This window comes from Zingiber officinale, chromosome 2A (assembly GCF_018446385.1).
Source record: "Zingiber officinale cultivar Zhangliang chromosome 2A, Zo_v1.1, whole genome shotgun sequence".
Taxonomy (NCBI): Eukaryota; Viridiplantae; Streptophyta; class Magnoliopsida; order Zingiberales; family Zingiberaceae; genus Zingiber; species Zingiber officinale.
This window is the reverse complement of record NC_055988.1, coordinates 131,953,359-132,025,447: the sequence shown is the minus strand read 5'-3', so window position 1 is coordinate 132,025,447 and position 72,089 is coordinate 131,953,359. Positions and strand designations below refer to the sequence as shown.

At 40.4% G+C, this 72,089-nt stretch overlaps 4 protein-coding genes across 4 annotated transcripts; 1 reads left to right on the top strand and 3 right to left on the bottom strand.

Moving 5' to 3' along the window:
* Window positions 1-28,468: 28,468 nt before the first annotated feature.
* On the bottom strand, window positions 28,469-30,286 carry LOC122040032 (cytochrome P450 94B3-like). Its single transcript, XM_042599415.1, has 2 exons — window positions 29,670-30,286; window positions 28,469-29,539 (listed from the first exon to the last, which is right to left on the bottom strand). The coding sequence occupies exons 1-2, from the start codon at window positions 30,275-30,277 to the stop codon at window positions 28,606-28,608; spliced, it is 1,542 nt and encodes a 513-aa protein (XP_042455349.1). The 5' UTR covers window positions 30,278-30,286; the 3' UTR covers window positions 28,469-28,605.
* A 12,727-nt stretch (window positions 30,287-43,013) lies between these two features.
* LOC122044002 lies at window positions 43,014-43,373 on the bottom strand. The gene has a single exon (XM_042604552.1). It carries the CDS (start codon window positions 43,371-43,373, stop codon window positions 43,014-43,016), a length of 360 nt encoding a protein of 119 aa, XP_042460486.1.
* A 9,886-nt stretch (window positions 43,374-53,259) lies between these two features.
* Window positions 53,260-55,788, top strand: LOC122042354 (uncharacterized protein At3g27210-like). Its single transcript, XM_042602414.1, has 3 exons — window positions 53,260-53,412; window positions 53,949-54,029; window positions 55,268-55,788. Exons 1-3 carry the CDS (start codon window positions 53,346-53,348, stop codon window positions 55,642-55,644), a joined length of 525 nt encoding a protein of 174 aa, XP_042458348.1. The 5' UTR covers window positions 53,260-53,345; the 3' UTR covers window positions 55,645-55,788.
* A 39-nt stretch (window positions 55,789-55,827) lies between these two features.
* On the bottom strand, window positions 55,828-57,393 carry LOC122042353 (F-box/kelch-repeat protein At1g67480-like). The gene is made up of 3 exons (XM_042602413.1): window positions 57,272-57,393; window positions 56,571-57,141; window positions 55,828-56,485 (listed from the first exon to the last, which is right to left on the bottom strand). Exons 2-3 carry the CDS (start codon window positions 57,092-57,094, stop codon window positions 55,855-55,857), a joined length of 1,155 nt encoding a protein of 384 aa, XP_042458347.1. The 5' UTR covers window positions 57,095-57,141; window positions 57,272-57,393; the 3' UTR covers window positions 55,828-55,854.
* Window positions 57,394-72,089: the final 14,696 nt, after the last annotated feature.

The following is a 72,089-nucleotide window of genomic DNA, read 5'->3' as shown; positions in this document are numbered from 1 at the left end:
ATTTGTAAAACTAAAGGGTTGAATCCTTTGCAAAATAAAGAATGATCTTTTTGTATGTGATGACTAATTTTAGTTTTCTAATTTACTCTTTTGTAATGGTATGAGATAGTCATATAGGAGGATGTTAGATGGATTTCATCTATTTTTTACATAACTATTGAAAAGGGCATGTAATAGATTTTGAGATAAATTTTAAGTGGGTATAAAATATTTCATTGGAAGTCCAATTTTTCCCATATAAAGGATCGTTGCATTAGAATAAAATATCTTTCATGATTTACTTGTCTGTATCTAGTCATGGGGCTAAGGATATTGGATCGCTTCAGATGAATAATGTCATTTTATTTACACCACTATTGAAAAGGGCACTTGGGTAATTGTTAGATACAATAAAGTAACATTAATGGATGGTGTTGATTATAAGTTAGATCTGTAATTTATCTTCATATAATTTGGGAACAGATTTTGAAAGACATCTGGGTGAGCATAATCATCTTAATTTGGGAACGAATTGTGAAAAATATCTGGGTAAGCGTAATCATCTTTTCTTTCTTAATCAAGAAATTTTTTACTTTACCATTACAAAAAATATTGATGTTCTTTCGAAATGTAATGACTAGAAGAGTCATTGAGAATAATGATCCATATAAAAGAGCGACATAGCTTAATAACATCATACTTACGTGCATCATTAACCACTGAGATTGTAGAGCATGTACTAATATTACGGATTGGTGCATTTCAGTTAAAAGACCCGATAGATGGTATTGATTGAGATCGAGGTGCATGTTAATTGAGGAAAGATGAACTATTTTTTATTTTTGTATATTAGAAAAAAAGGTAGTCTGGTACATGAAGCTCTCACTATGCGGGGTCCCAGGGAAAGATTCATTGTACGTAGCCTTATCTTATTTTTGTATATTGTGTATCAAAATTTTATAATTCAATTAATTTTTATATTATGTAATCTGATTTTATAATCTAATAAATTTTAAAATAAACAATCAAATTCCATATTCAATCCATTAAATAAATTTAAGATCAAAAACATTAAAGGGCAGTCCCAAATTAACAAAAATATCACATTGACACTCCTTTTTCCAACAAAGCCAAATGAGTAGTCTTTTAAAAAACTGAGCGATCCTTATCTCAAAAATACCCCTAGATTTAACGTTGATATAGAAGCTACTGACTAGCTTCTACATATTTGATCATGATTAAATAATAATAATTTGAAATACAATGAGTATCATGGAGTCTCCATCGTTTGGTTTACTTGTTAAAATATTATTTTAATCAGGTTATTACTTAGAAAATCAAAATCAAAATGATACAAAATCACCGTTGTAGAAACTAACATCTAACTTCTACAATTACAATTGTAGAGGATATATGTTAACTTCTACATATTGTAGAAGCTAGTTGTTAGCTTCTATACGTTGTAGAAGCTAGCAACCCACTTTTATATGGTCTAATGATCAGATAATATATTGTAGAAATTAGTTGCTACAACATATGTTAGCTTCAACAATTGTAGAAGCTAGCTGCTATCTTTTTCACAATCGAATGATCAGATAATGTAAATGTATTCTGGGCATGTCACTTTAAAAGGGGCGTAGAGAGGTGCTCATTTAACTTTAATAAAAAATGGGGTGTTTATCTAATGAAAATGCAAATGATGGATGCCCATTTTATTTTTGCCCTAAATTTAATAAGCACGATGATTTCTGACATGACATCTCAATTTCATCCGTAATTCAAAATTGAATTTATTTAAGAAATACAACATATCTTTTTTTATCATAAAATCCAATCATTGAATATAGAAGATTGTAGGGTCACCTGTCGATGATTTACTATAGCACTTTCGTGATGTATCTTTTAAAACCGGTGAAAAACTTCTATGTGGTCGAATAGTCATCTTCAAGATTAGTTGATGTGAATAAAACAAAATTTACAAATACAATGCAAAAAAATAACACAAAGAGAAGGAGAGAAAAAGTTAACCATAAAAGGAGATTAGTAAATTGTATTATTAAATCTTAGGGTTTATAAAGAAAAGAGGGATGTAAATAGACAACAAAAACAATAACAAAAAGAATAGTCTACCCTTAGATAATAATAATAAGTTATACTAACATTCCCCCTTTAACTCACTGCACTAGCAAAAAGCATAGAGAGTTTGTTAACCAAAAACTAAAAACATGTAGTGGAATGCATCTTGGTGAGCAAGTCTATAATTTACATGGAAGATAAGACAAACGGTAAGGTGATAGTGTCATTCTGATCGTGATGGTGAGTGACACAACAATCAATAATCTTGATATGCTTGATGCGCTCATGAAAGATAAAATTGTAAGTAATTTGAATTGCACTAGAGTTGCCACAATATATAGGGGCAGAGTTCAAGAGAAAAATACTCATATTAGTAAATAACCAATGCAACCAAACAATTTCAATAGTAGTAAAGGCTATAGTAATATATTATGCTTCGGTAGAAGAACGAGAAACAACATTTTACATTTTACGCTTGCAAGAGATAAGAGAGTCTCATAAGAAAATATATAATCCGATGGTAGATTTATGATCTATAGAATCACCGTCCCAATTTGCATCTGAGTAGGCACACAGCTTTAAGGTAGAGGTGGAAGAATAAAGAAGACTATGAAACAATATACCTTGAAAATATCGAAGGATGCGAAGCACAACTCCCCAATGTACTGAAGTAGGAGAAGCAACAAACTGATTGACAATGTAGATAGCATAAGCAATGTTAGGTCTAATGATGGTGAGATACACTAGACTGCCAACTAAAGTGCGATATAAAGAAGAATTTGGTAAGAGAACACCATTAGTAGAAGAGTACCATGCATAAACCTCAAGCAGAGTATCAACAATACGAGTGCATGTCAAATAGATGATCTTGTTCCAAAATGTCACCAATATGGATTGAGAGAGAAGATAGCTACAAGGAGAATAAGCTACTTTGATTATCAAAATATAACACAGAAGACCCAAATCTTTCATCTCAAACTCATGAGTTAAATATAGTTTCAACTTTTCTATTCCATTTATATCATCCCCTATGATAATCATGTCATCAACATAAAAAGAGAGTAACATGTGACCTAACAAAGTGCAATGAACAAAAAGAGCAAAGTTATGTTGCCTAGGAAGAAAGCCAAGAGATGCAATCACAATAGAGAACTTGTCAAACCAAGCTCGAAGAGCTTGTTTAAGGTTGTAAAGAGCCTTCTTCAGTCTGCTTTAAGGTCGTAAAGAGCCTTCTTCAGTCTGCAAACTTCACCAGCGTTGTGAGTGACACCTGGTGGAGGCACCAAGTAAACTTCTTCTTGAAGATCTCCATTTTAAAAAGTATTTTTAACATCCATTTAGAAAATGGACCATTGATGAACTGATGCAACTGCAATGAGAGTACGAATAGCAACAAGCTTGGAAACAAGAGTAAAATTTTCCTTGTAATCCATAACATAATGTTGGGAAAATTCTTTAGCAACCAAACAAGCTTTATACCATTTAATTGATCCATCAAATTTAGTTTTGATTTTATACATTTAACAAGAATTGATCGCACGCTTCCCCAAAGGAAGAGGAACAAGATCCCAAGTACCTATTTAATACAAGCAAAAAGTTCTTTCACCATAGTCTGCTACCAAAGAGAATCAAGAGCAACCTCTCAATACGAGGAGGGCTCAAACAATTGGTTAATAGACACCAAAAAAGAAGAGAAAAAGCCCGAATAAGTAGAATACACAAAATTATATAATTGTGTGGACTTATAAGATCATTGAGGGTAACAAGGGGGAGGATCCACTATCTCAAGAGCATCATGGGGAGCAATAAGAGCAGGGGGATCATCGGTAATCTGATGACCAAAATCTGTATAAGTGTGAATCCTACAAGTAGCATCATTAAAAGAAGAGGTGTTAGGGGGTGTCTAATTATGGGGAAACATCCGATAGCATATCATCGGAGTCAGTGCAAAAGGGATCAATACGAGTGAGATCATATTTTTAAAGATTAGACATGTCAGAGGGAATGGAATAGAATGGAGTGTGTTTAAAAAAATAACATGACACGAGACATAAAATTTTTAACTAACTAGATCATAACATCTGTATCCTATTTGACCCTCTTCATAGTCAAGAAAACACAAAAAGTGAATTGAGAACTAAGCTTACTATACTAAAAATGAGGACATAGGACAAAACATATGGATCGAAAAACACTTAAGATAAAATAATCAGGAACATAACCATATAGTTTTTCAAAAGGGGACAAACTTGATGTGTTAAAAGATGGAATTATATTGTTAGAATGGAATGTAGTAAGAATAGCTTCCCCTAAAATTTGCTAGGAGCATATACAAATAATAGGAAAGAATGTACAGATTCAACAATATGTCTATATTTTATTTTAGCAACACTATTTTGATCCAGAGTTTAAGTACAAGATGTTGGTGCAGGAAGCACCATATGATTGAACCTAAGTTTTGATTATGGTAAAGGATTCAAAGCTAATGTTTCTTGTTATCTAACAAGTTGAACTAAGTGTGCAGAAAAGTCCTAAGTGATCTTAGGCAAAGGAAAGTCCTAGTTGAGGCTAAAAAGGTGGAAAGTCATAGCTACAATTAGGCAACTAAATCTTGGTTCGAGAGGCTAGGCAAAGTCTTGGCGGATCGAGGATATTGGACGAAATATGAGGATACTATGTGAAAGTCCTGGGGGTCACGGACACCGGACGAAAGACTGGACGGGTCAGGGATCGGACGTCCAGCATGAAGTCCTGATGTCTCGGACGCTTAACAAAAGTCCAAACGATCTAGAGGACTGGTCTGGTAAAAGGCAATCGCTCCTAAGAGAAGTATGTGAGGAGGTGTTCCCTGAAGAGAGAACAATAGGTGTCGGTTTGACCTAAAGTTTTAGAGAAACTCAAATTTAAGATCGGATAGTCCAAAAGCTGTCAAAACTTATTATGCTTCATATATTATTGTCTGAACTAACTTTATTTTATAGGAAGAAGAGGTTAAAAAAAGTTGGTTCGAGTGCCCGGAAGGGATCTGGGTGCCTGGGAAAGTTTCATCGAGGGAGAGCCCTGGGAGGGTGCCTAGCCAAGTACCCGAGCGGTCCGAGTGCTCGGAGTTGCTCTAGGCGGACAACCAAAAACTCATCAACACGCAAAGCTGGAGCGTGAAGACTGGCTGACCCTCATCAGTGGTCCAGGCGTCTGGACACGGATAAACTTCGAGGATGAACTTTCGACAAAAGCTTGCCACGTTAGCACAGTCCAGATGCCCAAGAGGAGATCCAAGCATCCAGACGGGGCTATAAAAGGAGGCTTTGACCAACAACTTAAACACAACATTCCAAACATCTTATATTTTTGCACGCTGCTCCGAAAAAGTCTCTACGATGCCCGAAAGCTGCTCTAATGACAACTACGCTAAAGATTTCTTTCTCTAAAGTCATTGGTATTTTTTATTGTTCAAATTACTTGTAATCATTTGAAATTGTACTTGTTTTCTTCGATTGATTAGTGATTGGCCAACAAAAGCACTCTCACGTGCGGGCCTTGGAGTAGGAGTCGCCATATGTTTCAAACCAAGTAAATTTTCACTTTTTAGCATTGCTTTATTTTCCATCTTCTTATATTCTGTTGTGTTTTACTCAATCATGTTTTAAATGAACGTAAAAGTCACGAATGCTATTCACACCCCCCCCCCCCCACTAACGAAAGCACTCAAGATCCAAGTGAGAATATGGATCATAATCCAAATCAGATTCACATTTCCCATCGAAGACGGAGTTCTCATTCCTTGCGATAAGTGGGATGCACCAACAAAGAAAAAGATCGAGGCTGATGCAAAAGTGACTAATATTCTCTAATGCAACCTGACCAAAGAAGAGTTGAATTGAGTCAGCCCATTCTCGAGCGCAAAAGACTTATAGGAGAAACTAATCGAACTACATGAAGGTGTTGGTGCAGTTTGCACTAACAATCTAACTCAGGTTTTAATAAATGATAAGTAAGTTAAGTTAGGTGTTTTGTGATCTAATTGTGTTACCAACTGTGCAGGAATTGATAAGTCTAAAACACTGGACACCAGACTAAAATCCATCTAGGTCTACAGGACCAGATAGATGGTGCAAAGTCCAGATAGGTCAACGGGCTGACCGGATATCTGGCAGGAAGTTTGGTTGGGTCCGTGGGATCGGACAACCGGTAGAAGCCTAGTTAGGTCTATGGACTGGACAACTAGCATGAAGACCTGGTGGGTCATAAGACTAGTCAACTGATTGCAAGTTGGTAAGTAAAGGTAAGTCACTGGAGGAGAGTAATTTTGTGAGAACACATCCCGGTTGAGAGACAGTAGGCATCGGTCCAGGTTAGGTCCATTTTGGATCCCTAATCTAAGACATTGACTAATTCCTAGTCATAGGAGGATATGATCTAATTACTACTTATTTTTACCGTGCTAATCTTGTTTTGCAAGTTAGATGTTTTAGTTTTGGACTAACACAACTTGCAGGACAAAAGGAGCAAAAAGCCTTCAGATGAATACTATTTAAAGGCACCTTCAAGCAGTGGAAGGCACCTTCACACTGTTCATGGAAGGCACCTTCAATGGCTTGAAGGCACCTTCCAAGGGATAAAATTTGGACCTCGTCATAGATAAGGCGTAGTGACTTTGGGATCATATTTGACTCATTAAAGGCGCCTTCAACGCCAATGGAAGGCGTATTCCATGCCCTATATAAGGCAGTCTCAACCAACCTTCATACAACAACTATTATACGAGCTATTACGCGTCAATTCAAGATTCTGACTGCTCCGACTTCCTGCTACGACTCTGCTATAAAGCTGTTACACCCGACGACTGCTTCGAGGACTTCTGATCACGGTCGGCAAACCAACACTAATACAAGCGCGCTCTCACATCGATCCCTAGGTGTTGGTAACAAATTTTTTGTACTTAATTACTATAAAAGGGAAGTGTAGCGTGTTATACTTCGCCTAAATTCTTTGTACTTGATTCTCTCTTCCGGAGGTACTGGAAGAGGCATTTTAGTGGATTAACCATCGATGAGTCTGCGGAACCTAGGTCTTGGAGTAGGAGTCATCAAAGACTCCGAACCAAGTAAAACCAATAGTGTTTTCTGGTTTCTTTTTTTACTTAATTTCCACTGCATATTTATTTTTCAATTTCAAAAAGAAATGAGATTTTCAAAACCACGTGATTCACCCCCCCCTTTTCACATGCGATTTGATCCAACAAGTGGTATCAGAGCAGGTCCTGCTCTAAATTGATGCAACCACCATTCAAGCCAAGGGGAATTATTTTTATTTTCTTTTCAAATTTTAGTTTTTCATATTCAATTTGAATTGGTAGAACTTACCCTTTCAAATAACGATTTTTTGTTCAATTTTTAACTCGAAGTTGGTGCAACACCACTTGAGTTCCTCAAAATTTTATTCTTCTTCTCAAACTCTGCTAATCCAATATCAAGTCTTGGTACCTTTCTTCATTTTTCTATCTACAGTTCTAAATGACCCAAAACGAAGGGTACAACACCAATCATCCCCCACTCTTCAACGGGGATGATTTCTCATACTCGAAGAAATCGATGGAGGTGTACCTAAAAACTAACTTCGACCAATGGTTCATCGTCACCAAAGGGTACAAGGCACCAGATGATAATGTCGGAATTCCAATAGACCCAGAAAATTGGAATCCGGAAATGAAGAAAAAAGCCTAGATTGATTTCAAGGCCCTCAACACATCCAGTGCGGGTTAACAAAGGAGGAGTTGAAACGCGTCCATCCACATGAAAATGCTAAGGAGCTATGGGACAAGCTCATAGAACTATACGAGGGAACCAACGACGCAAAGGTAACGAAAAGAGATCTATAAAAATGCAGGAATGTGAGATTGCTAGTCAGCTACACGTGAGGATAAAAGATATTCTCAACGAACTTCACACGATCGGCCACCAGATGGAGAACCAGGATCTTATAAGGTATGCGCTAAACGCATTTCCTTGAAATGCACTATGGGCATCCATCGTAGATGCCTATAAGATTTTGAGAAACTTATCCAAGTTAAAGTTAGATGAACTTTTTTATAAATTGGAGCTACACGAATAGACTAACGCCAAACCCGAGAAAAGTATTGCTTTAATTATGGAACATCAAAAGAAAAATACCATAACCAAACCGGAACCTGAAGTTGAGTTTGACTAAAACTCAGATGATGAAGAATACCTAGTGAACCTGGAAGGAAGATGTTCACCAAGAGAAAGAAGAATTTCACAAAAAGGGACCTGTAGAAGATCAACTCAACCTCAAACTCCAGCAACAATAAGACGAACGTCACATACTTTAGATGCAACAGAAAGGGACACTACAAGAATGACAGACCGAATCTGAAGAAAAAGAAAGCTCTCAAGGCAGCTTGGGACTAATCATCCACGGAGGAATCAAATGGTGACGAACCGAAGCACACTAACTACCTCGCGCTGATAGCTTACGAACCAGAATCAGAAAGCGACTCAAACGACGGATCCGAACCTAAATCAAGCCACGAGTTCACACTCGTTTTCCCGATGAGGTACAATTTACTTTAAGCAAGAAGTTTTTTAAAATAATAGCATGTTTAAATAAAAAATTAACTATGTTTGAAAATAAAATAACTGAACTAAATCTACAATATAAATTACTTAATGAGCAACTGAACTCAAACTCAATAGTTAAGCCATTTCAACATGAACCCCAACTCAAGTTACAAAACTTGAGGAGGATAATTCCATATTGAAAGGAAAAAATACTTGAACTAAAAGAACTACTAGAAAAAATTTACAACTAAATCCAAGTACTTTGACATGATACTTGGATCACAAAGAGCTGTATATAACAAGTTCGGTCTCGGATACAAATCCAGTTCGACTAACAAAACCTTTATATCACTTATGGATCAAAATAAGAAACTAACTAAAGTTTGGGTTCCGAAAGCGTATCTAATCACACAAGTAGGACTCAATCAATTTTCTGTACCTAAAAATAAAATCACTATCTAAAACCAAATCCAACTAAAACTATAAATTTAAAATTGAACCTAAAAAATAATTCAAAACCAAACCAAAATAAAAAGCTAAATTCGAAAATAAAATTAAATAAATCAAACCTAAATCTAAAAGGTAAAATAAAGTCAAACTCAAACAAATAAAATAAATTCAAATCAAATAACTTAAATTACCATCGAGTCCACTATAATTATAAAAGTAATCGACATAAACTCAAAATCTAAAAAGATCAATAATTTAGGGGGGAGACTCTAAATTAGTTGGCACATCTAAAATAAAAGTTTACCTAGTTGGGTAATTAGGATTAGTCAAAAAGGGACAAAAGTTTAACTTGATCAATGGTACTAGTGAAGTTTTGAATGATAGTAGGTTAGGAAAATTCTATCTACGCATGTCTAAGAAGATATGACTTTGACCTGGTACATTTAGCTTAGTAGAACTAACTTAAGCTACCCTTACAAATCCTAACTGGTTGGACTAGAGTTTTGTTATTAAGTTCAGTAGATAGGACTATTTAGAAAACCTCGAAGGTATGATTACTCTAATGATGTCTAGGTGACTCACCATAGCCTAGAAGTTTATCCGAAGAATGTCTATTTGTTAAACCAAAAGCTAACTTGAATCTAACACAAAGATAAACCCAATCATAAAAATTCCATCTAAACTCATCTTATAAAATTATAGGAACCCGTGATTGAAAATATAGATCGGGTGAGATGACTAAGGATTTAATTCAAAATCAATAAAATTAAATTAACTTCAAATAAAATAAAATAAAATTTAAAATAAATTAAATTAAATTAAAATTTAACTTTAAATTAAATTAAATTAAATTAAACTCAAATTCAAACAAACTTAATCTTCGATTTAGTTAATAAGTGACTCCTACCTTTTGTAAGAAACCAAGTGGATATTGGATAGTAGTTGTTCCAGACATATGATTGGAGATCACACCAAGTTCACTCATCTAACATACAAAAGCTTAGGAACAGTTGCCTTTGGAAACAATGGTAAACTCAAGGTAATTGAGATAGGTAATATCGAACTTAAAACTGACTTTATTATTAAAAAGGCGTTATTGGTTGATAACTTCAAATATAATCTACTTAGCATTAGTCAACTGTATGATTATGGATATAAGGTTAGGTTCTTATTTTCTAAATGCTTAATCAAGCACTTAGATAACCCTAACATAAACCTAAAAGGGTTCAGGAAGAACAACATCTATGCAATCAACCTAACTGTCTCTTCACTTAAGTATCATCTGACACAAAAAGAAGAAACATGGTTATGACATAGAAGAATATCCCACACAAACTTTAGAAACTTAACAAAATTAAATGGTTTAGTTAGAGGCTTATCAAAATTACCCAACTTAGATTCAACAATCTGTAATGCTTGTCAACAAGGAAAGCAAACCAAATCAACCCATAAATCAACTAATCAAATTCAAACAAATTCAATACTATAATTATTGCACCTGGACTTGTTTGACTCTCATGGAATCAAATCCATAAATGGGAGTCTCTATTGCCTAGTAATAATAGATGGTTACTCGAGATTTACATGAGTAAAATTCTTAAAAAATAAAGATGAACCATTTGAAGTATTCAGTAATTTTTGCAAACAAACTGAAAATGAAAAAGATTAAAAAATCAAAAGAATTAGAAGTGATAACGGAGGTGAATTTAGGAATCATAACTTTAATCTATTTTGCCTTGAAAATAGTTATCATCACGAATTTTCATGTCTTAAAACACCCCAATAAAATGGAGTAGTAGAAAAAAGAATAGAACCCTACTTGAAGCCTCCAGGACAATGTTAAATGAGTATAAACTTCCAAAATATTTTTGGGCAGAAGCTGTTAGCACAACCTGCTATGTACAAAATAGAACCACAATAAATAAAACTTATAATAAGACCTCATTTGAACTCTGTTATAATAAACAACCTAATATTAAATATTTTAAAGTATTCGGATGCCCAGTTTATATATTAAATGCAAGAGAATAATTAGGAAAAGTTACCTCAAAAGTAGAAAATGAAATTTTTGTAGGTTACTCACTAAATAGTAGGGGGTACAGAGTATATAACAAGAATACACTAAGAATCGAAGAGACCACAAATGTAAAATTTGAAGAATTCAATCTAAACCTAGAACAAACTCATATACTACCAATTGACTTTATTAGAGGTAGCACTAATCTAGGGGGAGAAAGTGACAAAGAAGAGCATCAACCTCAAGAACAACAAACTATAACCATAAGGGTTAACCCAAACCATCCACTTGACCAAGTAATTGGTGACCCAGACCTGAGAGTCTAAATTAGATCAGCCTTAAGAAACTTAAGTCAAATAGGTTTAATCTCTAACATCAAACCCAAAATAATAAAAGAATCATTAAGTGATCCAGATTAGATCTTAGACATACAAGAGGAACTCGCCCAATTTAAAAGAAATGAAGTATGGGATTTAGTTCCGTTACTAGAAAATAAAAGGATAATAGAAACCAAATGGGTCTTTAGAAATAAACTAAATGAAAAGGAAAAGTTGTTAAAAACAAGGACAAATTAGTAGCAAAAAGCTTTAGTCAGGTTGAGGGACTTGATTACGATGAATCCTATGCTCCTGTCACTAGACTTGAATCAATTAGAATATTATTAAGCTATGCAGCCCATAAGGGATTCAAATTATATCAAATGGGCGTTAAGTCAGCCTTTCTAAATGGACTAATTAAGGAAGAAGTATATGTAGGTCAACCCTCAGGGTTTGAAAACCTAGAACACCCTAACTATGTCTTTAAACTAAAGAAAGTCATTTATGGCCTAAAACAAACCCCTAGAGTTTGGTATAAAAGATTGACCACACACTTAATCTCAAAAAGCTTCAAACAAGGTCAAGTAGACCCAACCCTATTTGTCAAAATAGTAAATCAAGATTTCTTTATATCCCAAATCTACGTAGATGATATAATATTTGGATTAACTAATTCAAAACTCCTACAATAATTCATAACATTGATGGAACAAAAATTAAAAATGAGTCTAGTAGAACAACTAATATTTTTCCTAGGTCTACAAATCAAACAAACAAATGAAGAATATTACGTTTATCAACAAAATATACACTTGAATTACTTAAGAAATTTGGTATGGAACACTCAAAGGAAATTAAAACTCCAATAACCACCAATATTGTAAAGCCCGAAAAATTCCCGAATTTATTTTAGAAATATCCTACGATTTCTCTAGATTTTTAGGATATTTTTACATAATTTTTGGAGTACCGGAAGTAGCAAAAACAAATAAGTCGCAAAATAGCTTAGGCGGGAATCGAACCCGAGACCTATGGGTTAAGGGATAATACTAGTAACCAGTTGAACCCAGCAGGGTCGTGCTGAAAGAGAAGGGAAACATTTATATTTATATTTGTTTTGGGCCTAGTTACCCACTTAATATAAATATAAACTTAAGTGGGTTTTGGTTTATTTTTGGGTTCGGCAATCTCTCAACCCTCACCACCGAAACCTCACCGCCGCTTCTTCCCCTCTTCCTCACGCACGGCAAGGGTCAAGGGAACATCTTCCGGCGACGACACCAACACGAAAAAGGTTCTTCTCCGCGAGAGGCACGCGAGGACATAAGCGGTTCGTCGAACGGAGCAGTTTTCCGGAAAACCTAGCGGTTAGAATCGTAAGAAAACCTTGCGATTGAGGTAAGAAACCCCTCACCTGCAGTATAATTGCTCTCGCTTGTTAGTTTTGGCATTAGTTCAGTAGTTCTACAGTTTTCAATTTTAGGGTGTGCTTTTAGTGCACACCAAGCATTCGGTAGAATGCCCAGTTCAGTCCTAACAGCACGTAAATGTATTAGAAACATTTTATTCAGCTTATTATCAGTTATTACAGCTAAATGGATCAGATATCCATTGGGTGGGCTCCCACAATAGCCTCTAGGTTCAGATAACCTAGCTCTAGGTTCGATAACCTAGAAATAGCAAAATAAAACAGTATTCAGTATTTTACTTTATTCAGTTGGCAATCAGTATTTGGATCGATATCCATGGGTGGACTCCCACCGTCCCTAGGTTCGATAACCTAGTAACCCTGGATTCGGAACTTGCAATCCCGGGTCTCGTAGGGATGCGCGCACAGTAAGTACAGATGCCAGGGCCCCAGCAGCATGTTTAGTATTTTCATCTATTATATGTATAGTTTTCAAATTTGAAACCAGTGATGAGAACACTAATTTAGCTTTCAGTTCAGTTCAGGTTCAGTTTACATGATTTGAGTTCATGTACAGATTTAGATATATGCATGACTAGTTCAGTTTCATGCTCAGCTTATAAGTATGCCATGTTCAGTTTAAAGCATGTTCAATCTATATGCTATGCCATGTTTCAGTTCCAGTTTATGCTTTTGTATGCCATGCCATGTTGCCATGCTCAGTTCAGTTTTCAAATAGCATGTTTTAAAAGTCATGAAATGCATCGTTGCATGTTTTTGTGAGGTAGATGGTTTCTTACTAAGCTTAAAGCTTACAGATACTATTTTCCTTATACTGCAGATACAGGAAAAAGGAAAATGGATTAGCAGTGGAGGCTGGAGGTCAATGCAGATGAGGATGTGTGTGGAAGGAACTGGAATAAAAGACCCTCTGGGGATTTAGCATTTACCTTAGCACTTTTCAGTTATTTGGTTTAGTTTCATGTTTTAAGCAATTAGAACTTTTAGAAATTCATACCTTCATGCACTTTAAGTTGTTAAAATGCCGTGAACCAGTAAACCTTGCTTTAGCTTAAGTTTAGAATTGTTACTACATGTTGCTAGAATGTTTATTATGCATTAGATAGTAGTAGTGTGAGGTTTTGGCACGAATCAGTGCTGGAAATCAGGGATTCTGATTTCGTTTCAGATTATCAGAACCTGGATCGGTCAGCAGACCGATCCAGTGCCATTCCTTCTCCTGGATCGGTCAGCCGACCAATCCAGATGGATACAGTAGCCTACTGTATCTCCCTGGATCGGTCAGCCGACTGACCCAGCATCGAACAGAAGGCAACCCAGCGTTTCCAGGTGTCTGGGTCGGTCTGCAGACCGATCCAGACACACCTGGATTGGTCTGCCGACCGATCCAGCCTCTGCTGGATCGATCCGCAGACCGATCCAGCGGGGTACAGAATCGTGGTAAGTTTGATCGATCCGTGGATCGAACAATAGCTAGTTGGGAAGTTAGATTCGAGTTCTAGCTCAGATGGGAGGTCAAGTATCCTCCTTAGCACATATACCCCAACCGGAAAGGTCTTGAACCCTTCCTTATAACAGCATGGGTGTACCAGTTGTCAGTTTAATAGGGTCAACTAGTGAAATTTTATTTTTCCCAGTTTCCGCACAGTAGCATCATTAGTTAATGTAGCGATCCGGGTCACAGATTAGTACCCAGGAGTCGGGTCGTTACAAATATAATCCTAGACAGTGACCCAAATGGAAAACCTATAAACCTCAAATATTACAGAAGCACTATAGGAAGCCTACTATACCTAACTGTCGGTCAACCTGCCATTCTATTTGCAATTAGTATGTGTGCACGGTACCAAACATGTGCTAAGTAATCACATTTGGCCCATGTTAAAAGAATTTTTAGATACTTAAAAGAAACATTCAATGTAGGTATGTGGTACCCTAAAATGACCAACTTTGAACTCATAGGGTTCTCTGACTCAGATTATGCCAACTGTAAATTAGACATAAAAAGTATAAGTGACGGTTGTCAACTACTTGGCTCATCACTTGTCAGCTGGTTTAGTAGAAAACAACACTGTGTCACTTTATCTACCACTGAGGTAGAATATATAGCAATAGGAGAATGTGTTGCACAACTATTATGGATGAAGCACATCTTAAAAGACATGAAAATTTTTGTTCTAGGAGAAAGTGTTTATGGATGTTGCCTCCATGAACACTTCCCAATTTATCCTAGCGACCGATGGAAAATTTTCGTGTAGCAGGGTCGATCACCTCTAGGATTAGTCGGTTTAAAGAGATTGATACTTGGATTACCTAATAATAATAATAATAATAATAATAATAATAATAATAATAAAGCAATATACGTGCCAGAATCAATAGTCATTATATCCACCATTCAAAATGTAGCCCTAAATGTGAGAAACATTCGCTCAAAGTTTCAAGGTGATTCAACTGTTGAAACTCAAGAAAATATAATTCTTTTGTAGTTGTCTCAAAGAATTTTGAAAATAAAATTCTTTTCTTTCTTATTATACAATGAGATGGATTTGCTCGGATATCATGTGAATAAAACAAAGAATGCTAATTGATCCGGTCGTAAGGACAGGGGGCCCTCGTTGGCGGGAGGCCAACGACACGTGGAGGTCAATGGTCAAGACGGTCAACCCCAAGGTCATGCCAGGCGGATAGAGTTCACGCCGGGTGGATAGAGTTCACGCCGAGCAGACTGGCGGGCCAACCGAGCATTTGGCCGACCGAACATCCGGCCAGGGGGCTCCCAGGTCGGACGAAAGACAGCCCGACCAAGGGTCAGGTTTCCAATGCTCAAGGTAAAAGAGTCTCTGGGCCGAGCGGACAGGTCGCTCAGCCGAGCCACAGGACAATAAGGCACAATCTCATCCGAGCACATGAGCAGGGCTTCCCCGCCTGGTCTGAGGTATGCGCATTCTCGGAGGCCATCAGCACTGAGCGAACGGTCCACTCGGACTGGGAACAGGCAAGAGGCACAAAGGGACAGCTAGTAACATCATCCTCGAGACACCTGCCGCCGACAAACAGCATGGTCGGCGGCCAGAAAGGATAGAGTATCGTACGGTGGAAGTTTCCACCGTCACGTCATGGATATGCTCGGACGATTGCGGAATGGCGTCAGACATGCTTTTCTGACACAACCCTATTGAGGTATGTTTGGGGAAGCGTGCACGCATCGAGAAGCGTGCCCGCGCTTCCCCAGGGTCCTATATAAGGACCCCCAGACTTCGACGGAGGTATGCGATTCTCATCACTGTAGCCACAGTAGCGTTACTTTGCTCCTCTTCTTCTTCACTGCCTGACTTGAGCGTCGGAGGGTCGTCGCCGGGAAACCCCTCCCGGCTCGGCTTCTTTGCAGGTTCATCGGAGGTCGACACCATCATCAGAGGACAACGGAGAGCGCCACGTCCCTAGCGTCCATCGACTCAGCACTCGGACATGATCAAATTGGCGTCGTCTGTGGGAACGCACCTGAATCCAAGCAAAGACGATGGAAGAAGCTGGACGCCAGCTTATAGTGACACTCTCTCCCGAAGAACTAGACGCGCTCATCCAAGCGCGGGCGGCCAAGGTAGTCGAGCAACAGCAAAAGGCTCAAGCTGATCGGATAACGCAACAGACAACGTCGGCATCAGGTGGTCGGGCAGCACCAGACGATCGACTGGAGCAACTCTCAATATGGGGGTCAGAACAAAGGTCCGACCGACACTCAGGTGGAAGCCCCGCCCGCCCCGATATCTTTCCATCGGGCTCTGTTCCAAACGCCCTCAGAAGTCGCGCAAGCCAACCTCGACCGGGGCTCTTTGTCCAATGAGGCGCCCCTCTGCGACGCAAGAAAGGGCAAGGCACCACGGACAGACTCGTCCCCCGAGCGGATTAATAAGCACTTCTCCGAGGCCATCCTACGCGATCCGCTGCCAAGGCATTACACGCCCCCGGCGATCGGGGAATACAATGGGACCACCGACCTGGACGACCATCTGGGTAAGTTTAACAACACAGCTACTTTGCATCAATATACAGATGATGTGAAGTGTCGGGTGTTCCTCACCACCCTCTCGGGATCAGCGCAACGATGGTTCCGGAGGCTACCGAACGGATCGATCACGAGCTTCAAAGAGTTCCGCACGGCCTTCCTCCATCACTTCTCGAGCAGCAGACGCTACCAGAAGACTAGCGTCAGTCTGTTCGCCATCAAACAAGGCTCGAAGGAGTCACTCCGAGTCTACATCCAGTGTTTTAACCAGGTGGCCATAGATATCCCGACGGTCACTTCAGAAACTATGATGAGCGCGTTCACACAGGGGCTCGTGGATGGTGATTTCTTCCATTCGCTCATCAGAAAGCCGCCTCGCAGCTATGACCACATGTTGAACAAGGCCAACGAGTACATCAACGTGGAGGAAGCTCAGATGGCAAGGAAAAAGGAAGCACCATCCGAGCCACCAGCTCATGCCGAGCGGCAGCCGCCTTCCAATTATCAACCACCGAGAGGACCCCGCGCAGAGGTAGCCCGTCCTCATCAGCAAGCAAGGTCGCATGCCGTTCAACAAGTAGCGGTCGATTGGCCTATGCCCGGGGGGAAGGTATGGACTCCCATGTTTTGGTCACTCCATCAGTCAGCAACCCACAACACGCGCGATTGTCGGAGCCTCCCCCCAATCGCTCATCCTACGCCAAGGAACTATCGTCGCCGATCACCTTCGCCGGACCGACAACATCAACACCAGAACCCTGATCGACGTGTAGAAAGAAGATCCCCCGAGCAGCAACATCAGCAGCAGCCCAGGACTCAACCTCGGGCATCGCACGAGCGTCCCAGGCCATCCGCTCGGGAGGAAGAGAATAGAAGCAACGTGTCCCGAGGAGAAATTAACATCATCGCTGATGGACCAACCGAAGGTGACTCCAACAGGGCACGGAAGGCGCATGCAAGGCAGCTCACGCTCCATGCGGTTGGCTACAGTCAGGAGCGGGCGAACGGGCCCGAGATCAGCTTCGGACCTAGGGACCTCGAGAGATTCGAAGTCCCGCATGATGACGCCCTCATCATCCGAGAGATAATAGCTAACTATACTATTCACCGCATCTTTATTGATACAGGCAGCTCGGTCAACATAATCTTCCAGAAGGCCTTCGACCAATTGTAAATCGACAGAGCCGAGTTGCTGCCAATGACAACCCGCCTCTACGGGTTCACCAGTAATAAAGTTGTGCCGGTCGGACAAGTCCGGCTGGCTATATCGCTAGGAGAGGAGCCGCTCAGAAGGACACAGACCGCTAACTTCATCGTAGTCAACGCTCCCTCCGCGTACAATGTGATCTTGGGGCGACCGGCTCTCAATGAGTTCCGAGCGGTCGTCTCCACCTTCTGCCAAAAAATCAAGTTTCCAGTAGAAGACCAAGTTGGAGAAGTCCGAGGGGATCAACTGGCAGCCCGGCGATGCTACGTAGAGATGGTCAGAGCAGAGGCTAAATCCGCTCGGAAAGTGCCACGAGTCGAGGTAAACGCTATAACCGAAAAGTCATCTTCTCTAGTTTATGAAGAAAAGGAGGAGGTACAGATCCACCCTACCCAACCGGAGGCCACGACTTTCATAGCATCCGACCTGGAGGCAGGCCAGAAGGAGGAGCTGATCAAATGTCTCCAGCGAAACTGCGACGTCTTCGCTTGGTCAACTCATGAACTGTCGGGGGTCTCGCCGAGCGTAGCACAGCATGAACTCCACGTCCGACCGGACGCTCGGCCGGTGAAGCAGAAGAAGAGGGACTTCAGTGCTGAACAAAATGTCATCATCCGAGCTGAAGTTGAGAAACAGCTGGAGGCCGGCCACATACGGGAGGTGCAATTCCTGAGCTGGCTCACAAATGTGGTGCTGGTCTCCAAGCCAGGCAATAAATGGAGAGTCTGCATCGACTTTTGGGATCTAAACAAGGCATGCCCAAAGGATTTTTACCCTCTACCCCGGATCGATCAGCTGGTAGACTCTACCTCGGGGTGCGAGCTAATATGCATGCTGGATGCATACCAAGGCTACCACAAAGTGTCGCTCGCTCGGGAGGATCAGGACAAAGTGAGCTTCGTTACTGCGGACGACACCTACTGCTACAACGTGATGTCGTTCGGACTCAAGAACGCTGGGGCTACCTATCAACGACTGATGAACAAAGTATTCCGGGAGCAGATCGGGCGCAACCTGGAAGTCTACGTGGATGATATACTAATCAAGTCACTCCGAGCGGCCAATCTTCGTACAGACATGGAGGAAAAACCTTCCGAACACTGAGGAGGTATGGAGTCAAGCTGAACCCCTAAAAATGTCTGTTCGGAGCAAAAGGCGGGCGCTTCTTGGGATATATTGTGACCGAGCGGGGCATAGAGGCGAACCCTAGCAAGGTGAAAGCACTGCAAGACATGCCGCCTCCCAGGAATCTGAGGGAAGTGCAACGCCTCACCGGCCGAATAACGACATTGTCGAGATTCATCTCTAAGACAGTCGATCGGAGCTTGCCATTTTTCAAGATCTTGCACCGAGCAACCAAGTTCCAATGGGATCAGGAGTGCGACCGGGCATTCAAAGAGCTAAAAGCCTATCTCAACTCACTACCTGTGCTGGCTAAACCAAACGTGGGTGAGCCGCTCCGTATATACCTGTCATCAACCGAGCATGCTGTCGGCTCAGCACTGGTAAAGGGAGGTGGAGAGGAGCAGCCAGTGTATTTCATGAGCCACATTTTAAAAGATGCTGAGTCCTGCTATACCGGTCTCAAGAAGCTTGCTTTCGCACTAGTCCTGGTCGCACGGAGGCTCTGCCCTTATTTCTTGGCGCACAAAATCATCGCTATGATGAACAGCCTGTTAGGGAGGGTGCTCCTAAATCCGGAAGCGTCCGGGCGGCTCATTAAGTGGACGACGGAGCTCAGTGAATTCGACATCCAGTATCAGCCCCGTTCGGCGATCAAGGCACAGTCCTTGGCAGATTTTGTAACTGAGGTATAGAATCCCGAGCCTGAAGCTTTGTGGAAAGTATTTGTGGACGGATCGTCCACTCAGCTTGGAAGCAGAATAGGTATTTTACTACTTTCCCCTCAAGAAGAGCAGATGCACCTATCCGTCCGTCTGGATTATCGAGCAACAAATAACGAGGCGGAATATGAGGCCCTCATAGTCGGCCTACAGGGCGCGCGGGATGTGGGAGCCCACCGGGTGATACTGTACTCTGACTCCCAGTTGGCTGCTCAGTAACTCTCAGGGTCCTTCCATATAAATAGCGCAAGGCTTCGGCTCTACGTGGAGGCCTTGAAAAGCTCAAAACTAACTTCACCGAGGTTGTCATACAGAAGATCCCCCGAGCTGAGAACCAGTCAGCGGATGAATTAGCCAAGCTCGCTAGCTCAATATCGTCGATCGTCGTCCAACAGCCAATTGAACAGGTGTCTTTGGTGGCGCACATCGACCGGATGGAAGGCCTCACATTCTCGAGCGATTGGAGAACAGCTATAATAGAATTTTTGCATTCGGAGGTCACGCCGTCTGATCGGGAGGAAGCCCAGCTACTGAGGAGGATAGTCGGTCGGTTCACACTCATTGGGGACCAACTTTACAAAAAGGCGTTCTCCCGCCCACTGCTGAAGTGTGTCAGCTCGGAAGATGCAGAATATATTCTCCAGGAAGTACATCAAGGATCCTACGAAGGCCAACCGGGCAGGCAATCGTTGGCTAGGAAGATCCTGCTGGCCGGATACTTCTGGCCAACTCTACAGGAAGACGCCGCTCGGACCGTCACTACCTGCCTTTCCTGTCAGAAGTTCCAAAGCTTCTCCCATAGGCCAACGGAGAAGATGAAGGCGTCTACTGTGTCCTGCCCGTTCGACCAATGGGGTATGGATATAGTGGGGCCTTTCCCTATGGCGACTGGGCAACGAAAGTTTTTATTAGTGGCGGTCGACTATTTCTCCAAGTGGGTCAAAGCCGAACCACTGGCCAAAATAACTGAGCAGATGGTCAAAACGTTCATCTGGCGGCATATAATCTGTCAGTTCGGCATTCCTCGTCGGCTCATTTCAGATAACGGGCGGCAATTCGTTGGTTAGGAGCTCGGAGAATGGTGCAAAGGATACGACATCGAACAACACTTCACTTCCGTGGCGTATCCTAAGAGCAATGGTCAAGCCGAAGTAGCCAATCGGGAGATCCTGCGAATACTTCGGATTCGGCTCGATCACATGGGAGGAAGCTGGGTGGACGAGCTGCCCGGCGTGCTATGGGACATTCACACAACCCCAAAAGAAGGAACGGGGATAACACCATTCCACTTGGTATATGGGGGCGAAGCGGTCGTCCCAGTCGAGATCGGAGTCGAGTCCGATCGGATCTAGAACTACGATGGGGACAACGCCGAGCGGAGACAGCTGGAGTTGGACCTAGTTGACGAAGCACGAGCTAAAGTAGTCGTCCGTCTGATGGCGTACCTGCAAAAAATGAAGTAGAATTACAACAGGCGTGTAATTCCCAGAACATTCCAGGTCGGCGACCTAGTATGGAAGAAGGTGAAGTCGGTCGGCGATGTGAGTAAGATGACAGCTCCTTGGGCGGGGCCCTTCAGAATCGTCGAGAAGCTCCGATCAGGCGCATACTATCTGGAAGATGAGGACGGGCGGCGGCTAGAACGACTATGCAGCGCAAACCATCTCTAGCCGTACCGAGCGGGGTAAAAGGTGCGCCGGTGTAATTTATCTCATGTATGCCTTATTCGTCTGTATCCTTTGGCTGCAGGAGTAAAAATTAAAAAAGAAGGATATGAGCATTTGTTGCCGAACGGCAAAACTCCATGAAGACCGTCGAGCGGCGACGTTAAACTCTAGAGTCAAACCAGCGACTATAAATCCCCCGGTCGGAAGATCGTCGAGCGGCGACGTTAAACTCTAGAGTCGAACCGGCGACTATAAACCCCCGGCTCGAAGACCGTCGAGCGGCGACGTTAAACTTTAGAGTCGAACCGACGACTATAAATCCCCCGGTCGGAAGACCGTTGAGTGGCGACGTTAAACTCTAGAGTCGAACCGGCGACTATAAACCCCCCGGTCGGAAGACCGTTGAGCGGCGACGTTAAACTCTAGAGTTGAACCGGCCACTATAAACCCCCCGGTCGGAAGACCGTCGAGCGGCGACGTTAAACTCTAGAGTCGAACCGGAGACTATAAACCCCCCCGGCTCGAAGACCGTCGAGCGGCGACGTTAAACTCTAGAGTTGGACCGGCAACTATAAACCCCCCGGATAGGACAGCGTCGCGTAGATAGACTGAGGCCCAACATCTAGGGTCGATGATCAGTCAGCCTTGATCCTAAGGACAGGGAGAAAACAATGGCGTGCGCTTACCAGCGCCGACTAGCGAAAAACTAACAGAAGTTCCATGCGGAATGAAGGTCGTTTAACCGAGCAGCGCAGTTGAGAAAAACACTTCTAACGAAAAACTAACAGAAGTTTCGTGCGGAATGAAGGTCGAGCAGTGCAGTTACATGAAACACTTCACGGAAGAGCAAACATTGGCATTCCAAAGTTACATTTATAAGTTCGCCGATCGGAAGGATTACAAAAAACACTTCATTCTAGATAATTGAAAACATGCTTCAGAATGATGGTGAGAAGCATCGCATGCTCCATAGCAAGGATGACCACGGATTTGGGGAGCTGACCCTTGGACTTCAGATAGTCCGTCGTGGTGGTGATGGCCAAATCGAAGGCAATAACCATCCGGTCTCAAACCTTCTCAACAAATTCCATCGAGCTGATGTGTGTCTGCCTCAAGGTGGCGACACGGCCTAGCTCCGCCTCCTGGTACTCCTTGAAGGCGGCGCGGGAAGCGTCGAGAGCTTCCTACAGGGCCTTCAAATCATCCCTGAGAGCCGCCGCCTCGACCGAACGACCCTTCTTCTCGCAGTCCAGTAGATCCGCAAGCTCCGTCACCCGCTGCTCCAGAGCCCTCGCTTCAACATTCTTTTTGTCCAGGTTGGCGATGGCCTGGTTCTTCCGATCGGTGGCCAAGCTCATCTTCCGGTCAAAGGTCTTGACCTGCTTCTCGAATTGGGCCAGCATGTAGGTCTGGTCGGTCGTCTTCTTCCGCTCAGCCTCTAGCAGGTCCTTGGTTTTTGCGAGCTCCTTCTGTAACTCGGCATAAGAAGGACCTTGAGAAGAAGACGGGCCGCCCGAACTCTTCAGTCTCTTCAGCTCCTCCTCCACCATGGCCAAGCGGTTGGCGACAGCAATATTTTCCACCCATCTCTGATATACATAGGAATGTTAAAATGCCGACCGGGAAGACTACATAAAAGAGCAGAAATGAGGTTTACCCCTGTGGACTGATGCATGTGACTGTCAGCCAGTTTGTCGAGCGATATCATGGCAACACGAGCCCGGGTGTCCGCCCACATCTCAACAAGGGGCCCCTTGATAGTGATCATGTGTTCAGGAGCCGTCGGCTGATCGGACTCGGCCATAAACGCCTCAGTGGGGAGATGTAGGGTGGTCTTAATAGTGCGGCGCCGGCCCGGAGTCGTGTGAGCGGACGCTGAGGGATCGGAAGTTGGGCTGGACATCGAGGATAGAATGCCCGAGCGGCAGGCTCGGCGGGGTACAGGAGGAAGAGAGCTGACCGGCACCGCTTCGATGGGGTCCGCAGGCGGATCCAGTTGGGAGGGGGTCCGGTCGGAGGAGAGCGCCTCTACCGATGGCACTTTGTCGCGGGGAGATGCGGTGCCCGTCCACTCGGACGCTTGCACTGCAGAGGTTGCCGAACGAAGTGGCATCTCAACTCGCCGCCTCTTCTGGTTGAGGGAGAGTTCGTCGTCCGACTCAGAGTCATCCTCTCAAACGGAAGGGACCTTGCTGGAAGTTGCTTCCTCAGGTGAAGCTCGAGCGGCCGACTCCCCTACATTTGCCTCGCTCTCACCCTCGTGAGAGCCGGCCGGAGCAATGTCCAACTGCTCCATTTCCTTGGCCGCTACCGTCTCGAGCGCGGCCGCTTTTCTCTTCAAGATCCCGAGTAGCACAGACTCCATCACGATGTTCGCTGCAAGGAAAGGAGAAGAAAATCAGTTAGAACTCAAGGCAAATGCACAAGTAAATTTCTTACCGAAGCTGCTCGGGAGGGGGGTCCGACTCGGACTCAAACCGAATATATACATCACTCCTTCAGGTAGGAGCTTGTTTATGTCGAGCTTCAGACCGGCTAGCATATTCGCTGCTTGAAGGTAGTCCGGTCGGGTTTTATACTTCTTCAGCTCGGGGGAGGTGGGCAGTCCGACCTGCCATTTAGTGCGGAAAGAGAGTCGTCCGGGAATACAAAGAAAGAAGAAGTTCTCTTTCCAATGTTTGTTGGAAGAGGGCAGTTTATCAAAAAAGACCAAACCAGGCCGAGCCTGAAACAAATAAGTGCCCGACTCAGACTACTTGGGATAGTAGAAATAATAGAAGACTTCCGGGCGGAGGGGAATGTTGTGTATCTTAAATAATACCACAACTCCGCACAGAAGGTGAAAAGTGTTGGGAACCAACTGGGCGAGCGGAATGCCAAAGAAGTTGCAAACTTCAACGATGAAGGGGTGGAGAGGAAACCGTAGACCGGCTGTGAATTGGTCGCGGAAAAGATAAAAAGCGTCGCGCGGAGGTTTGTGCGACCGAGCGGAAGGCGAAGGTAAAATCAATTCGAAATCAGAAGGGATGTCAAAAGCATTAATCAGGCTCTCGACATCACGCTGATCGAATCGCGACTCCATGATAGTATACCATGGGCCGAGAGCAAGGTCCGCGGGCTAGGAAGAGCTAGCCATCGCCGGAACAGTGGAGAAGGCAGAAATCGGGAGAAAACACGAGGGCTCGAGGGAGATGAATGGAGCAGTAACCAAAAGGCGAGAATGCGGCAAAGAACGCAAAGAAAACATAGAACCGAAGAGAGAAAGGCAGAGAACCTTACAGAAAAGATGAGGATCGAAAGAAGAGGGCAAGGGGTCGCCGGAGTGCCGAGGAATGAGGTCACCAGAGCAAGGAGCGCAGGAAAAGGCTGCTTAGCACGCGACGGCGAAAGTGCGGCGGAAGAAGGCGATGAGAGCTTTATAAGGATGGTCTCGATCCGCCCGAGCCGTCGGATGCAGGTCACATAACCCGAGGCCCGCATCCAACCGTCCATTTCAAACTGATGAACGTCGCATCGGGCGAAAGGCGGCGGTCGTACGATGACATCAACAGCGCCACGTGGCATTCGGTCAGAGGAGGGCATTTAATGAGCCCCATCACGAGGCAGAACCCGCGTGCTCAACCATAATGGCGGAGATTTACACGCATTCCGAGAAGATCCCGCGGAGATCATCACAGGCCTGTTGGACAGCCTTCGGCAATTAGCCGACCGACGCTATTCGACCCCATAGGGGCCGAGCGGAGGTACACTTTCGGGAGTGACAGGATGGCTATCGCTCGACCAAACTCATAGTCCAGTCAGTTGGACTTAGCGCCTCCTTCAACTAGACTTGAGGGGGAGGCATGTGATCCGGTGGTAAGGACGGGGGACCCTCGTTGGCGGGAGGCCAACGACACGTGGAGGTCAATGATCAAGAGGGTTAACCCCAAGGTCATGCCGGGTGGACAGAGTTCACGCCGAGCAGACTGGCAGGTCGATCGAGCATTCGGTCGACCGAACATCCGGCCAAGGGGCTCCTAGGCTGAACGAAAGACAGCCCGACCAAGGGTCGGGTTTCCGATGCTTAAGGTAAAAGAGTCTTTGGGCCACATGCCCTAGATAGTGAGAAGTCTTGGAGAAGTGAACTATAAGCAAGTGTGACCGAACGTTTTCGGTCGATCGTGCATAATCGATCGAACCAATGAATCTTGAATGTTGCTAACACTGCTTTAATTTACTATTTTATATCTATTATACTAACTTAGTGTTGCAAGAAAGTCTTAATTGATCAGGCTGATCAGACACTAAAAAAGATGAGATAAAGTCCAAATAGGTCTGGAGGGTCAGATGTTTAGCGATTAAGTTGAGGTGAGCTCCTAGAGTGGAGTGGTAAGGTCGTGTCCTAGTTGGGACAAACCTTAAGTATTGATTCAATTGAAAAAACAAACAGGGGTTTCTAAATTAAGATCAAGACAGTCCTAACTATCATATTCATGCATCTCTATTGTCTATTGTTTAAGTCTATTTTGTAAGATCATTATTTATATTATTTCTGTGCTAACTTTATTTTGCAGAAAAATGGTCAGTCAACTAAACAAGGAGAAAGGTTCAGTCAACAAATCCAAAGGAATAAGCACAGGCAAGATTCGAGATCTATCAAAGAATGAAACATGGTTCAGTAGATTGATAAATATGGGTGATCAGTTGATTGAAACCAAATTTGGTAAGAGATAAAGGATTTGATCGGATCGCATAAGAAAGGAAATTCTTTGGGAGATCAATGTAATTTATGAGATCAATCAGATTAGATCAAAGCAAACAGGGAAGGTTGCGTTGATTGATCGACGGTTAGAATGTTCAGTCGACAGAATAGATTTTCAGTTGTCCTAATGGTGGCTATAAAAGAAGGTCTCGGAGTCTGAGTCAATTATCAATTCACTCATTTGTTTCATCTTGTTCCTTCTACTTCTTCTTGTGCAGATTCAAGCGATTAACGATCGTAGATCCTGAAGTAATAGTTACTGGACTACGAACCAAGTAAAACTGACTAAGTCTGTTGGACACAAACAATCTGTTGCCGGAGATATATATAGGGTATTAGCCGAATTTAAATACTCGAATTAAATTCAACTTACAGCTGAGATGACCTGAGTTGATAATCTCAGGCTGCCAGTAGGGGTTGGTTTCTGCCAAGTGATGAAGGTCGTCTGCACAGTGTTAACAGATCGGGTTGATCGGCCGAGCAGCATGAGCGGGCGCAGCAAATCAGAAAGGTCGACCGAGCGGGCAGACAAGGCTGTTGAGAGGCAAGTTGGGCGATCTGGTGTCAAGCGGACAGACAGGTCTGGTGAAAGACAGACCGGCCGAGCAGACAGGCAGGTCGGGCTGTCCAATCTCTGACTAGCCAACCGGGTGAGCTGACAGACCGGGCGAAGATCTCGAGCGAGCAGAGAAGTCTGTCGGTCGGATAAAGAGACCGACTGGGCGAGCTGACCAAGGCCTGCAAGTCGCAGTTTCCTTGAAACAGATTCGCCCACCTCCGGCTGTACTTCGAGGCTTACAAGGGTCGTTTGTTTGTCAGGATACAACGGCCGACCAAGCACTGGTGGTCACGGCGAGCTGAGTGGTACCCGAATGCTACCACAGGAACTCCGCCGAGCAGGAGAAAGAAAAATGGAGAGTCTTTGCTTTGCTTGTTGTGATCGAAGGAGCTCAGATCAATGGCTAGCAGCAAAACGACCACCGCTTCACTCATTATTACTTGGCAAAATATTGGTTGTTCCACTTGGGCAAATTTTTGCCCCGACCGGTCCAACATTCGTGTGCACAGGTCGCGCTCGCACACAAGTCAACTTGGTTCAGTGCAATCTAGGTCCTGGATTTACAATTTTGCATCGCTCCTGCACACCCACACATGAGAGAGAGCCTCTCCCCATGCATTTGTTCACATCCTCAATATATGTGAATCAATATAAACCAACAAAAATACCTTGAAACTTTCAATATGGGACTAAAACCCCATTCACAATGGAGCCTCTCTCTTCTTCCATTTCTTCTCCATTCACTTATATTTAACAAAGTCTTTGTCTCTCTTTTTATTCAGCTACTATTTACTTTGATTCAGTTTTACGAAATGAGAGAACAAAAGAAAAGATTTTTAAAACGATCAAAATTTACCCCCCCCCCCCCCCCTCTCGACTTCTACAATCATACAACGCAGTGCATGAGATTTTCCCTCGAGTGAAAAGAAAACCTAAGAATGTTGGCCATTTGAATGAGTCTCCATGAACGTTTCCCGATTTATCTTGATGATCGATGGAAAACTTTCACGTGGCAGGGTCGATCACCCTAGAATTAGTCGATTTAAAGAGATGGATACCTAATAATAATAAATACATAAAGTAATATACGTACCAAAATCAACGGTCATATTTTTGGATTTAAAAGACTCAAAATTCGATCTCTACCATTCAAAATGTAGCCCTGTATGTGAGGAACATTTGTTTAAAGTTTCAAGACGATTCAACGGTTGAAACTCAAAAAAATATAAATCTTCTACCGCGGCCTCAACAAATTTTGAAAATAAAATTCCTATACGACGACATAGATTTACTTAGATACCATATGAATAAAACAAATAATACAAATAGAATACAAAATATAACAAAAGGAGAAGAGACTAGCAAATTGTATTATATAACAATAATAATAACAAAAAATTAATCTATCTTAAAATAAATAAATAAATAATAATAATAATAATAAACTATACTAATAGTTGGATCATAAAAGGTAGACATCTTAGTTATAAAAAAAACAGAGAGATGAACTGTCACAAGGTAGGGTTAGAGGTATCAATTAGACAAAGCATTGTAGACCCAACAGATAATGATAGCTCGTCTATAATCCCTCTTACTCCAGACGAATTCAAATGATAAAGAAAAAAGAGTGTTTTCCTTACCACACCTCCCTTTCTACTCTATCTGATCACCCAGGTCACTGGGCGTGACTTAATAATCAACAATGAAATTAAGATAAATAAATAAATAAATATTATTTTTTAATTTGGGAGGATGCATCGCCACTTCTATTCCTCCTCTTCACCACCATCGGCAGCCCGCCGGCCATGTGCGCCGTCAGCAGCGGCACCAGTACCGGCGTTTGCTCCTCCGCCATCCTCAGCTCGTAATCCCAGAGCATTGCCGCTGCCACATACTTCATCTGCACCATCGCCATCTCCTTCCCAAGGCACGCCCTCGGCCCCGCCTGGAACACTGGGAATTTGTACGGCGACGCTCTGGCCGCTACCGACCCTCCGCTCCCGTCCGCCTCCAGCCACCTCCTGTGGTCGAACCCCCCGCATCCTTCCCCCCAAATCTTCTCCATTCGCCCCATCCCGTAAGGAAAGTACGTCACTCGGTCCCCCGCCTCCACCCTCGTCCCGTCCGGGAGCACGTCGGCCGCCGCGGCGTGCTTGGAATCCCACGCCACCGGGGGAAAAAGCCGCATGCTCTCGCACAGGCACGCCTCCAAAACCCTCATTTCCTTGATCGAATGGTAGTCCAATCGCCCTCCGAGTCGCTCCAATTCGTCCACGATCTCGCGTTCCGCGTCCGGGTGGCGCGCGATGAGCCAGAAGAACCAGGTGAGCGCGGCGGAGGTGGTGTCCCGCCCGGCCATTAGGAAGCTGATCACCATGTCGCGGGCCAACTCGTCATTCTGGCCGCTGTAAATCAACCTCGTCAAGAAGTCGTCGTTGCTACGTTCCACCACGCCCTTCTCCATCTCCGCTTTCCTCGCCCGGATCAGCTCCATGATTTGGGAGTGGATCAGGCTCACCGCCTCGCGGAGCTTCCGCTCCGTTCCGATCCCTAATGCCCGCTTTAGCTTCCAAATCATGGCCACCGGTGCCGCACCGCGTCGCGCGCTGATTGCCGATGCCACCTCGAAAGCCCGCGCTAGTTCCGACTCCGGCGACAAGGCGTTGCTGCAATAATAAATATTTATTAAAATAGTATAAAATGTTTTTTTTACTTACTTAATTTATCAGATCAATTATTGATTTCCAAATTAGAAATGAAATAAATACACCTCCAAATTGGGTAATGCGTACAAACCTCGGGTCGCCTTCGAGGCACCTGGGGTCCATCCCGAGTGAGACTTGGCAGATGACGTCGAAGGCGAACCGCCGGAGCAGGTCCTGCACGTCTACGTGGCGTCCGGTGACGCTGGCGTCCCGAAGCCGAGGCAGCAGTCGGACGCTGGTCTCGGACTCGAGCTCGGTAATAAGGCCCTCGCGCATCGACCGCGTGGTGAATTCGCGACTGGCGAGCTTGCGCTGGGCGTGCCAGAGCTGGCCGTCGGCGTTGAAGATGCCGCGGCCGAGAAGGTCGCCGAGGATCTCGGTGAAGGGCTTTCCCTTGGGGTAGTTGGCGAAGTTGGAGCGGAGGATGTGCTCGACGCAGGCCGGGTCGGCGGTGAGCACGGTTCGCCGGGCGCCTAGCCGGTGGACCACGACAGTCTGCGTGGGAGATGACGCGAGGAGTTCGGTGTACCAGTCCAGAAGTCTGTTGCGGTTCTTGTAGAAGTCTACGAAGCATCCGATGAGGGGGTAAGTTCTGGGGCCGCCGCCGGGATTATTGTTCTTCTTATGACAGAAGATTAGTGTCGGAAGGATTTGTAGAAGGATGAGGAAGACGGGGAAGAAGAGAAGGCATGTGACCATGGTTTTGGAAAATCAAGAGATGGGAGTGAATTATGTTGGTGTCGGTGTCATGGTGTGGATATATATAATGATTTTGGATTAAGTCGGCAGGAGGAGGAATGTTTGTCCTACATCAGACAACGGTTGTGTGTGTGTGCGCGCGCGCGCGCGTGAGTGTGTGAGAGAGAATGTTTGTGCTAAATCAGATAACGGTTGTGTGTATATAGATCCTGTTTAAATTAAAATAAGGGGAGATGACGCATTAGATAGATACATACTGTTGCTATTGACCGTAAGTAGATTCTAGACCGGAGAAAAGATGATATTAGTACTTTAAATGGACGCAAGCTGTAGTCACTAATAAAGAATTAGAAAACCTTAAGCCCGCAAACTATATTACGTGGCAAAAACCAGAATTAGGAGAGGAAGTGTTGGTCCCGGGATAGAGAGGGGGCCTCTGACGTACACACTCTGACGTTAAAATTAGAATAATAGTTGAGCGAATAGTGAAGAAAAAGATGAATATTAAATAGCGTAGATGCATATGTGCATGTAATGTAAAAGTTAAAGTTTCAATTCCAATTTAAAAGTTATCTGGCCAATTGAAAGAATCCTCTTTGAGGACCCCCTTTTTATACTGTGTAATAATGAGGAGTGAAAAAATATCTGGTATCAGAATATGTCGAGTAATGGAAAATATAAAGTCACCCTTTAAGAAAGGTTTCATTACATGTATATGAATCATCTTTCATAACCTTTGTAATAATGAGACAGCTTAGAATATTGAATATCAGAATATGTCAGGTAATTGAAGTTGTATAACCACCCTAAGAGGCAGGTCTCATTGTATGTGTATGTTATGGTAGTGGAATATTCCCTGACGAATAATTATTATTCTCTGATAGGTTGTTGTGATTATTTGATAATGTTATCTTCTGGAGGCAGTCCGACCGACCTTATAGTAGACCGACCTTATACTGGGAGACTTGCATATAAGAAGTGGGGAACTATGCTCCATAGGTCCGACCGACAATTGGGCCGACCAAATATATGTTGTGTGCCTTGGCATTGAGAAGTGGAGAGCTAAGCCCTATAAGTCCAACTAGCTCTTAGGTCGACTAGCCATAAGTTGGGGAGCGTGCCCCTAAGGAGTGAGGAACTATACTCTGGATGTCTGATCGGTTCTTTATCCGACTGATCGTATACTGTGAGACTTGCCCTTGAAGCATGAGGAGCTAAGTTATAAAAGGTGGCCTTGAAGACCGAGGAACTAAGTTCCAAAAGGTATGACCAACACTTTTGGCTAATCGACTATATGCTGAGAGTTGCCTTGTAGAAGTATGGGGAGCTAAGCTCCAAAAGATCTGACCGAGACTTTAGGCTAACCGACTATATACTAAGATCTTTGGTGCTAAGAAGTAGAGAGCTGAGACCCTGTGAGAGTGACTTGTTCGGCTGCATATACTTTGATCCTGACTGTGACCTCACCTTGACTTTAACTGTCACATCATCTTGACCATCGATCTCACATTACCTTCAAGGTCACTCGCAACACACCGTATCACTAGCCTCCTCTTCATGTCTAGTCGAACGAGGTGTGAGTCTGAGTTCTGGCCAAGCTTTTTTCAATCGAATCGCACTCGACTGGCTGGACCAAGCTTGACCAAAACTCACCTGACATTTTCCGATCGAGTTTTGTAACTTGAAGTTGACTGATGTCGAAGTAATGTTCTATTTGAATTTTTGCAAATGTCAGATTTGAAGGAGGCGCGAGAGCATGCTTGCTTATAACTCGGTCGGGCAACATGAGAGTTTGGAATGTGGGCACAAGAGCAGACTCACTTATAACTCTGCCTTGTAGCATGAGAGTCTAGGACTCGAGTGCGAGGGAAAGCTCACTTATAACTCAGTTAGGCGGCACAAGAGTTTAGAACTTGAGAGTAAGGGAAGACTCGCTTATAACTTGGCCGAGCGACATGAGAGTCTTGATCATAGGCGCAAGGGCAGACTCGCTTATAACTTGGTCGGACGACACGAGAGTCTGGAACTCGCGCTCAAGGGCATGCTAGCTTATAACTCGACCGGGTAGCATGAGAGTCTGGGACTCGAGCATGAGGGTAGACTCACTTATAACTCGACCGAGAGGCACGAGAGTCTAGAACTCAAGCGTGAAGGCAGACTCGCTTATAACTTGGTCGAGTGGCACGAGAGTTAGAACTTCAGCGCGAGAGTAGGCTCGCTTATAACTCAGCCAGGTGGCACAAATGTCTTGATCAGATCAAGCCAACTCGAGATAAATATGAACTTGAATTTTATAATTCAAATTATAAAATATCTCATTATCAAGTAGGGAGTTTAGGCCGAACAGACATTTGGGAAATACAGTCAGGTGGCACGAGGGCTGGCTCACTTAGAACTTGGTCGGGTGGCACGAGAGTCTAGGACTTGAATACGAGAGCAGGATTGCTTATAACTAGGTTAGGCGGCACGAGAGTCTAGATTATGGACGTGAGGGAAAGCTCGCTTATAACTTGACCTAGTGACACTAGAGTTTGGGACTATAGCATGAGAGCAGACTCTCTTATAACTCGGTCGAGCGACATGAGAATTTGGATCATGGATGCAAGGGCAGGCTAGCTTATAACGCGGTCGAGAGGTACAAGAGTATGTGACTCGAACGTGATGCAAACTCGCTTATAACTCGGCCAGAAGGCACAACACTCTAGAACTTAAGCGCGAGAGCAGGCTCGCTTATAACTCGGTCGGGCGACACGAGAGTCTGGATCATTGGCGCGAGGGTAATCTCGCTTATAGTTGACTGGGCAGCATGAGAATCTAGAACTTAAGCACGAAAGCAAGCTCGCTTATAATTCAACCGGAGAGCATGAGAGTTTGGGACAGCCGACCGGATGGTCATTGGCAATTTGGAGGCACGGTGTTGGAGGCACAGTATATGACCCGAATGTCTTAAAGCTTGGAGGTTCGATGTATGGCCCAAATGCCTTAAAGCTTGGAGGTACGGTATATAACCTGAATGTCTTGGAGATTGGAGGCACGGTGTATGACCCCGAATGTCTTAGAGATATGCCTAATGCCTTGAAGATTGGAGGCGCAATATATGACCCAAATACGTTAGAACTTAGAAGCACAGTGTATGACCTGAATGCCTTGGAGATCAAAGGTATAGTGTATAACCTGACTGTCTTGGAAATGGGAGGTACGATTATTTCCCAAATGCCTGTTCGGCCTAAACTCCCTGCTTGATAATGAGATATTTTATAATTTGAATTATAAAATTCAAGTTCATATTTATCTCGAGTTGGCTTGATCTGATAATCTAAAACTGCCAAGCAGGGTGAATCGCCCTTGAAGAGTGGCAAATCAACCTTGAAGAGTGGTGGATCAACCTTGCAATTTTGATCCTTGAAACCACCAATTGAATGTTTGGTCTGAGCGTTAATTAGGGTCCTTCCACTATGTTCTTGAAGGAGATCCTTGAGAAGGGAGCGAGGCTAATCTTTTATTCGCTCCTCCTGAATCTACTATTTGACGGAGCCTCTTGGTATATTCATGGTATTCACTGGTAGCATGACGATGGGATTGATGGTAATCACAAAATGTTGGTGTTTTTCAGGAATCATCTGGTCTGGCACGATAGTTAATTCTAGGGTGTCTTCCACTTCCTGCAGTCCTCTCACTTCTCGGACTGGCGGAGGGTTCGACCAGGGGGCTTGAGGGTGCATAAGAAGTGGTGATGGTTTCCGATCGGCTTAGCTGGTTGGAGCTAGAACAGTCACCTCCTTCTTTCGAGCGAATTGTGCCTCCTCTACGTTGATATACTTGGTCGATGTCTCACGAGGGCTTCTTAATCAGAGATTGGAAGAAGTCCCTATCAGTGAGCCCTTTGGAGAAGACACTCATTATAATCTATGGGATGGCCAAGGAAATATCCATGACCATATGATTGAACTTTTTAATGTACGCCTTCAACGTCTCCTTAGGTCCCTATTTGAGGAAAAATAAACTCAGCATAGTCTTGTGGTATCTACGGCTGATAGTGAAGTAATGAAGAAATATTTTTCGAAAATTTTTGAAGCAATAGATGGACTCAACTGGGAGCCAGTTGAATCATCTTTGTGTCGAGCCCGAGAGGGTGGTAAGGAACACTCGGCATTTGACGTTATTCATATATTGGTGAAGGATGACGACATTCTCAAATTTAAGGAGGTGGTCCTCTGGGTTGGTCGCCCATCCATATTCTCCTATCGCCAAGGGTCAGAAGTGGAGAAGAAGATAAACAGTAGCGTAGATGCATGTATACGTGTAATGTAAAAGTTAAAGTTTCAATTCCAGTTTAAAAGTTACTTGGCCAATGCAGAGGACCCCCTTTTTATACTGACCCTCAGAACCTCCGTAATAATGAGGTGTCAGAATACGTCAAGTAATGGAAGATGTACAACCACCCTTTAAGGAGGTTCCGTTACATGTATATGAACTATCTTTCATAGCCTTTGTAATAATAAGGCGGCTAAGAATATCTTATATCAAAATATTTCAAGTAACGTCAGGTAATGGAAGATGTACCACCATCCTCAGAGGAATATCTCATTGTATGTATATGTTATGGTAGCGGAATATTCCTTGATGAATCAATAATTATTATTCTCTGACAGATTATTATGATTATCTAACAATGTTGTCAATTGGAGACAATTTGATCGGCCTTATAGCTAGGCCCTGTAGGTCCGACCGACAATTGGGTCGGCCAGATATATTTTGTGTGTCTTGGCGTTGAGAAGTGGGAAAATAAGCCTCATAAGTCCAATTAGCTCTTGTGTCGACCGACCATAAGCGGGGGATTGTGCCCCTGAGGAGTGAGGAACTGCACTCTGGATGTTCGATTGGTTCCTTATCCAACCGGCCATATACTGTAAAACTTGACCTTGAAGCGTGAGGAGCTAAATTCTGGAAGATGCTCTTGAAAAATGGAGAACTAAGTTCTAGAAAATCCGATTGATAGACATTTTTGATCAATTAACTATATGCTGAGAGTTACCTTATAAAAATATAAAGAGCTAAGCTCTGGAAGATCTAATCAATACTTTAATCCGATCCATTATATAGTGAGCTCCTTGGTGTTAAGAACTGAAAAATTAAGTCTAGATGAAAAATGACTTATTTAACTATCTATATCTGTTTGACTCTGATTGTAACTGCATGCGAGAGTGAGAGTAAAAGTGAGTGATTACGTGAGAGTTTGGGAGTCGGCAGGAGGATAATTGGTTTGTGCTGGCTGAATCAATCAACCAAGGAAAATGAGATCGGAGGGGCATAGGTACAGCTAGATGTTGGATACAGCTAGATGTGGCTGCCTACTTTTTTGTCCGCTTTGTATTGTGGCCAAGATGTTTGAGAAATGCATGCTGTCGACAGAACACGCTTACAGCAATGGCATTAACGATGTCACCGTCATTTATCTGCAACAAGTCCTCTATAATTTATCTATATTTTATTGGAATCGATGACACTAAACGATATCATTTGTTTTTTACTCTGATAACATATACTATGTAAAAAAATGGATATCATTATATTAAATTCCTAAATGATTTTATTTCGATAATTGGTTGGATAAGATCAAATAATTTAATTTTAGAAATGACTTTTTATTCATACTTAACAACCTATTTCGTGTTTATTAAATATAATATATATTAATAAATTGTTTAGGTATATTCGCGTGCTTTCAGTCTAATTTATTGTACGTTTAATATTTGGTCAAGTGTAAAAAATATGTAGCTACAGATATAACGATTGATATAATTAAAGTCGAAGTAGATTAAGGTTGATAGAGGATTTAAAAACATAAATTTAGGAGGCTAAAGATATTTATATTGGTTTAAATGTTAATATATGACATTTCTTTAAATAGCATAACATGAACTATTATATTAACATCTCCTTCTTGTTTTATTCATTTTAACATTAACAATATTAACATTTATTATTTGTGTGTCTCATTATTCATTTATGTATTTTTATTATTTATATCTAAAATTTATTTTCTTAATTTTTAAATTTTTTTATATAAAATTGGTTCATTAACCGCATTAAAAGAATTGAATACGGTTAATATGTGAGTATTATAACAATCATCTATATTGATTTATAATACTATTTAGTTATTATAATATTCACGTATTAATATTAATATGGATGTTCTAATAGATGAAGAAGTTATACAAAAATTGATAATCTCAGTTAGACTCATTGATTATCTCTGGGGATGACTGGTCCAATTCCACGGAAGTTTTCCACCGGCCACCAGGGTAAATAAGAAAGTGCACACGATAGCCAACCCAGACGCCCAGCATCCTTTGATTGCGCTCCCCATTTGGAGGAAAATTCCTACAAATATGTCGTAGTTGGAGATCGAATCGCGGGTGCTTAGGTGACAAAACTAGATGTCCTACCGTGACATCATGCCCCGAGGACAGATGAAGAAATTATAAAGTACAATGAGAGAGTTGATTAGATAATTGGCAAGTTATATAAAAATTCAAGAGATCTTAGTAATATGCTCCAAAGGTTAAGGTTGACTAAAAGTATTGGAAGGTGTTTGGGAGTTGGAAGGTTCATATGACTAGATAGGTGTTAAGTTGTGCTTACAAACATAACTAAGATGTTGGTTGGATGGCTTAGAGGCTCAGAAAGAGATGGACTCAAAGATAAGGTGAAGGGTGACATGACAAAGTCCAAAAGGTTAAATCGATCTAAGGGATCGAAGGCTTTGTAAAATAGACTGAGGGGGTGCTTGGTTGGAGGGAATGAGAGTGGGGAATGGGAAAGGGATTGAAAGTGGATGTTTGGTTGGGAGGATTAGTGGTGGGTCTCACGGATTCATTACCCCAAACATGGGAATGAACCATTCCCTAGCAAAAGGAGGGGAATGGGAAACCCCTCATTCCCATTCCCCACTTCTATCAATCCCATTCTCATTCACATTTTCTTATGTGAATCAAGCACCCCTGAGTGAGAAGCATAGATGACATTGAATGTGAGGTTGAGAAATTAAAATGAAATATAATTTTGGATTTATTTTCAAGTAGAGACCTACCAAGACGTGTGTATTCGATCAAGGTAAGTTTTCTGAGTCATAATTAACAGATGATTTAATCTTAAGTAAAATTGAGATCCTCGAGCAGATTAGTCAATTAAAGAGATGTTTAATTTAGTTGATTAGGTAGTCAATTGTGAGAGTTTTCCTCATGAATGAAAATTTTCTAGTTTGGTAGCTGGGGTTGATTGAAAGAAAGCTCTGTGGATTAAAGTAGCTTAGGTCATATAGGCAGTTGACTATAGAAAATAGGTTTATCTCTATTTGAATTGAGTCAACTGAAAATGTCTTAAATTGATTTTAAAAGTATCCATTGGATGAGTACATGTGTCGTTAAAGCCAATTGAGTTGATTGGAATGTGCTATTGATTCATATAGATATGAGTCGACTAGAGACATTATATATTGGTAGATAAGCTTGCAATTTTATTCAGGATTTGAGTCGATTGGAGAGTAACTATTAGCATATAAGATAATATTAATCCAGATACCATTGAATTTAAGGCTATCAATTCAGTACCATAGAAATTTTTTCATGACTACCAATATAACATAGAAATTTTGTCATGACTACCAATATAAATTAGAAAGTACTTATGGTAGATGGCCCAGAAACTTAACATCCTATGATTATGCATTCCATTTGGAAGAAAAATTTCTACAAATGTGTCGTAGCTGGGATCGAACTGCGAATGTCTAGATAACAACTTGGTATCTTTCCATTGCACCGTAGTCCCGAGGGAAACTATTAGCATATAAGTGGCAAAAGACGAAGCGCTCGCCCTCAACGTCCCTGTCAGCTTGTCCCAAGATAAATACGGAGGAAGTAAATCACAGTGATTGAGGAGACAAGTGGATAGGAGAGTGAGTTACATAGGGTACAGAGATTTACACCCTATTAACTTCGAGATTTGACTTCTCATCCTCAAATGGTAAACTTCATTCCATTTACTATCTCAACTTTATATATGGAGGCACAACTGTTAGCATATAAGTGACAAAAGGTAAATACGCTCAACCCCAGCGCCCTCGCCAGCTCATCTCAAGATTAACACAGGAGGATGTAAATCACGGTGACTGAAAAAGTAAGTGACAGGCTTTTACGGTAGGTGTTTCTGTCAACTAAAGAATGATTGAGTCAACTATGTTCAAACAAAATGGGGAATGATTATAGGTGAATGAAAATAATAAAACATATAAAACAAAATCTTAAAGAGTTAACATAATAATTTATTATTGAAATCATTCAGTTAAGAATGTAGTTTTGATGTTTGAGTAAGAGATTAAATTAGATGATATTATAGTTGCTGAGGTTGTGTGTCAAATGTGCAAGTAGAAGTTACCTAATATTGAGATTGTGGTCCAATGGATGGTCCAACAAGGTCAAAATTGATCAAACACTTTAACAACTATAAAAGTCCAAGTAAGTTGGGATTGACTATTTGGCAAGTGCAAAGTCTATGCAAGTCAAGGACGACTAAAAAAAAAAAAAAAAGGTAGATCCGCTACCTTAGCGGCCCCCCTAGTGCCGGCCCCACGGATATGGAGGGAGGTTCATGCAGGTACACAGGTCATAGGCGCATGGCGGGGTAAACCCCAGGTCGTCAGTTTCTGAGAATCGACCCCTGGCCATTATGCCAGAGATACCATGCGCCCACCGTCTGTGCTACGCCCTGGGGGCAAGTCAAGGGCGACTAAAGGCTTGGCGTATAGTGGTTTTGACAAATCAAAGTTGACTAAATACATGAAAATGAGGAAGTCTCAAAGGCAAAATTGATGGTTCTCGTAAAAACCTAAGCCACATGAATTCTAGACAATCAAAATAAAAATTCGTATAGGAAAAACAAGAATATATGAGCATGGATCTTCATTTCATCGAGAATATGGCATAAGAAAGTAAATAATACATAAACATAATGACAAAGAACCTGATTGAAGAGTCATATCTTTGTCCTTTAGCGTCGTCAAGAAGACCCTATGGAAAAAGAAATAGCGGAAGGAAAATGTAGGTCTTCCAGAGGAGTTAAGGTTGACAGCGTCGTCTCTTCGTCAATGGGGAATGAAGAGACGTCTCAAGATTACCCTAATCCTCTGGGGACCAACCCATTATATAGTGCACATCTATTATCAGTCATAAATGATAATAGATGCGGGACTATAGGTTTTATACATATGAGATTCACATCCAATTACCCAAAACCCACTAGACATAAGTTAGATCACTTTAAAGGGTTCAGATCGTATTCACGTGTGTAACTTATAAATAAGCCCACCTAATAAGGATAATTATATCCAACAATCTCCCACTTTGACTATATGTGAGTTGTATGTGAAATACAAGTAAAACTTTAGTTGATATCAAACTTTATTGGTACAAAATACCCCTGTAAACAATCTGGTCCATTAACTTCATTGGTATAGGACTAAAGAGGTCATAACTACTGTATATGATCGTAACAAGCCCCAACATTAATCACAATACCAATGTCATTAATGACATAGATCAAGATGTGGATGTGTAGAGTGGAAATTACATGAAATGTGATGAATACATGTCAATTTTCAACTGGTTCTAAGATGATTTCAAAAGAGGTCAGATCATATTTGTAAAATACTTTATGCTAAACTGCAATAGAAAATCATGATCAACTTTATGATTCTAAAAAAAAATCTTTATCATATTTACAAATACCAAATGCTAAACAGCAATAGTAAATAGTGATATCACAGTCAGAGTGTTAAACAAACATATAAATTCTCATCAATATTTTAAACTTTAAGTACGTACAATAATCAAAACAAAATGTTTATCTTTATTATCAAATATAGAACAATAAAATAAATATAGATCCCACTAGATGAGCATATGTCTTTTAGTTCTTTGCAAATACCGCATCACTCTCTTTACTGCTTTCCAATATGACGGTCTTGGGTTACTAACATATCTGCCTAACATCCCCAATATGAATATTATATCTGGTTGAGTACAAACTTGTGCATACATGAGACTTCCCACTGCTGACGCATATAATAATTGCTCCAACTCCTTTATTTTAAGTTCAAGTCGTGGACACTGCTGCAAGCTGAACTTGTCACCTCTTGACACAGGTGTGTCACCGGGTGTACAATTCTGCATACCATACCTTACAAGCACCTTTTCAATATAGGCATGTTGTGAAAGTCCAAGAATGCCTCTTGAACGATCACGATAGATCTGTATGCCTAAAACAAATGATGCTTCACCAAGATCTTTTATTTCAAAATTGTCAAATAGAAATGACTTAGTTTGAAGCAGTAGATCCTTATTATTGCTCGCAAGCAATATATCATCCACATACAAAACAAGTATAACAAATTTACTCCCACAGAACTTGACATATATGCACTAATCAACGGGGTTCTCTTTAAATCCAAATGAGGTAACCACTTGATTAAATTTCTGGTACCACTGATGGGACGTCTGCTTTAAACCATAAATGGACTTCTTTAATCTACATACTAGGTGCTTTGAGTCCTTACACTCAAAGTTCTCTGGTTGCACCATATATATAGACTCCTCTATGTATCCATTGAGGAATGCAGTCTTTACGTCCATTTGATATAGCTCCAAATCATAATGAACTACAAGTGTCATGATTACCCTAAGGGAGTCTTTCGTCGACACAGGTGAGAAAATCTCCTTGTAATCAATGTCTTCTTTCTGAGTGAATCCCTTGGCAATAAGACGAGCCTTATACTTTTCGACATTACCCCTTGAATCCCGCTTGGTTTTAAATATCCATTTACAGCCAACAGACTTCTTTCCTTCAGGCAATTCGACAAGTTCCCAAACGTCATTGTCTGTCATAGACTTTAATTCTTCTTGCATGGTGTTAATCCACCTTTCAGGATTAGACCATTGTTTGACTTCTTGAAAAGATATAAGATCACTCTCCAACCCTATGTCAAAATCATGCTCTTGGAGATAAACATAATCACGAAAATTTGTGATTCTCCGTTACCTTGTGGATCGCCTTAAAAGCACTTGTGTTTGAGGTGGTTGAGGTACTTGCTCATCAATATGAGGCAATACTTCAATTTTAGTGGTAGGTTCCTCCAATTGCATTGGAGATGTCATGGGAATATCTTTATTCACTACGCTTACTAGATGTGTGATACCCATAATGTGCGGTATAATAACCATACCGCTACTGATCGCACTAGTACTAACCACAGGAGGATTCCCAACGCATTCCTCAAAAGATATTTCCCTGATTTTATCACTCCCACCATCCTCAATGAACTTGACATTTCCCATTTCGAATAAGGATCTATTAGAGGGATCATACAATTTATACCGTCTTGACTTCTCAGAGTACCCTACAAAATTACAGCTAACCGTTCTTGAGTCCAGTTTCTTTTCATTAGGCTTGTAAGGCCTAGCTTCAGCTGGATAACCCCAGACGTGTAAGTGTCTAATGCTAGGCTTCTTACCCATCCACATCTCGAATGGAGTTTTAGTTACTGCCTTACTAGGTACTCTATTGAGTAGGTAAACTGCAGTCTTGAGTGCTTCACCCCACAAGGACTCTGGTAGAGAAGTAAAAGTCATCATACTTCTTACCATGTCTTTTAGGGTTCGATTGTGACGCTCAGCTATACCATTCTGACTGGGTGTACCAGACATAGTATACTGAGGCATAATTCCACACTCAGTAAGATAATTCTCAAAAGGTCCTGGACGTTGTTCACCTGATCCATCATATCAACTGTAATATTCACCTCTACAGTCAGATCGGACAACTTTAATTTTCTTACCTAGTTGAAGTTCAACTTCGGCTTTGAAAATTTTGAACATGTCCAAATATTGTGATTTCTCATGAATAAGGTACAGATAGCCAAATCTGGAATAGTCGTCTATGAAGCTAATAAAATATGTGTGTCCATTCCAAGATGCCTTAGGGAATGGTCTACCAATATTCGTATGTATTAACTACAAAACATCACTACAACGGCTACCCCCTTATTCCTTTTTTAGGTGGTCTTCCCCATGAGACACTCTATGTAGACATCAAAGTCTAGCATGTTAAGGGAATCGAGAATTTTATGTGACATTAACCTTTCTAGGCGTTGTTTTGATATATGTCCTAAACGCCTATGACACAACATGGAAGAATTCTTGTTAGTCAATTTGCGTTTCGTACCTATACTATGCATTATCACGTTATCAACTATAGGAGTAAAGGTGTTCAATTTATAAAGATTATCAACCAAGGAACCATTGTCAACCAACACTGAATTAAAGAAAATACTAAAAATTTCATTTCTAAATGAACAAGAATAACCTGATTTATCCAAACAAGAAATTGAAATTAAATTTCGTCGAAAAGACAGTACAATAAATGTATTTTCAAAATTCAGAAAAATATTGGTTCCTAAACAAAGCCTAAAAGTACCAATCGACTTGATTTTAGCCTTCTTTCCATTTCCTGTATAGATGTATTTTTCACCATCAAGCGGAAGTCGGCTCCTAAGACAACCCTACATAGTGATACTTATGTGAGTAGTAGGACCGGTATCTATCCACCAAGTGTCAGTGGGTACAATAGCTAGATTGACTTCCGAACTAACAAAGTTGAGAAGTTTACCTTTCTTTACACGTCAGTTGGCGTACTTGAGGCAGTCTTTCTTCATATGACCTTGCTTCTTGCAAAAGAAACAAGTGGATTCATTATCCTGCTTCTTGTGCTTCTTATGGACATTGCCTCCAGAATCTGCAATTTGTTTTCCTTTTCCTTTGCTATTGATCCTCTTTCGTTTCTTGCTCATACTTTGAGAATCAGATGCTAAGTGAGCACTCTCAGATGTCTCAATCTTTAGTCTCCCCTCCTCTTGCACGCATTGGGCAATAAGCTCATTCAATGCCCACTTTTCTTTTTGAGTATTATATGATATCTTAAAAGGAGTAAACCGTGCAGACAGAGACATCAAGACGAAATGCACTAGCATACCCTCAGACATATCGAGTTTTAGTGCTTTCAAACTGTCGCTATATTGGACATCTCCATAATGTACTCCCTTATGTTTCCTTTACCATTATACCGTATGGTTACCAACTTCGTCAGAAGTGTAGTAGTCTCGACCTTTTCATTTGAGGTGAATCGGTTTGCTAGTTGGTTCAGAAAACTCTTAGCATCTTCTCCCTCCGTTATTGAGCCCTTTATTGGTACTGGTATAGAAAGATTCATGATACTCAGACACATGCGATTTAATTTCTCCCACAGCTGAAATTCAACCCTCTGCTCTATAGTGTTAGCACTGGTCAGAGGCGCGGGGTGATCATTTCTTAATGCATAGTCTAAGTCCATGCAGCTTAAGATTACGGTTACGTATTCTTTCCATTCAGCAAAATTCGAACTAGTTAGTGTTGGGATGTAATTAATGCTGGCAGTTACAGATTGCACTAAAATTAAAGAGAGAAATTTATTTAAATTCGTAATTTAACTAAAGTTAAGAACATATAAGTAATATAAAATTATGCAAATAAAATAAAATTTTAAATGTATATAAATGAGCTCTTTATGAGATACCAAGTACAACATAATGTATCTTCCTTTGGACCGACACATTATTTGTTAGCGATACTCTCTAATATAACTCAAACTTTAATTGGTCACATAATGTGTCTTCCTTTGGGCTGACCCATTGTGCACATAATATGATACTTTATATGAGTTGTATTTTTGGTCCATAGCTCACAACCTTAATCGGCCACATAATATGTCTTCCTTTGGGCCGACATATTTTGTGCATAATTTGAATAAAATAATATTTTGTTCCATAGTTGTAAGCTACCTTATGCATATATCTGGTATAAAAGTAACCTTCCTTTGGGTCGATTACTTTTAGCATAGATATATGTCTACCAACACAAAATATACTAAATCTACCTCAGGTGCCTTCCTTTAGGCCGACATATTAGTTTAACTTAGTAGCACGTTGTGTAGATAGACCTAAGAAAATATTAGGAATTTAATTCGAACAGAAATTACTTAATCAGCCTTAACATAAAATTAGACTTATTTAATCGATTGATACCTTATACTAATTGATTGGTATGATCCAATTAATTATCTCAATCAATTCGAAAGTCTAATTTATACGACCACGTAATTATATATATAATTACGAAAGAGCTTCCTTTAATTCTACAATTAAATAGTAGTATTTAATATTATTTTATTTATTTATTTATTTTACTGTTAATATTGAAACAATGTAAATTTTTTATCTCTTTGAACTGTTCACGTTGAAATAGTATTTTAAAAAAACTTTAATCATGGAACAGTAGGAACTATTTTATATACTAGTGATCGTGCACACGTGTCGCATGTATAATATAATACATTGAAATCATATTGACTCTTTATAATGAAATTATATTAATTAAAATATTTTAGCATTAAAATATTAAAGTAGAGTCATTAGTAAAGTCATTAGGGTAAACCACCTGACTTTTGGGTCTTTGAAAATCTGAATTGTTTAGATTTTTTAGTGTCACCCTTACTGTTTTCCTATGAAAAAAATTTAATTTAATTTAATATTATACTTATCTTAGTAGAAAAAACTAAGAAAAGTATATTTTTTAACATTATCGGCCTAAAATATTTATAGAAGCTTCTTTGATCATAATGTTGTCAATTCTAAGATGTGGGACTAAAGAAAACTCTATTTTTTATATAAAACAACCAGAGAAAATTAATGATGAGAAAAATTCATAATAATATGCCGCAGTTGAGTCTCGAACTCTAGATCACTGATTGTTTCATTTGTGGAATTACTAATAGACCTTGGAATTATTTTTAGTGTGAATAGAAAAAAGGATATTAACGTAAATTTATTTTAGGATTCACCAAAATTAGTTAGTAAAGGGGAAAGAATTTTAATAAAATAGTAAGATATATCTATGTATATATATTTTAACGAAACATTATTTCATTAAATAGTTTTTTTATTTAAAGAAACAATATTTTTTTCAATCGATTAACGATAAATTTAATCGAATCGATTAAAAAAAATTAATTGAAACCGAAACAATCAATCAATTAAAACCAATTCCAATATATTGATAATTGAAGTAGTCGCGAGTTTAAGGCTGAAAAATTATTTAAGAAAAATTCTTAATCAATTTCTATTTGTTCGATGTTTTAGGTTTGGTAATCGATTGATCGACCAAGTCAATCCATTAAACCATTGCTACATGGAAGATCAAGTCTTTCCTAGATTTTCTATACAAAAGATTTCGACGATCAAATAATTGTATTATACTAGAAAAACTTAATCTAGCATACAAACAATAAATCGACGAAAAATTTAAACTTTATTGTCAATGAAAACGATGAAATAGAAACTTGGCTCTGATACCAATTGATGATTCTCGTAAAAACCTAAGCCGCATGAATTCTATACAATCAAAATAAGAATTCGTATAGGAAAAAGAAGAACATATGAGCATGAATCTTCATTTCATCGAGAACATGGTATAAGAAAGTAAATAATACATAAATATAATGACAAAGAACCTGATTGAAGAGTCATATCTTTATCCTTTAGCGTCGTCAAGAAGATCCTGTGGAAGAAGAAACAGCGGAAGGAAAAGGTAGGTCTTCTAGAGAAGTTAGGGTTGACGGCGCCGAATTCTCTTCGTCAATGGGGAACGAAGAGACGTCTCAAGATTAACCTAATCCTCTGGGGACCAACTCATTATATAGTGCATATCTATTATCAGCCCATAGATGATAATAGATGCGAGACTATAGGTTCTACACATATGAGATCCACATCCAATTACCTGAAACCCACTAGACATAAGTTAGATCACTTTAAAGGGTTCGAATCATATTCACGTGTGCAACTTACAAATAAGTCCGCTTAATAGGGATAATTATATCCAACAAAAATCTTTTAGCATGAAAGATCCCGAAGAAAGGCCTCTTGACACATGATTCGGACCAACTACTTAGCATTGCCTTAGATCATCTTCTTGAACTCGTGTTTCATGAAACCCTTCTTGCTTCTTGAATAGCTTCCGAACTAGATATTGACTAGTTCTGAGATGATCTCCTTGTAATCTTCTAAATTTGGCACATCTTCGAATTCAGGTTCGACTCAGGATTTGGGTTTCGCCTTAGTCTCCTTATCTTGATTTTACTTGGAATCAAAGTAATACCTTTTCCACAAGAGTAACATTAGATTGTTCATACGGTTTGAATTTAGAAAATAATTCATATAGTTTTACCTTTGAAATTAAAGGGCTCTCAAAACTTTGTAGGCATCGACCATGAACGCCCACAAGGTGTTTCTCGAAAACACTTTTAGGGTATACCTGATCAAGTCATAATTTTTGATAGGTTGTCCTATTGAGTGTAGGTCGTTGAGTAGATCTTGGATCAAGATGTAGAATTGGCTCACTGATTCTCCATCCTATATTTTAATATTGTACAAATTATTTAGAAGCAAATCTCTGTTATATATATGCCTTAGCGTCAGAGGTTCCTTTGTGAAACTCGATCAGCTTGTTCCAAAGATCCTTTACACCGTTGAATGGTCCAACTCAGTTTAGTTCCTCTTTAGTCAAGCTGCACTGTAAAGTCCAAGTAGCTTTCGCATCCACCTCAATTTGTATTTTAGCGGAATTGCCCCATCTGTCGCAAACGAGTGGTACTCCTTCAATGGTGGGGAGCGTTAATCCTGTTTGTGTTGGGATCGTTGGGCCGGCTAGAAGGAGGGTTGAATAGCCTAAAAAATAAAAAGAACAACCCTTCTCGAACTTTCAAAAAACACTTGCATAAATTAAATAAACAAAAAATAATAAACAGAAAGAGGCTCACAAACTTGACTTGGTTACAACCAAGGAGGTTGTTAATCCAAGGAATGAAACGCGCACTAGAATATCACCTTCAGGCGGAGAAACCTCTTACAGCAATGAAAGCACAAAAAACAGAAGATAAACTAAAAATGAAAGCATACAAGTATTGGATTGCTAATTCTTGAGTTGATTGAAAGTTTCTGGACCAAGGTTATATTTATAGCCTTGGTCGAGGTACCTGGAAGGATTCCAGGCATCTGGGAGGGGATATACTTTTATCCCCTTCGCAACGGATCGTGTTTAACGCGATCCTGGTCAAAACTTGATTCTGGGCGCCCGGAATGGCTCCAAGCGCCCGACTGGTCTGAGCGCCCAAAATGGTTCTGGACGCCCGGACCAGTAAAGTCAACAATGTTGACTTTTGGTTTGGGTCCTCTGCTCCGATGCTGCTCGCCTCGGTCCGGATCTTCTGCTCCGGCTCCGCTCGATTGGGTGATTTTAGCCAACCAAAATAAGGCTCACTCGAACCCAATTTCGGTCTTCTCAAGCAACCTTTCACTCCGGCTTCTCGTCCCTCGGAAACGTCGTCGTCTCCTTCTCGTCCGCCCGCGTATTCTTCTGCAGCGCCTCATACCTCAGACGCACCGAGCCCATCGACTCCCTCCCGTGTCGTCTTTCTCGCTAGCTGCGTCTTTTGCTCAACTCCCTGTACTCCTAAGCTCCTGCACACTTAGACACAAGGTTAAAACATGATAGGACCTAACTTAACTTATTGATCATATCAAACAATCTCGGGTTTTCAACAATCTCCCCCTTTTTGATGTGAACAACCCAAGTTAAGATAGGGTAAATAGACATAAAATGAAATAACTAATATTGCAATAAAGTGCAAAAAGATAGAAAAATTATAGAAAAAATTGGTCTACCTCCCCCTAGACTTATACTTTTCCTTCTCCCCCTTTGATCACATAGTTCCAAGAAAAATCTAAGGGTTAAAACTTAGAAAATTTTGAAAAAAAATTCTAAGTTTTTGCAATCAAAATTATTTTTGAGAATTTTTCTAAGCAAAAAACTTAAGCAAGAAATTTTTTCTAAGAAAAAATAAATTTGAAAATTTCTAAGTTTTGCAAGCAAAAAATTATTTTTTGAGAATTTTTTAAGCAAAAAACTTAAGCCAGAAAATTGTTTAGTTTTTTTTTTTAATTTCCAAAAAAAATATTTGAAAGACTTTCTAAAGTATTATTTAATTTTAACTTTAATGTTTTATCAGAAAGTTAATTAAACATTTCATTTCAATATTTTAGCTTCCAAATAGTGGCAAGGTACTAGGCCTTCTTGGTTATTGGAGCAACAACCACTTTCTTAAACAAAGCCTCATAAAGAAATTAATTGTTTAATTTTTTCGTTGAAAGCGCTAAATCTAATTAATAGTTCAAGTTAAACATTACTTTGGAACCCAATATAGGTTCCAGCTTACTGGATTAACTAAAAATTTCTTAGGGATATACCTTTTTGAAATATTTCTAATTTATCCCTGGTGATATCTAAAATACCAATTTAAATTACTGTATTTTCTAAAATTTGTATTATGGGAACATGCATGATTTTTTAAAGAATCTATTTGTCTTTTCAAATTTTCATTTTCTAACTTTAATTTGTCTAACTCTTCTAATGGGCAAGACTTAGCTAGAATTACTTTTAAATTTTTAATTTTCCTTTTCTAACTTGCAACAGTCTTTAGTTAATAATTTAACAAACTTAAAGAGTTTATCGGGAGGAAGAGATCGTACCTAACTTACTTTGTCGATCTCGTTATCCGTGTCTCCCCCTGAACTACTGTTTTCTTCTAAAGTAGCTCCCCCTTCATCGATGCTCATTTTGGAATAGCTTAAATCACAGTCGTTGTCTTGATGACTTGCCATTAATACAAGTGCGAAGAAGACCTCGACTTTCGATTCGGACGACGTATGATCCCACGTCGCCTTTAAGACCTTGCGCTTTTGGACAAGCTTCTTACCTTTGTCTTTGTCCTTATTCCTTAGCTTGGGGCAGTTGTCCTTGACATGCCCTTCTTCGTTGTAGTGGTAGCAACGGATCGTCCTTTTCTTTCTACCCTGTGGATGGTTAGTATTTCTAGACTTACATAGTTTCTTAAAACGTCTTACCATTATAATCATTTCCTCGTCATCGAGAGAAGACTCTGACTCAGGTTTGTCTCTCAATGCTTTGAGGGCGACATTGTGCTTGGACTCATTCGTACCTGCACATCTTGATTCATGCACTTCAAATGTCGAGAATAATTCTTCCAAAGTAATTTTTCTAAGTCTTTAGAAATATAAAAGGCATCTACTAGTGATGCATATTTCGTATTTCTAGGAAAAGAATTTAGTGCGTACCTTAGCAAATCTCGGTTACTTACCTTTTCTCTGAGATTCGAAAGTTCGATGATAAGCTCTTTAACTCTCGAGTGCATATGCGCAGTTGTTTAGTCTTCTCCAAGTCGCAAGTTGGTGAGCTAGTTGCGAAGTACGTCCCTTCATGTAGCTCAAGGAACTTCTCCCAAAGTTCCTTCCCAGAGTCGTAGTTGCCGATTCGGTTTTCTTGTGGCGGAAGAATGCTCAGCAGATGGTACTCTGCTTTACGGTTTGCCACGTAGTTGGCCTGCTCCTTTTTTGTCCACTGATATTTCTCTTTACCTTCTGGTGCTGTAAAACCGAATTCCATAATTAACAATAACTCAAAATCCATTTTAAAAAAAATACCTGCATTCGCTTTTTCCAAGTAGCGAATTCCCCTTCGAACTTCGGCGGGTATATGCTCAGTCCAGCCATCGTCTTTGCTTCGATCGACGGTTAGTCCTCCTGAAGCATCCTTACTCTGATACCACTTGTTGGGATCGTTGGGTCGGCTAGAAGGGGGGTTGAATAGACTAAAAAATAAAAAGAACAACCCTTCTCGAACTTTCAAATAAACACTTGCATAAATTAAATAAACAGAAAGTAATAAACGGAAAGAGGCTCACAGACTTGACTTGGTTACAACCAAGGAGGTTGTTAATCCAAGGAATGAAACGAGCACTAGAATATCTCCTTTAGGCGGAGAAGTCTCTTACAACAGTGAAAGCACAAAAAACAAAAGCTAAACTAAAAATGAAAGCACACAAGTGTTGGATTGCTAATTCTTGAGTTGATTGAAAGCTTCTGGACCAATGTTGTATTTATAGCCTTAGTCGAGGTACCTGGAAGGGTTCCAGGCGCCTGGGAGGGAATAAACTTTTATCCCCTTCGCAACGGATCGCGTTTGACGCCATCCTGGTCAAAACTTGATTTCGGGTGGTTGGAATGGTTCCGGGCGCCCGAACCAGTAAAGTCAACAAGGTTGACTTTTGGTCCGGGTCCTCTACTCCGGTGCTGCTCACCTCAGTCTGGGTCTTCCTCTCCGGCTCCGCTCGTTTGGGTGATTTTAACCAACCGAAATAAGGCTCACTCGAACCCAATTTCGGTCTTCTCGAGCAACCCTCCGCTCCGGCTTCTCGTCCCTAAAAAACGCCGCGCACCTCCATTGTCCGCCCGCGTACTCTTTCGGCAGCGCCTCGTACCTCAAACGCACCGAGCCCGTCGGCTCCCTCCCGTCTCGTCTTTCTCGCTAGTTGCGTCTTTTGCTCGACTCCCTGTGCTCCTAAGTTCCTAGACACTTAGACACAAGGTTAAAACATGACAGAACCTAACTTAACTTATTGATCATATCAAAATAGTCTTGGGGTTCCAACAGTTTGGATTACAATCCACATCTCCACTTAGGTTTTCAAGTGGTACTCCATCCGACTATTCTAGTAGCTGAAATCATCGCCAGAGAAGAGAGGCAGTCGAGCCATGCTATAGCCTTCTTGATGGGTCATCAAAAACAAATAACTCTTTTGAGAAAACAAAATGAGAAAGAATGTGCAAAGACTTGGTCTTAGATTAGTAATACTTGAAAAAATAAAATACATAAAAAATTGATAAAATAAAGTGAAGAAAAAAATGCTCGAATGATGATTGCACCAATTCAGAACGCCTCCACTCTGATACTAATTGTGTGATCAAAAAGAGCTCTAGAGGGGGGATAGCACGTGTCACTTGTTTACATTTTTCACAAGTACACAGTAAAAATAAAACACAAGATCACGTTTATTTTTACTTGATTCACAGCCTATACCGCTAGTCCAACATCCATAGTCATTGACCTCTTCTGATGGGAAATCCACTAAAAACCTTCTCCTCTAAACAACGATTCAGAGACAAAGGTCCAGTGTTAGAAAAATCCAAGGAATGGTAACTTGTTTATCGTTCCTTACAATTTAAAGCACAAAAGAATAAACCAAATAATTGAACAATTAGTATATTGAAGACTTTAAAGATCCAAGGTCGAGTGTGGTTGTTGAAGTAACACATGGGTGTTGTATCAGAATTTTGGAGCAAGATGAGAGTTGGAAGTCGATCAAAAGTGTTGTGAGAGGCTGCTATCTGTAGCTTCTTTGATAACCCTTTCCAGTCACCCATATACCACCCAGGTGACCATAGGTAGGCATCATACGATCCAACTCTGTCGTGACTTTATGTTCTTCTAGGCACCTATATCCTTCTCGGTTGCTTGGACTCCGGTGGCCTGGATCCTATCTGGTAGCTCAGAGTACCTTGGTTCAGCCAACTTCTAACCTCAAGCTCCTATATCACAGAGTTAGCATAGCATACATAATATGTAAATTTAAATGGTGACAGTCTTACAACTGTCCGGTCTTAGTCTACAACCCGACTAATCCTGGAGTACAATAATCTGACCTCACATTCCTTTCACCAAGTAAATCCAAGAAACAAGGTAACTCCTGACGCAGCACCCATGTGTCACAAGAAATTTGATCACCTCAAGTGCGCCTTGCTTGGAAATTGATCCCTCGCTACTTGATAGAAATGCCAAGCGTTTTGACACCACACCATGCCGTGGGGGTGCTATCATTGTGATTTAATAGATTGAGATGTTTTCAATCAATTGGAGTTGAGTAAAAATAACTATGGAAGCTTATTTGTGTATGAATTTAATTGAGGCTATAAATAGATGAATATAAGGACCTCAAAGAGCATCAACTTACAATCAACACAATACAACATTCCTTTTGTTCCTAAGCTCTGTCGATGGCTCCTAGAGCTTTGTCTATTGAGAGGATTTTATCTTTGGTATTGTCCTTTCTTTTCTCTTGTGCTTACTTATATTTTTTGAGGAAGAAAGAATGCGACATTTATCTCTTTGAGCAAATTATTTTTATCTTATGTTAAAAAGAGCAATGTTTTATATCCTTCTTCATGGAGATTTTTTGTAGCGGGGTTTACGAGAGATAATTCACTTAACAAATCAATCAATCGTGCAGTAGGATCAAAGACATATTCTTCTGTTAGAATTACTATCTTTTCTCTCTGTTTGCTTTAATTTGATCTTTTACTTGCAAGAGAAAAAGGATTTTTTAGAGTTTCAGATTACTTGCTGCTATTCATTCCCTCAATTGGCCATTCAGTCCTACAAAAGAGATAGGAGAGGAAGAGAAAAAAGGCCTGCCAAGTGGGGAGCATGTGGTGGCGTTGGTTAAAGCAAAATGAAGGAAGAACTTAGAAGAGAAAAAAAAAAGAATTTGAGATTCCTTTCTTTGGGTATGAGGTATCTTTCACTTGTTGCACCGTTGTTAACTCAAGCTAAATTTCAAGCTCTCTTGAGTTCGCTTGTGAACATTAAAAGCAACAATTTTTAGAAACATATTTAACAACTGAAAACTTAATCTAAAAGCCAAAAAATGCCAAGTTTTCAGTCCACATGCAGATGGAAGCACCCCTGTAATCAAGCATTGAGACCCACACGGGAATGCAATATGATGGCCACCCCACTATGATTTCACTTTTTGCCCCACTCCCACCACTCATCAAATCTTCCTAATCAATTCTTTCTTCAACGTCACTGTTGCTTTACAATTCATCAAGCCTCCACTCCTCTTGTTCCTTTACAATGACTTTCCACTTGCAATCTCTTGCTTCACCATTTATATTAAAGACCCCCTTCAGGTCTTCAATCTCGGAACACTTCTCACTTCTCTTCAGGCCATGAGTCTGCTCAATGTGGAGGCCACTGTGCGAGGTCTGGATTCTGAGAGAAAGCATTTGGCATTAGGTATGCTTCTCCTTTCCTTCTTGTGACTTGTTTATATTGTACAGAGTGATCAAGATTTATTTGATGGTTAGATTTGATTAAGTAGTTATCATTGTTAAACCATGTATCAATTAGATTGAGGAGAGCTCCTAATCTTATGCTGATAATTAAGACTGATAGTTTTATAAGAAAAAAGATTTAACTTTGTTTAAATGTTAATGAAGAGAGCTACCTAATCTCATATCAGATGATATTTTCCATCACCTGACCAAGGGAAAAACTAATAGAAATTGGAAATCTAGGACATTTTTGGAACTTAGAATGCATTTTGCAAGAGTAATTAGAGGGACAAAGAGGAACTTACCCTAACTTGCATAACCATTACAAATGTTTGAAAAGGAGGATGGCCATATTTCATTGATCCTTTGAAGGCAGTAGAAATTTAGATCAAGGCTGCATTATATCAAGAATTCTCTTTAGTGTTTTTATTTATATATTTATTATATATGTGTTTTTTGAATGTGGCTGGCTAAGTTATTTAGGTTATGTATTTGCAGAGAGTAAAGAAGAAGCCTTCTTTGATTCACAAGGGTGGCTGGATTCTGATTGTGAAGATGATTTTGTCAGTGTGAATGGAGGTAAAATATTTGGTAGTTTGCATCCAATGCAACAACAACAGTGGACATAGAAGGACTTCAGAGCCAATCCATGACACCTCTCTCAATTAGACTTTCATTAACAGAGGCTTTCCTTAATCTAGACTTTCACTAGGCCAACACCTTCTTTAATTTAGACTCTCTCTAGATCAAGACACCATTGGACTAAACTTCTCTTAGCCGAGTCAACCGCCAAGTATGCTTGCTTACTTTACCATGATCTTCCTTAATCATACTATGTAAACCCTCAATGCTAGAGACCTAGTGAATGATACAAGCCAAGCAAATACTTTTAGATCCCCTCTAGAAGAGCTACCCTCTCAAGATTATATGAATTTAGTTCAAATGAGAAATTAACTTCTACCTCACCCTATAGATAAAAGCCATGGTGAAAAAAAGTCCCTAATAGAGACACTAAAACCAACCTACCAAAGCATATGAGTCAATCTAACCTTGATTTCTTGACCATTAGAACCCCAGCGAATACTTTAGATCAAATTACCAAAATCTCATAGGCTACCTCAATGGTAGTAAGTTGACGTAACAAAACTTGTAGGTTGATTCTACTTACATTTTATAAGCTAGCTACCCAGACTGCTTATACTAAGTCAACCATCAATGTACTTAGGTTAATCTAATCCTATGTCGATCTACTAAAAAAGTAAGGTTGAGACTGCCTTAGTCCTTGGTTACTTAAGCAACAAGATGAGCTTTCCTACATAATAATCACTACTTCAAAGTTAAATCTTATCTTTATATTCATAAACAAAATAATTTACAATACCACACTACATCTCTGAGCTTTTTTACTTCAAAATTTATTGTCAAACTATTAAATCACTGTGATTTCCATGCATTGTCGCAACAAATGAGACCTGATTATTAAGTAAGACTTGTTAAGATGAAAAACTATGGAGATAGGAGATTCCCTTTGGAGAGGCTGCACCCACATAACCAAAACCAATGAACCAAAGCCTTTAATGGTCAATATTGAAATTCAGTGATATCTTTGTCAATGGAAATATGTGAAACAATGGTGGAAGCAAACTAATTAAGTAGGGCTTAAAATGTATGGGAGTATTTAAACAATACTGAAACTCTTAGAGATTTTACAAACTAGAAAAGGTGATAATTTATTTTTCTAGTTGAAATGAGACTTTGTTTTAGTTGCAACCAAGCTTAATTACCATTAATTAGAGGTTAATTTATGTTCTCTTCAGACCTGACTCCTTCCAGGTTAAGCAGTCCCAACTTCCAAATGAACAAGCAATTCACAGTTCTTAATTCCACCATCGAGTCTTTTTCGCCAGATGCTGCAAAAAGGAAGCTCTCGGAGCTTCTTCGAGACAATGAAGTTGTACCGAACCAAAAACAAGTTGCAGAATTCCTTGAGGTCGATGCCAATACTCTCCCACAGCTCAATCATCAGACCCTCAAACTCTGTGGAATCACTTCCTGTTGCTTCAATGTGGGGAAGCCGAGTGAAGAATTCAAGGAGGAGAAAAAGATGAAGGCTAACACCTGCTGCTTGCCCAGTTTGGCATGCAGTTTTAGATTGAAAGAAAGAAGGAAGCAGAAGATGAGCTCTGTTGGCTAGAGTGCTTTTGGTATTCTCACATTTGTTCAACTACTTGGAGGTCCCAGCCATGTATACTTTAATTGTTTCTGCTACTGTGTAGATAGATAGATAGATGGATAGATAGAATACAAAGTCAAATGTTAAAATTCTATTAATTATGACTTGCCAAAATCTTGATTCAGTAATGAACTATGCTTTCATTATTAATAATAATATTATTATTATTCATCACGTTGTTATGGTTACACTGCACAAACAAAAACCAGAAGGCCCAAACAAAGATGTTTGCTGCCATTGTGATCCAACTGGAGCACCTGGATCATACAACAGAGTTTTATATCCAGGGAATTTACTCATCGAGAAAAGCAACAACTTATTGTTCAATATCCCAAAGCAAAACCCCACAGCCGAACTCCCTGAAACTGGCACGGAAACACTGTGCCATGACTTATCGACCGAATCAAAGATAGCCAATTTACGCTGGTTTTTCCACTCCATGCAGATCAGTTTCTCGCCTAACATGGCATGAGCAGTCACCATGACACAACCATTCTTCATCTCACACCAAGACTTTTTCTCTGGGCTATAGATGTCGACCAGCTTCGAATTCCCAATTGTGAAACTAGAACGGCCACCCATCACGTAAAGCATGCCGTCGAAGCTACAAGCAAAGCAACCCCACCTCGGCCGGCGAAGGCTTTCGACCAAGCTCCAGATGTTCTTCTCCGGGTGGTAAACTTCAACACTCGATAAGCTTTCTCCATTGGATCCAACTCCTCCGACAACATATATCATTCCATTCACCTCAGTGCATGCGAAATTGTAACGGGCAACGTTCATCTTGGCTAGCGAGCTCCATCTGCAACAAAAAAAATTAGAAAGAATTAAGCAATCTGAAAATTGATCGAGACGTGAACCAGGAAAGCAATCTGAAAATCGAGCACCTGTTAAGCCGCGAGTCGTATTGATAGACATCGTCCGACACGTTTTCCGAGCCGCCATCGACGACGGCGCCGACGTATCCACCCGCAACGACGAACTTAGACTCCAGTACGGCGACGGCGAACCCGGTCTTCACCGGGCCAGGCATCGGCGGAAGCACCTTCAGTTTCTTTCCCGAGGCTCCCCAGACCTCCCAACGCCTCTGGCTCCTTCCGGCATCGCTAGTCAAGACAAACATCCACTCCTCGAGCTTATTGCCCTGCTTGCGAATGGCAAGAAACTCCTCGCTCTGGATAAACGACCTCCACGTCTTGCAAACCGCCGCCGCGAGGGGGAAGTCAATGCGGGGAAGAAGTGCGAGGCAGCGCTTCGCCACATCGTCAGGCAATCCAGGAATGATGGGGCGATGCTGAATTTGCAGGCTCAGAGCGACCGAAACTTTTCCAAGAGCAGCCATCGTATCCTGGATTGGAATGTCAAATTGTGATCTCGGACCAACGAGCTCAGTCACCGACAAACCTATCATCGCGCCGAAACCAAGATCTCTCCGAGATGCAACGACCGCTGAAAAACCTGAACCACAAAAAGGACAGAGCAACAAGACTGAGAGACGAGAATTCTTCTTGGATAAGAAAAGACGACGAGTTTAGTGCTGCGAAACAACAGGGATTCGTGCCACAAAGCAAGGAGGTAAAAAGATTACCTTGCGTTAATATCGATCGTCACTGATCATCCACCAAGATTTAGATGCGAGACAGGTGCACGTATCGAGGCAGTATATATTTGATTTGGCAGAGGAAGAGAGGAAGAGAGGATAGAACTGCCAGCCAAGGGGTCGGTCACCGGATCATTCGTGGCCCCAAAATAGCAAGTGATTAATTATTATTTTTTTTTTCTAAAAATATCAATTTTAGTGGATAATGTCATTATGGTTTCTTTAAGCATATTTGAGTAAATGTAACGCTGACCAGATAGCAATTATCCCGACTAAAAGGGAAATAGAGGAGAATAAAAAGAAAAGAAAGAAACTATTAAAAAAAATTATTAAGAATTAAGCATCATTCATAATAGACTAAAAAAGAAAAAAATTAAAATTTTAGACGGCAATTTTTAGATGATCATATAAAGAAAGAAAAAAAAAATCTTACTAAAAAAAATTCATAATATAGATAGAAATTAATATGATATGATATTTCTAATCCCTAAATATTAAAAAAAAACCTGTAAATACTATAAAATAGTAAAAAGACTTCAAAAAAAATTTAAAGGTGGAACTTGAGCCTAAAAATTAATAATTATGAGTTTTTTTTATAATAAATATAGATTTTTAATGTTCTCCAACTAAAAATTGAATATATCTCAAAAGTGGGTGAAAAATAATAGTTTCAGTCAAACTATTTTTGAAAATAATAATAATTATTATTATTATTAAAAAAAATGCTAAACATGAAGAAGTCAAGTATTTAAGATGGGCGAAATTGTTAGTTTTCAGGGTGAAGCTACTAAGAATTTTACATGCATTAAACTATTCCCATTTTTCTTTTGAAATCTATCACATTTAATTTTCTTTTATGGTAGAATTGAATGTGCGCGATCACACAACTTAAACGAGTCATTAAATTACATTTATGAAATTAATTTCTGATCTTATATATGTTTATCATCCACCATATATATATAATAACAGACGTGGGTTGCGCATGGGTCAACTAGAACGGAAGATTCACACGTTGGAAACGTAAAGGAGAAGATATTATCTTCGATTACTTAGTACGCGTTAATCTAACATTTACTCGCTTTTAAGTTTTTTTTTTTAAACTTCTTATAGTAAAATAGAATTAGCGTTGAAATGATCTTCTGTTCACATTATTTTCTTATTATATGTGGAATGGTTAGAAGAAGAGTTTTGGCACAACGGTAAAGTTGTTGTCATGTGATCAAAAAAATCACGGAGTCGAATCTTGAAAATAATCTCTTGTAAAAAGAATGATAAGATTATATACAATGGATCTTTCCCTGGGACTCCGCATGACGAGAGCTTCGTGCATCGGACTATTTTTTTTTTAATATATTGAAATAGTTAAATGCTAATTTTAGAGTAACACGTCAGTTTTGGATTGACACGTCAAATTCTTACTTTGATTTCATTCCAGCTGACTTTAAAACATTATCATGATAGAAAAATAAATACAATGGATCAATCTAAAAGAGTAGTCTGCAAGATAAACACAAGATAAAAAAATATATAATCCATATCATGATGTTGAATAATTTATATGCACAATATAGGAAATAATGTTGTCCCATTGCAACAACTATAATATTTGAATTTCTCGTAATCGGTGGATTCATCAATCGTTTATGAGTATTTTTTAATTTATCTTAATGGTCAATAGAAAATTTATATTAGATCGAAACGATAATCCTTAAAATTAATCAACGTAAACAAGCTACCAAATGCTAACTAAAAAAATAACTATAATGTTTCTAGAGGAAAATATCTGATATGGGGATTACTCCTCATGTTGATGGCTTTTGGCGCATGTACTTTTTGTTCTTTGTTGTTGGTTGTGGTCATTCTAATAAAAAAAATATATATAATCGTCATATCAACAACCCCTAGAGTCAGTTTCATGGATATGGAAGGGGATAAATATAGGTACACAGCTGAAAGTGTATAGCTGGGATGTTAATCCCAAGTAATGACATCCTGAAGATCAAACCCTGGATTTCTCGATCATGAAATTATGCACCCCTAATTATGCTATGCCCTGGGGACAGTGCTCATTTTAACTATAGTACTTTATGTGGTGAGTATCCCACGTGTATAATATCTATGCATTACCAAAGTGCTAAGCATTTGATGACATAAGTATATTACTAAATTGTAGAATATTTTAGTATGTTTATTCTAGAAAGAGTTGATATTTATGTAAATCCATATCATATTTCTCTCACTAAAAATTTATTTCTAGCACTATATCATTCTTTTGAATCTTATATTATAAATTTAAGAGTCACAAATCATATAATACTCTAGAGAGTGTCGTCTAAGTTTTAGTTGCCAGAGAGTCTATGTATATAAAAGATTAAATATCAAAATTAAAAAAGTTGGCACTTGCAAATAGAAATTGAATGGTGCTAGAATCTTACTCCTACATTATGTCTTTTATGCCCTTGATATTCGATGAAAATTAATATTAATTATAGTACTTCTTAATTTAGCTTATGTATTGAGCTTTTTGAAGGTATCGATGATCTATGAAGACCAAAAAGTAAAGGTGGGGAACAAATAGCAATTGAATTTAAGTAGAATTTAAGTAGTTCAGAATCCTTAGTTTCTCTTCCATGGCTTATGACCTCTTGAAGTGAGTTACCCTTCACAAATCTTATTAACTTTCTTCTTACTAGAGTTGAAGAAACCAAATACGAATTGTTCTTTTACAAATAAGGTCAAAAGTATACAACCAACAACTATTGAAAAGAGTAAGAGCTCAAGGGTTTTGTACCTAAATATGAAATACTATAACATAATAAAATTGACAATATGGAGGTATGAAATACTTTTGAATAATGACTTGATTATTGTGTTTTAAGCTCCCCTGGCCTCTCTACCTATACCCATCAAATAATTCTTAGTTAAGCTTCACCTAACTATTTTGTTTAATACTAGTAGACTTAAATCCTCACTAGTCGACTTACATTGATCGTGATCCATATTTGCCAAAAATTGTCTCTAGTTGAGTCTTTTATAATCCAACTGGATTCTCATCTTTCGATACAATTGGATAAGATCAACTTTGAACAATCTTAGTTTTAAATTCAAAAGTATTTCAATCAGCTATTTAGTCAAATTTATTAATATAATAGACATCTAGAGTTTTGATATTTATTTAACAATACATTTAATTAAGTCTAGTCAAGATTAACCTAGTTAAGTGAGAAGTCTAGATTAGTCATAGTTGATCAGATGACTAGTGAAGGGAAAGTCTAGTCAGGTCAAAATTATCTGGATGACTAGCAAGGAAAAAATTCAGTCAGATCAAGTTGACTGGATGGCTGGTAAAGAGGAAAATCCATGCATATCAAGGTTGGTCGGATGATTAACAAGGGAAAAATTCAGATAGATCAAAGTTAACTAAATATCTGGTAAAGGTAAAGTTCAGACAGATCAAAGTTGACCGAATATTTGACAAAAAAAAGCCCAAACAATCAAAGTTGATCGGATGCTTGGCAAAGAGAAAATTCTAGGAGAGCAAATCTTAGGTAGTAGAAGTTTTGGAGGAGTGAACATCAAGCAAGTGTGACCAAGCGATCGACCAAACCAGCATATTTGAACTACTGAAGTACACAATTCACTTTTCTACTTTAATTTTATCTTTTATGCTAACTTGGTGTTGTAGGAAAATTTTAGCGGATCAAGTCAATCAAACACTAAGCAGAAGTAGAAGTCTAAATAGGCCAGCTAGACCGAATATTTAGTAGATAAGTAAGGTAAGTCCTGGAAAGACCTTTCAATCTTGGAAGACAGTGAGGATGTTGTAGGATCGAACTTGACACCAGCTAGAAGGGGGTAAATAGCGTTAAGAATTTTATGAGCTAGAAATAACTTAAAAATAACCAAAAGTAAAGTAGCACAGTGGAAATAATTTAACTAGCACAAATTTGATCAAGTAAAATAAAAAAATATATAAATATGCAAGGATGGTTCAACAATTTATCCTTCAGAGTATAAATTGACATGCAAGGTAATTAAAATAAAGTAATTCTTAATTTCTTCTTCTAAAAAACCTTTGGAAAAGTAGAAAAATCTCACATAAAAAGAATATTAAAATTAAGTACAAATATAACAAGTATTGTAACACAGATAAAATAAAAGATTACGCTAGATATTACCGATTAGAAATGAAGCACAAGTTGCAGCATGTTGATGTCGTAGCACAGAGAGCACGAGAATGAAAAGAATGAGTGAATTGGTGTTTTTCAAAGTTTTGCCTCGAGACCCTTTATATAGCCCTCTTCTATTGCTCACATGGCACCCTCCGGTTAACCTGAGGCTCTTTGGTCGCTTGGAGGGTTTGACATGGCTGTAATATCTATCCAGTAGATAACGCCATCAACATTCTCCGATCGACCTGAGGCCCTCCAGTAGCATGGAGAAGGGTCAACCCTGTTCTTGACCCAACTCACCCGAATCACTAAATAACGTCTTCTTCCGTTCGATTGGAAGCAGCTTTGAGGGCGTACACTCTGGTCATCCTGGCCCATCTATAGTTGTTTGGACTCTCTAACTTCGTTCGTCAAGAGTTATCATCAGCCAGTCGCCCGAACTCCCTCCGATCGTCTGGAACTATCAAACTTTGCTTCCTTATAATTGTTACACGTAATGAGTATGATATAAGATTTTAACTTGTACTTTCTTTGAGTCTAGATTTTCAGCTCCCAACTAATCCATCTAGTTGCCAAGCTACAACTCTCAACTAATTCTACTTGGACTTATTTACCAAACTTTAGCTCCCAAATTACTCCACTTAGACTTGTTTGTCAAACTTCAGCTCCCAACTTGCTCTCTTCTATTGTTGACATGACAAGAAAGGGGTCAAGTAGGCCTCAGATTGATCGGAGAACCAACAATAATACGTATATAAACATCCTACATTATGGTCTAGTAATATCATACGTATATAAATAATTCAAAAAATGAAAAACAATGAGACTGCATAGATGTCAATATAGACTAAAATAAGAGCAAGAAGGTAAGTATTAAATCCAAGAAGCAAATATAGAGTTAAGGTAAGCAAGTAAATGTTACCAAATCAATATAAATGAAAGAAAATTATGCACTAAGATCAAAATTCTAAAAAGGCCAAAGAAAAAACTACCCACATCATTGTAGAATATCATAATCATTTTCAAGTCAGAGAGCAAGCCTCGAGCTCGAATTCCAATTAACTTCTTCTTCCTTAGTAGCATGGCGAAACACAATGGCGACAACAATCACAATCGACAAAGAATAGGCAGTGATGGTTGCTACTCGCCGGAGATGGCACAGATAGGGAGGTATATGGTCATTGGCGATGAAGCTTGTCATGCTACAAAGCAAGGATGTTGTGTGTTGGAAGAGAGAAGAAAGGTTTCTAGCGGGATCAAGCCAACGGGAGGAGAGGGATGCGACACCATGATCGGTCGCCCGCGATGATAGCATCGATGGTCGAGGAGGGCATGGTTGTCGCGCATGGGGAAGGGAGGAGCAGTGAGGGGAGCTTTAATTAAAACTTAGGTTTTAATTAACCAACTTAGGGTTATGAGTCAATCAACTCCTCACTTAAATAGAGAAACCAATACAGGTTTTTCTAAATCCTAACTGATTATCCCGATAAAAATATTCATAAAATCATTTTGAATTACAAAAAATATAATAAAATCATATATATTATTTTATATTTTTTCCTTTATTTATTATTTATTATTTTAATATTTTCTTTCATATTAACTTAAATGAAGTTCAAAAGATTAATTGATTAATATTTTCCCTAATTATAAACATATATATACACACACACTATGGTAGATCTAACAAATCAGGTGAACAATGTCCTAATCTATTTACAAAATATAGAATATTTCCATTTACAAAATATAGAATATTTTCCAAAGTGTAGAATCGTAGCGCAATACACTATGTTTAGCGACCCTGAACAGAATGGTTTAGCAAAGCGACAAAACTGGATCCAAAAAAACATGGTGAGAAGTATGGTTGCATTTTCTTCTGTACCAGAGTCAAGACTGCTATTTACTTACTCAATAGAATTCCTAGTAAGACGATAATGAAAACCGCATATGAGTTGTGGATAAGTAAAACACCTAGTATTAGACATCTAAATGTCTAGGGTTGTCCAATTTAGGTTAGGCCCTATAGGCCTAATGAAAGGAAATTAGACTCAAGAATTATTAACTGTCATTTTGTAGGATACTCTAAAAACTCAAGAGATTTCAAATTTTACAATCCTTTGAGTATATCCTTTTTTGAGACAGATAATGTCAAATTCATTGAGTGTAGTGGGAGTGAAAGTTGAGAAAATATCATTTGAGAAGAACATTGATGATCCTAATATGATAACTACTGATGCAGCTGATTGAAAAATGATTATAATTTCATATACAATTAAAGTTGCACAACTAGAAGAGGTAGTTAATTACGATATTTCTATGTCTCATCCAATATAATTGGAAGGTACGTCAGCTCAAATAGAGGCATTCCCTGCTACGGTTAAGCATGACTCCCAACCACCTCAAGATCAAGTGTCACTAAGGAGATCCATTAGAGAAAGGAGATTCACAATGCCTCGTGATTATGTATATCTCTAAGAATATGAGTTTGACATTGGATTGGAAGATCTTCCCACATCTTTTTTAAAAAAAATCAAATAATACTCTAATCTAGAAAAATGGATCGAAGCCATGAGAGAAGAGATGAAGTCTATGACGGACAACAAAGTTTAGAAACTTGTCAAATTGCTTGAAGGTGTGAAACTTATTGGTTATAAATGGAAATTTAAAATCAAACGAGATTCACATGGTAATGTAAAAAATTATAAGGCACCCTTAGTCACCAAGGGATTCACTCAAAAAGAGGATATTGATTATAAAGAGACTTTTTATCAATTTTGATGAAAGACTTTCTTAGGATAATCATAACCCTTATAGCCCATTATGATCTAGAGTTACATCAAATAGACATAAAGACTGTGTTTCTCAATAGAAACATTGATGAAACTATATACATAGTGCAGTCGGAGAACTTACAGTCGGGAGATTCAAAGCACCTTATATGTAAATTAAGGAATTTCATTTATGGTTTAAAGCAGACATCTCATCAATAGTACCGAAAGTTTAATCAAGTGTTTTCTTTCTATGATTTCAAGAAGAATCCAGTTGATTAATATTTGTATATCAAGTTTAGTGGGAGCAAGTTTATTATACTTGTTCAATATGTAGACAATGCATTGCTAGTAAGTAATGATAAGGGTTTACTGTTATAAACCAAGTCATTTTTATTAGGTGAATTTGAAATGAAGGATTTTGATGATGTATCATATATCTTATGCACACAGATTGTTTGTGATCATTCAAGGTGCACACTTGGACTATCACAAAAGGCCTATATAGAAAATGTGCTCATTCGGTATAATATACAGAATTATGCTCCCGACGACGCACCTATGTCAAAGGGTGATAAACTTAACTTGTAGCAATGTTCACCCCATGAACTTGAGATAAAAGAAATGCAGTAATTCTCTTATGCATCAATAGTAGGAAGTTTGTTATATGCTCAAGTATGTACGCACCCAGATCTTACAAATATTATGGGGATGTTAGGCAGATATTGGAGTAACCCTGGATTAGAGCATTAGAAAGCTATAAAGAGGGTTATGTGGTATTTTCAAAGAACTAAGGATTACATGCTCACATATTGGAGATCATGTCATCTGGAGATCATTGGATATTCAGACTTCGATTTTGTTGGATACTTAAACAGCAAAAGGTCCACCTTATGTTATGTCTTCATGCTGGCAAGAGGGTCTATTGTTGGGACCGAAAAGTAGCTAAAGGGGGGGTGAATAGCTTCGCGTGTGCTCGTCGTGCTTCGTTGCTTGTTTCTTCAAAGTGATGCGCAGCGGAATACAAAGAAACAAACTACAACAATGCTAACAATAGGATTTTACTTGGTATCCACCTCACAAGAGGTGACTAGTCCAAGGATCCACGCACACACACACACCTCCACTAATAAACACTCTTTTTCGGTAACTACCGAAGGCGGAGAAGTCCTACAAGACTCTCAATACAAGTAGAAGAAAGGGTAGTAAAGAATAAGCAAAAGCTTACAAGAGATGCAGTAAAAACCCTAGCTTCTTCTTCTTCTCGTTGCAACTCACCTCTTGACTTGGATGAACCTCCAAGAACCTTCAAGAACTGGCGGTGAGGAGCTTAGAGAGTGCTGGGGAGGAGTTGTGTTGAATCTGGAATGAATCGGTGTAGTTGTGCCGAAGGAAATGAACGCCTGCGGCTTAAATCGACGCTAACGGTCGAATCCCGATCGATTGGAATGCTCCCAATCGATCGGGGAGGCTCTGGATCGATCCACGGATCGATCCAGAGCGCCTCTGTGCTCTGGAAAAATGCCTGGATCGATCCACGGATCGATCCAGCGCTTATCGCGCGAAGCAGCAGCGTCCCAATCGATACACTGATCGATTGGGACCTCTGGATCGATCCACCGATCGATCCAGAGCGATTCTGTTCGCGGGGACTCACCGGATCAATCGGCCGATCGATCCAGATCTTCTGGATCGATCCACGGATCGATCCAGATCTGCTGGATCGATCCACGGATCAATCCAAATCTGCTGGATCGATCCACGGATCAATCCAGATCTTGGTTTTTGCCCAAAACCAAGTCCAAAGCCCCCTAAACCAACATCTAGTCAACCATGACTTGTTGGTACATAAGACCTAGCATCCGGTCACCCTTGACCAGCTAGGACTCTCTCACCAAGTGTCTGGTCAATCCCTTTGACCCACTTGGACTTTTCTCTTCTTGCCAAGTATCCGGTCAATCCCTAAGACCTACTTGGACTTTTCTTCCTCGTGCCAAGTATCCGGTCAATCCCTTTGACCTACTTGGATTCTCACCAGATGTTTGGTCAACCTTGACCCCTCTGGAATTCTCCTGCCTGGCTTCACTCACCAGGACTTTCCCAATTGCCTAGCTTCACTCACTAGGACTTTCCCAATTGCCTAGCTTCACTCACTAGGTCTTTCACCTGGCTTCACTCACCAGGATTTTCCTCCTGCCTAGCTTCACTCACTAGGACTTCCCAATTGCCTAGCTTTACTCACTAGGTCTTTCACCTGGCTTCACTCACCAGGATTTTCCCTTCTGCCTAGCTTCACTCACTAGGACTTTCACCTGGCTTCACTCACCAGGATTTTCCCTTCTGCCTAGTTTCACTCACTAGGACTTCCTAGTCAAGTATCCGGTCAACCTTGACCTACTTGCCTCTTTTTCATCCAACCTGATCAGACCCTGATCAGAGGGGAATTGCACCAAACAATCTCCCCAAATGCACAACTGCATTGTCAAACATCGAAACTCAAACCAAGACTCAAACTTGGTCAACCAGGTCAGCCTTGACCTGAGGGATATTGCACCAACATCTATATCATAGAAAAGTGTCAAACAAACACAAATAACCACCTCCACTATGGAGGCATAATTTATAGCATGCTACGAAGCTTTTAACCACGAGATATGGATGTGAAACTTTATCATAAGATAACAGATCATTTGGGGCATTGACAAGTCATTGAGGATCAATTATGATAATAAAGTTATAAAATTATATTCCAAAAATAATCATAGTTCATCGAAATATAACACATTGACACAAAATTTTTCGCAATTAAAAAAAGAGTTTAGAGTGGTCAAATTATGATAGAACATATAAGAAAAGATTTCATGTTAATGAATTCGCTCACCAAAGGCTTGTCACTCAAGGTTATTCATCAGCAAGTGAGAGATTGAAAGATTAAGTCTTAATTATGTGAGCTAATACGAGATTAACAGTACAGAATAACTTATCATTAAGGAATTAAATTCCAATTAAGTGATTTAATATTTGCTACATGAAAAGGGGTTTAAGCTAAATGAATATAGATTCAATGTGTAGATCTAATAAATCAATTCATTCACATTGATGGATTGTTAATGGATTATGGGTAGATAGTTGTAACGCCCGAAAATTCTCAAAATAATTATTAGAAATATCCTAGTATTTTTCTGAAATTTTAGGATATTTTTACAGAATTTTTAGAGTAGCGGAGGTAGCAAAAATAAATGGAATCGTAAAATAGCCTACGCGGGAATTGAACCCGAGACCTATTCGATCCTACGACTTTTAGCGGACTCCAGTAACCAAGTGAACCCAGCAGGGCCGTGCTGAAAGAAAAGGAAGGCAATTAAATTTATATTAGAGTTGGGGAAAATTAACCACTTAATATAAATAGGGAATTAATAAGTGAAGAGTTATTTTTTAACGTAACTTTTCCTCACCCTCACCCTAGCCACGCCGCCCCCTTCTCCTCTTCTTCTCTCGGCGCCAACCACAAGCACACCTAGGGTTCCGTCCCTAGGGCCATAGGGGTACTTTCCGGCGACGACTCCGACACGAGGACGCTCCCCTCCGCGAGAGGAACGCATAGATGCGAGAAGATTGTCGAAGAGATCTCTCCTCCGGAAAACCTAGCGATTAGATTTGTAAGAAAATCTGAACAGGAGGTAAGAAACCCCTCACCTGCAGTATAAGTAGCTTCCGTATGAATTTTATGCTTCAGTTTAGTAGTATGTAGACTTTCGGCACAAAGGATACGAACTAGCGCATACCAAGTGTTAGATTAAATTATTAGCACAGTTAAAATGCAACTTAGGCAGTTTATTAGCTTAGATAAATGCAATAGAAGCATTTTTACAGCTTATTTAGTCTTGCTACAGCTCTTATGGGACTAGATGTCCAATGGGTGGGCTCCCACAGTCGCCTCTAGGTTCAGACAACCTACCTCTAGGTTCAGATAACCTAGAAAGAGCAAGACAAGCAATAATTAGCTATGTTCAGTATTTTACTTTCTCAGTGGCACTGTACTGGATTAGATATCCATTGGGTTGGGCTCCCATAGTCGTCCCTAGGTTCAGATAACCTAGTAACCCTACTAAATTCGGGACTTGCAAACCCGGGTCTAGTTAGGGATGCGCGCATAGCAAGTACAGTTGTCGGGCCCAAACAGTAACATGATTATTATTTTGATCTACCTATATATATATGGTTTTCGAACTCTCACAAATAGTTATGTGAATTCAGTATAGCTTTAGCATTAGTTAGAATTAGCTCCGCTCAGTTTTTGTATCAGTTTAGTTCCTATGATACTGTATGATAGTTTATGTTAACACTTGTTGCCATGACTAGTTGGTTTGTATGTCATGCCATGCTTTTACCTGTTCAGCATATATTTCAAATAACATGTTTTAAAAACATAAACTGCATCGTATGCATGTTTTAGTGAGGTAGATGGTTTTTTACTAAGCTCTCAAGCTTACAGATACTCTTTTCCTTATACTGTAGATAAAGGTAAAGGAAAAATGGACTAGCGGAGGCTGGAGGTCAATGCAATGATGAAGATGTGTGTGGATGGAACCTGGAATAAAGACCTTGGGGAAACTAAAAATAAATCTGAAACCTTAGCATTTTATTAAGTTGTTACTTTCCTCATTTCAGTTATTTTAATGTTTGAATCATGAAAGGCTTGGTTAGATTGTTAGTGCTCATGCTTAGAATGTCAGTTAATCGTTATTAGCATGTTTATAACCATGTTAGAACTTGTATATGTGAATTTGGCACGAAATAGTGCTGAAATCAGACTTCTGGCACGAAATCAGAAACCCCAATCGATCGGTCGATCGATTGGAGGCTTCTCAATCGATCAGTCGATCGATTGAGAAGCTCGTACCGCGAACAGAAAGCTTCTGGATCGATCAGCCGATCGATCCGGATGCAGTCCGTCGTGAACAGAAGGCCCTGGGATCGATCGCGGGATCGATCGGGGGAATTAGCCTCGCGAACAGAGAGCTTCCGAATCGATTCTTGGATCGATTGATTAGCCTGGATCGATCAGTCGATCGATCCAGAATATTGCCCCGAGCACAGTAGCGTGCTGGATCGATCCAACCCAAGTTCCGCATACAGTAGCATGCTGGATCGATCACTGGATCGATTAGACCATTCCAATCGATCCATGGATCGACTGGGAGGCCTGACAACAGCCGGAAGACCCTTAGTTCAGTTCCTTGACCATGGGGGATGTAAAATATGTCATGAATAGTTTAGATTACACCCCTTAGCACATATAGAATAAAGAAATGATAAGAGCTTAGCAAAGTTTTAATTAGCACAGCTTCCGCATCTAGTTTTAGTGATGGTCATGGATATAGTTTAGCACAGCATAATGTGACGGTCCGGCCTTACAGCTTAGTTAGTAAAAGGCGGGTCGTTACAGAGTGGTATCAGAGCAGAGTTCCATACTTCATTCACACACATCAGCATTGAACCTGCAGCTTCCAAGTAAGAATACCTCTCACTTTGTTATGTTTATTGCTTTCATGTTTGTAGATAACTAAAGTATGCTTATCTAAGATAGTAACTAACATGATAGTATTAGCTATGTAAACATGATGCTTTAGTTATGTATGTCCTTTGTTCCTTTAGAGATGGCATGAGGACGCCCAGCTAGAAGGGCACCAGCTACTGAGCCCTAACACGAGGCAGGCAGTTCAGTGTCTCCCCCAGACCTTACAGCATTAGTGGCTCAGTTACAGCAGCAGCTAGCTGGACAGCAACAGGAGATAGCCACCTTAAAGGCTAATCAGCAGAATACTCCCACGGTCACCCCGGAACCAAACCTAGCAACACCAGTAGTCTTAGAGGTTCCACCAGTCCAGCCTACAGTACCAGTAGCCCCAGCAACAGAGGCAAGAAGAGAAGCCTATCTGATCCAGTGGCAGAGAGTCAAGCCCGAGAACTTCTCTGGCACCAGTGAACCATGGGATGCTCAAGCCTGGTTCAAAACACTGGAGAGCACGATGGAGCTTCTGGACTGGCCAGAGCATGAAAAGGTGAAGTGCGCCTCCTTCTGCTTGGCAGGAGATGCACGTATGTGGTGGGAGAGAATTAGAGTGAAGCGCCCAGTGAACCAGATGACGTGGGCCGACGTCGAGAAAGAATTCTTCGAGGAGTTCTTTCACATGCGGGTCACAAACCGCCACTACGACGAGTTCACGGAGTTTCGTCAGGACAACCTATCAGTTGAGGAAGCCGTGAAGACATTCAACAGATTGGCTCGTCTATGCCCTGAACTAGTCAGCACAGAAAAAGAACGAGTCCGGTTGATGATCAAGATGCTGAGGCCGGAAATAGCAATGACGTGGCTGGCGGCATTCATAGGCCGCAAACCACCGAAGAACTAGTCAGCAGTGCTCTAACCACCGAGCACTACCAGAATAATATCAAGCAGCAGAAGCAAGCCCTCTCAGAGTCCAAAGGGCAAGGAGGCTCAGGTACTCAGAAACAACAGGGCCAAAGCTCTAACTGGAAAGGGAACTCCAGCAACAAGCGCAAACCAGGGAGTTACCCAAAAGGAGGACCAGCTAGCAAACAGCCTAGTTATTCCAAATGTGCTACTTGTGGGAAATTTCACCCAGGAGTTTGTCGCAAGGGCACACGAGGATACTTTGAATGTGGACAGGAAAGGCATATGGCTAAGCAGTGCCCAAACAAGATTAGTCTTCCTCAACCCCAGCTGATTCAGTACGGAGGCCAGCCAGCTCAGTTACATCAGATGCAGGCCGCTTTAGATGGTCCACATATCAGCCAGGGCAGACTAGAAGCCCCTCCAGCTACGACCAATGCGAGGATCTATGCACTCAATAGAGAGGACGTAGCGAATGCCTTAACAGTTGTTACATGTCAGATCATTATTTTACAGCAAAGGACAACTGTCTTATTCGATACTGGGGCAACCCATTCCTATATATCAGGATGTTTTCCGAAAAGTTAGGGATACCCTCAGAGGGACTCAGTAATCAGTTTCTGACGACACTACCTTCGGGAGAAATTATGGCATCCACGCACTGGCTCAGAGTAGTGTCAGTCATTATAGCAGACAGAGAACTCTTTTGTGATCTGATAGTGCTAGACATGACTGATTACGATGCCATTTTTGGGATGGACTTCCTGATCAGATACGGTGCCTCTATAGAGTGCCGTAAACAGAAAGTCATATTCCAACCTGAAGCAGAAGTGCAGTTTGAATACGTCGGAGAACCAAAGAGAAAAGTCAAGAAGTTTCTCTCAGCTATGAAAGCACAGAGGTTAATGGATTCAGGATGTACGGGATTCTTAGCACACGTAGTCAGTACCAGTCAGGGCAAGGACCAACAGCTAGCAGGGGTTCGAGTCGTATGTGACTACCCAGCAGTCTTCCCTGAAGAGCTACCAGGCTTAGCACCAGACAGGGAGATTGAATTCGAGATAGAACTCATTCCCGGTACAAATCCTATTTCCAAAGCACCCTACCGCATGGCTCCAGCAGAACTGAAGGAACTTCATGAGCAACTACAGGAGCTGCTTGACAAAGGCTTCATACACCCTAGTCACTCACCATGGGGGGCGCCTGTATTGTTCGTGAAGAAGAAGGACGGGAGCATGCGCATGTGTATAGATTACCGGGCACTGAATCAAGTCACAATCAAGAACAGGTATCCTCTTCCCAGAATTGATGACTTGTTTGATCAGCTAAAGGGAGCAGCAGTGTTTTCGAAAATATACCTCAGATCAGGTTATCATCAGGTGAAAGTTAAAGAAGGGGATATACCCAAGACAGCATTCAGGACTAGATACGGACACTACGAG

Bases quoted from the DNA above. Each gene is read 5' to 3' on its own strand.
- LOC122042354 (XM_042602414.1), top strand. From the start codon at position 53,346: ATGAGTCTGCTCAATGTGGAGGCCACTGTGCGAGGTCTGGATTCTGAG. The intron at 53,413-53,948 runs GTATGCTTCTCC...ATGTATTTGCAG, and splicing joins GAGAAAGCATTTGGCATTAG to AGAGTAAAGAAGAAGCCTTC. The intron at 54,030-55,267 runs GTAAAATATTTG...TGTTCTCTTCAG, and splicing joins TTTTGTCAGTGTGAATGGAG to ACCTGACTCCTTCCAGGTTA.
- LOC122044002 (XM_042604552.1), bottom strand. From the start codon at position 43,373: ATGTCTGAGGGTATGCTAGTGCATTTCGTCTTGATGTCTCTGTCTGCA.
- LOC122042353 (XM_042602413.1), bottom strand. From the start codon at position 57,094: ATGATAGGTTTGTCGGTGACTGAGCTCGTTGGTCCGAGATCACAATTT. The intron at 56,486-56,570 runs GTGCTCGATTTT...TTTTTGTTGCAG, and splicing joins TACGACTCGCGGCTTAACAG to ATGGAGCTCGCTAGCCAAGA.
- LOC122040032 (XM_042599415.1), bottom strand. From the start codon at position 30,277: ATGGTCACATGCCTTCTCTTCTTCCCCGTCTTCCTCATCCTTCTACAA. The intron at 29,540-29,669 runs GTTTGTACGCAT...TTATTATTGCAG, and splicing joins TGCCTCGAAGGCGACCCGAG to CAACGCCTTGTCGCCGGAGT.